General features: G+C 45.6%; 1 protein-coding gene and 1 long non-coding RNA gene across 3 annotated transcripts; both read right to left on the bottom strand.

The window, feature by feature from the left end:
* Nucleotides 1-2,770: 2,770 nt before the first annotated feature.
* Nucleotides 2,771-8,377, bottom strand: LOC123620295. Its single transcript, XR_006728798.1, has 3 exons — nucleotides 8,315-8,377; nucleotides 5,816-5,874; nucleotides 2,771-3,049 (listed from the first exon to the last, which is right to left on the bottom strand). It is a non-coding gene; the product is annotated as an uncharacterized LOC123620295 (long non-coding RNA).
* A 9,827-nt stretch (nucleotides 8,378-18,204) lies between these two features.
* LYRM9 (LYR motif containing 9) lies at nucleotides 18,205-31,941 on the bottom strand. 2 transcript variants are annotated; one of them, XM_045525406.1, is made up of 4 exons: nucleotides 31,887-31,941; nucleotides 22,126-22,269; nucleotides 20,403-20,495; nucleotides 18,205-19,357 (listed from the first exon to the last, which is right to left on the bottom strand). In XM_045525406.1, exons 2-4 carry the CDS (start codon nucleotides 22,249-22,251, stop codon nucleotides 19,340-19,342), a joined length of 237 nt encoding a protein of 78 aa, XP_045381362.1. In that variant the 5' UTR covers nucleotides 22,252-22,269; nucleotides 31,887-31,941; the 3' UTR covers nucleotides 18,205-19,339. The 2 variants fall into 2 exon arrangements, with proteins under 2 accessions (XP_045381362.1, XP_045381364.1); XM_045525408.1 differs by lacking the exon at nucleotides 31,887-31,941 and adding an exon at nucleotides 24,715-24,748.
* Nucleotides 31,942-72,089: the final 40,148 nt, after the last annotated feature.

Below are 72,089 nucleotides of genomic sequence, written 5' to 3'. Positions count from 1 at the left end.
ATAAAGGTGAACTATTTCTACACCGTATTGTTACGTGTGATAAAAAATGGATTCTTTTTGACAATCGCAAGTGTTCGGCACAATGGTTGGATAAAGACGAAGTGCCAAAACACAGTCCAAAACCAAATATTCATCAAAAAGAACTAATGGTGTCTGTTTGGTGGTCCAGTGCTGGTATTATCCACTACAGCTTCATGAAACCTGGTCAGTTGATTACAGTGGATGTCTACTGCAACCAATTGTACGAAATGATGAGGATGCTTGTGATTAAGCAGCCAAGATTGGTCAATAAAGACAGGCGAATCCTCTTGCAAGACAATGCTCCACCACATGTAGCATAAACAACGCTGCTGAAACTACAGAGGCTGGACCTGGAAACTCTCTGTCATCCATTGTATTCACCAGATCACTTCTTCCAGGCTTTGGACCACTTCTTGCAAGGAAAAATATTCAATTCTCAACAAGCTGTAGAAAATGCCTTTCGTGATTTCATTGCCACTCACTCTCCAGGCTTCTTCGCTGCTGGCATAAACAATCTACCGTTAAGATGGCAAAACTGTGTTGATAGTTTAGGCGCATACTTTGACTAATTACACTACTTCTTGTTTGAGATATGATAAACTGCACTTTTGATTCGAAATCGGACATTTCATATTTAATGACCTAATAATTTGTTTAGTTGGTTACTCTTAGGTTTGGGATCTTGGTTCAGAACCGTGGCACAAACTGGATTTGCTCTGCTCCTGTTGGTTTTGTTGTGTATTCTTTCCTGTAAACTTTGTACCTGTTGTCAGTCAAATTCCTGTAGAAATATAACGCCTCACAAAATAATGCTGGCCCAGTGCTTCAAAATGATAGCCAACACCTACAGAACTGAAAAACTTAAATGTAGTGATGAAATTCAGGCAAACTAAGCCTGAGAGCTTCTAATTCTGACCCCCTTGTTCAAATGTAGATAAAGGAATTTTGACACTGCTCAAAATTGCTGGCCATCCACCCCCTGCCCTGACATGGAACCCACCCAACTGGGACAGGTCCATCCTGGCACCAAGGGACAATCAAACCTCACTTCAAGGTGGTTGATCAGCAATGCTTTGGGAGATCTGGATCAAAGGGGGGAAACGTGAAAGTTGCCAGTACCAAAACGGAGTCACTTGTAGCAAAACCCTAACAAAATGGAGTCAGGGGAATGAGAGAAGGAGCTCTCACATGCATGCCTATAACCTTCCTTATCACAAGAGATTCCTATGTGTCCTATGTGCCCCACGTGACCCACAAGTCCTACATGCCCTGCACGTACCCTGTAACAGAACTTATCACAAGGTCTTCCTCAAGATTGCAGTGTCCCAGATAAGCTACTCACATAAAGACAGTCACCTGCAATGACTGTTTCCACCAATGAAGAAACACCAACGCCTGCAATGAGCTTCGGTGACCTATGGACTTTGTTTCAAAGCAGCTCATGTGGACTTCTTTGTGTCTTTAAAAGCTTCCCCTTTGCCCGACCTCCCTGGATATGCTACGATCCATCACAGCCTCCATATCCCAGGCTTGCCAACCCCTTGCTATTCCCGAATAAACATTTGTTCTGGAGAACCTGTCTCTCAAAGTCTCTTTTTAGGTTGACAAAATCTTACCTATCCATCCTGTCCCTAAATGTAGATGCTCTGGTTTTAACAAAGCTAAATTACAAGAAGTTACATTTATGTCTGACTTAACAAAAGTACCGATACGCCAGGAACGTCGTTGACTTAGCCCAGGTTCTTCTATAGCTGTCTGTGCCCGTATAGTAATCAGCATTGCGGTATTGAACCCATAGGTGTTATAGCATCCTTTTAAATGGTTGAGTATTCAGGAGATTTTATTTGTACTAAGGTTTCTAGCTATTGCTAAAAAGAAAAATTTTCACTATATTGCATTGTCAGTCTAAAGTAACTTAGATGAAATGAATTATAGCATTTTGAAGTAAGGTGCTTAGCCCTAATTACAGATAGAACAGAGGATTTTTAGAAAGAAAGTCATGTTTTTTTTTTTTGACTATGGTCTCAGGATAAAATACCGTTTTTACTGTCAAGTTCTTTTTTTCCCCCCACTTTAAATTATCTTGGGATTCTTGTAACTTCATAGATTAGGCAGTGGGATAAATTGAGTGGAAGTGTTTTAACATTATGTAAATTCTAATCTTAAAAATATCTACCTGCCTATTTACGAGATTTATTTTAGATTTCTAGCAGAGTATTTGAAGTTGAAAGCAGTTTGCTATTGACAAAATATAGTACTAAAAGGGTGAGAACCCCATCTTTGAATATTTAAAAGCCGCTTAAAAATGCTGTGTGTAATCCTAGCACTGTGGGATGCCTAGGAAGGAGGATCGCTTGAGCTCAGGAGTTCGAAACCAGCCTGAGCAAGAACAAGACCTGGTCTCTACTAAAAATAGAAAACTTAGCTGGGCCTTGTAGCACGCCTGTAGTCCCAGCTACTTGGGAGGCAAGAGGATCACTTGAGCCCAGGAGTTGGATGTTGCAGTGAGCTATGATAACACCACTGCACTCTACCCAGGGCAACAGAGGGAAATGATTACCACTATCAAGCCAGTTGACACACCCAACACCTTGTGAGGTGTTACAAGTGTGTGGTGAGAATATTTAGGGTCTATTCTCTTAGCAAATTGCATTATTATATTCTAATTATTCTAAAGTTGTTTTATTTGTGTGTGACCTCCCCCAATAAGGGAAGCTCCCAGGGACAGTTCTAGAGCCTCCCGTTAGAACATAGCAGGGTTCTCATAGCATGAGCTCTGTAAATGCTAAATGGATTTGGCTTGTCTTCAAATACCCTGATTCTTAAGAGCTCCGTCTTACCCATTCATCAACTGTGGCTCCTCCTTTGCTTAGAATGAGGTCTCTGGGGGAGGTTCCATCGTTAATACAAACAGGGTCTGGAAAATCTATCTGTTGGTTTTTCAGACATGTCTGAGTCCTAGGTTGGATTCAAGCTGAGATTATCTCTCAAGTGCCAGTCAACATGCACCAGTGACAGCAGTCGATACCTAGAGGGAAAGAAACGTGACTTCAGAATCTGAAGATAAGGATAAAACTGGTACACACTGACAGTTAATAGATGATATGAGCCATCTGTAAGAGGGATCTGACCAATGAGGGGAAGGGAAAAGGGAGAAAATGAACATTTCTTGAGTACAGTTTTCTAGATTTGCTTTAGTTTGATTGGGTGTTTTTCTGTTTTGTTTTTTGGCAAAAAAGCCTTATAGATATTTTATATATTTTGGCACTGAGTGCCCACAACCCCCTTAGGAGGTAGGTATAATTACCCTCATTTTACAGATAAAGAAACAGAAGTTCAAAGAGATCACATGGCTCAGCTTTTTTTTTTTTTTTTGAGACAGAGTCTCACTTTGTTGCCCGGGCTAGAGTGAGTGCCATGGTGTCAGCCTAGCTCACAGCAACCTCAAACTCCTGGGCTCAAGCGATCCTCCTGCCTCAGCCTCCCGAGTAGCTGGGACTACAGGCATGCGCCACCATGCCCGGCTAATTTTTTCTATATATACTTTTAGTTGTCCAGATAATTTATTTCTATTTTTAGTAGAGACGGGGTCTTGCTGAGGCTGGTCTCGAACTTCTGACCTCGAGCGATCCACCCGCCTCGGCCTCCCAGAGGGCTAGGATTACAGGCGTGAGCCACCGCGCCCGGTCACGTGGCTCAGATTTTGATCTCAGATATATTTGGGAACTGCTGATCTATTTTCTGTCCCTATAGGTTTGCCTTTTCTAGACTGTCAAATAAATGCAATCACACAGCATGTAGCCTTTTGAGTCTGGCTTCTTTCACTTACCAGAAGATATTTGAAATTAATCCATGTTTTTGTGTGTATCAGCAGTACACTTCTGTGTACTGCTAGGTGGTATTTCATTGTTTGGGTGTGCCACAGTTTGTTTATATAATACATTCCTCAACTAAAGAGCATTTAGATTGTCTCCAGTTTTGCCAAATACAAATAGCATAGCTGTAAACATTCAAGTATAGATTTTGTGAGATCATTGTTTTCATTTCTCCAGCAGTGAGATTGCTGGGTCATGCGGTTGATGGATATTAACTCTACGGGAAATCACCAAAGAGTTTTCTAAACTGTCTATAGCATTTTTGCTTTTCCCACCAGCAATGTATAAGAGTTCCAGTTATTTTGCATGCTGGCATTGTCAATACCTTTTTATTTTAGGCGTTCTAAAAGATGTAGTACATCATTGTGTTTTTAATTTGCATTTCACTAATTACTAATGATGTTGAACATCTTTTCACGTGCCTATTTTGCCATCTGTACCTTCATTGGTGTAGCATCTAGTCAAGTCTTTTGTCCTTTTTTTTCCCTCTAATCTTTTTATTGTGTCAAAATACACATAACAAAAGATTTATCATCTTAACCATTTTTAAGTGTACAGTTTGGTGGTATTAAGTACATTCATAATGTGCAATCATCACCACCATCCGTCTCCATAACTCTTTTCATCTGTAAAACTGAACCTCTATAACCATTAAACAACTCCCCGTTTCCCTCATCCCACCAGACCCTGGCAAACACCATTCCACTGTCCCTATGATTTGGACTACACTAAGTATACCTAATTGTAAGTGGAATCACTATTTTTGCCCTTTTAAAATTGTGTTGTTTGCTTTCTGATTGTTGGATTTCGACAGTTCTTTATATATTCCGGATACATGTAATTTATCAGTTGTGTAATTTGCAATTTTTTTTTTTTTGCCTTTCTATTCTCTTAACAGTGTTTTTTGAAGTCCAATTTATAATTTTTTTTACAGATCATACTTTTGGTGTTGTCTAAGAAATCTTTGCCTAACTCAAGATCAAAAAGATTTTCTCTTTTTTTTCCTAGATATTTTATAGTTCTAGGTTTTACATTTTGGTTTATGATCCATTTTGATTTAAGTTTTGTAGATGATGAGAGGTGTAGATCAAGGTTCAATCTTTTGCATGTAGATATCCATTTGTCCCAGTACCATTTGGTGAATACCCTTGCCATTTGGGGTATAACATTAGTTTTTTCCCCCTTGTAAATTTGACCTTTTCCACTACATGCCAATTTCTTAATAATGGGCCATTCATTTCCCCATCCAGCATCATTCATTCCCTTGCATTTCCTTCATCCCAGCCCTGCTGGCCTTCCTGCTATTTCTCTAACATGCTTCTTATGGACCTGCCTCAGGACCTTTGCACTTGCTATTTCCTCCATCTGAAATGCTCTTCCTCCAGATATCCTCATGACTCACCCCTTCATTTCATTCATATCTCTGTTCAAATAGCACCTTATTTAAGAGACCTTCCCTGAAGACTCTATTTTAAATGGCTCCCCAACCCCACCTTGCTCTTCAACTTGACCCTGATTGATTTCTATTCATAGCACATGTCACAATCTGGCATAGTATATATTTACTAATTTTTTATTTATTTACTGTATACTCCTCCCCCCAACTACTGTCAGAAAGTTAAGCTCCATGAGAGTAGGAATTTTGTCTGTTTTATTCACTGATGTATCCCCAGCATCTAGAACAGTGTCTGCACACAGTGGACACTTAATAAAGAGTTATTGATCTTACTGAATAAATTCAAACAACCAATAATTTACAGAGTGCCTACTAGGCACAGGCACAGTGCTAGGCTTTGCAGATACAATGGAGAGAAAATCAGACATGGTCTCTGCCTTCATGGATCGCACAGACCAGCAAGAAAGACCAACAATAATGAAATAATCACAGAAATAAAATGGGTAATAGCTTCTAGGCCTACCAGAAGAGGTACTGTTGGCTCTCCAAATCTGTGGGTTCCATATCCAAGAATTCAACCAACTGCAAATCGAAAAATATTTTTTAAAACCAATTAAAAAACAACAATGCAACAATAAAAATAATACAAATTTTGAAATACAGTATAACAATTATTTATGTAGCATTTGCATTGCATTAGATATTATGAGTAATCTAGAGGTGATTTAAAGTGCACAAGAGGATGTCCCTACGTTACATGTAAATACTACACACTTTATACATGGGACTTGAGCATCCATGGATTTGGTATCTGGGGGGTGGGGGTGTCCTGGAACCAATCCCCCACAGACATCAAGGGACAACTGTACCCAGTGCTGGGGAGCTTATAACTTGGTCATGAGGCACCTAGTCATGAAGGTGAGAAAAGCATTCCCAGAAGAAATGGTGATTGAGGTTCAAGCTGAAGGATTAAAAGTGGTTAACCAGTGAGGGGAAGGGAGAAAGGGCCTTCTAGGCACCTGGCATTCCATGTGCAAAGACCCTATGCAGGGAAGGAGCTAAAAAATGGTGGGTGGTTCCTGAGGGCAGTGAGGCTGGAGGTGCAGGCGTGGCACTCGGGCAGGGACAGGCAAGCTAGCATGAGCCAGGCAGGGGCTGCCCTTTACCCTAAGAGCCATTGAAGGTTGGGTCCACCTTTTTAACCACCCAATGATTAAATATAGAACATAACAAACACTCAATAAAACACCTGCATAATACTCTTAGATGTTGCTGGTGGGAATGTAAATTTGTACGACGTCTAGATAGGAAAACTTCACCATATTTTCAAAATCACAAATGCATATATCTTTTTACCCAGCAATGTGCCTTATAAGAATTGATGCTACAGATGTTTGCCCATGAACTGACATTTATACAGGGTTATTCACTGCAGAGTTGCTTACAGTAACAGAAGGATGTAAATAAACCAGATGTCCCTCAATAGGAGATTATTGAAAAGGTTGTGATATCTCCATGCGGTGGACTAATATGAACCATAAAAGAAGAATAATGAAGGCTTTATGCATTGTTTTGAAAAGAACCTAAGATAGATTATTGAGTTTTTTTTAAAAATCAAAGTGCAGAACGGAGTTCATAACTGACTGTCATTTGAGTGTGTTAAAAAATGGGCACCAGAAATAAAATAGGTACAGTTCTTATGTGCCCAACATAGCTCCAAAAGGGGACAGGAGAAACTGGCACTGTTGCTCCCCTCTGGGGTAGAACCAGGCAACTGGGGACTGGGTTGGAGGGAGATTTTTTTGACTGAATTTTGAACCATGCAAATGTCTTACCTATTCTATGATTAAGTAAATTTACATAGTAAGTATTGACTGATTAAATGAACGAATGAATTAGAAAATTAATTTATTTTAAAAATGGCTTCCAGCCAGGACTCTCCTCTGCTGTTTAGAGGAAAGGAACTTAGGGAGTCCTGGCCCCTGCCCGCCTCTCTGATTTCTGATGCATCCTCCAAAGGGAATCTGCCAGCAGACCAGCCTTTGGGAGCTTTGGACTGGGAGGTTGGATGAAAACATTTGTTTTGGTCACTTAGCATCGTGTCCAGCCAAGGGCCTTTCTCTTTCACCCTGAAAGAGGCTTGTCTGTTTGGATTTAATAAATATATAGGATATACATTAATAAGTTAGGGGATCATGACTGAAAGAATAGAATCATAATTTATGGAGGAAAAATGGAAGAATACGAAAACTTAAAAGATGAGAAGTTAAATTGAGAAGAAGAAAAGCAACACAGAAAATGGATGGCAAATGAAAAACAGAAAATAAGATGGTAGAAATAAAGACCAAACGATAATCCCAATACATGAAGAAGTCTCGTCCTTCAAAAACCATTAGGCGTAAATGTTTTTACAGGCAAGTTTAACTAAACTTATAAGAAACATAAAATCCTTAGTTTATGAAAATAAACATGAAAATCAATATTTCAGAGAATAAAAACAAAAGAGGGAAACCTGTACATCTCGTTTTATAAAGCTGATATAACCTCAGTTTCAAAGTCTGGCAAGAACAGTAGAGGAAAAGAAACTTGTGACTCAACCACACATTTTTTTCCTAGGTGAAAAAGACTTGTCCCAGGACCCCACAGAAACACAGTTGGGAGTTTCCCGGGCTTGTCTAATTAGGCTTCTTGCTGAAAGCCTGTGCCATTGGTCTCTGAAGTTGAAACTGGCTCCCAGAGATGCAATCACCTCTCCACAGGGACTCTTATTAAAAAGCCAGATAGTCAGTGCTTTCCTGCATAAAAACAAGCATCCAAAAGTATTTGCAAAATCAAAAAAGCAGCACAAAGCAGGTAAGGCCAGAATGACTGGAGCTCCCTAACTGCCACGACCGGTGTTGGTCTGTACGCTCTGATTGATTAAATTCCGGAGGAAAGGGCGGCTGACAGCGAGGGCCACTCTGGCTCTCGATGTCATCGCCCGGGCTTGATAAGGAGGATGAAAGGGAGGCCAGGGGCTCACCTCCAGGAGTTCCCTGTTTCTCTGGGCAGGGAGGCGAGCTCCAGGTGCTAATGGAGGGAAGCAGCTGTGTGCTCTGTCCTGGTGTCCCCTCTGGCAGGTCTAAGGCGTGACCATGACCTAGAGGGGCCGAATACAGGAGGAAGCAACAGAAAAGAGTGAGAACAAGAGCGAGATGGAGATCTTCAACCTGCAGTCTCTGGTTGTGCTATAATGTGATGGTTTCTATAACAACTTTATGGAGAAAGCATTACTGCCCCACCCCCTACCCCATTTTGATGAGGAAGAAACTGAGGCTAAGAAAAGTGTACCCCCTTTGCCTAAGGTCCCACAACTCGTGAGTGCCCAGGTCAGGATATGAGCCCCAGTCTCTCTGATGCCAGGGCCCATTCTCTTTCTTCTGGGGCAACTTTAATACAGTCAGAAGTACCCGCTTTTGAGTCAGCAATAAGCATTTAGCTTTTAAGAACCTGTGCTGTTTTTCTTTGCTTCTTGGGCTGGGCCCAGTGGCTCACGCCTGTGATCCTAGCACTCTGGGATGCTGAGGCGGGAGGATTGCTGGAGGCCAGGAGTTCGAGATCAACCCCAGGCAAGAGCAAGACCCTCGTCTCTAGAAAAAAATAGAAAAATTAGCTGGGCATGGTGGTGCACACCTATAGTCCCAGCTACTTGGGAGACTGAGAGAGAATGATGGCTTGAGCCCAGAAGTTTGAGGTTGCAGTGAGCTGTGATGATGCCACTGCACTCCAACCTGGGCAACAGAGCAAGACCCTATCTCAAAAAAAGGAAAAAAAATTGGAAGAGCCCAGAGACCAGGACCTAAATGTAAGCAATTACTGTTAGGCCTCCATATTCACAGGTTCTACATCCACAGATTCAACTAACCTTGGATCAAGAATATTTAGAAAAAAAAATGGATGGTTGCATCTGTGCTGAATATGTACAGATTTTTCTTTCTTGTCATTAGTCCCTAAACAGTACAGTAAAACAACTACAGTTAACCCTTGAACAACACAGGGGTTAGGGGAGCCACCCCATGTGCAGTCAGAAGTCCACATACAACTTTTGACCTCCCAAAAACTAGTAATAGCCTCTATTGACCAGAAGCCTTACCAAGAACATAACCAGTCAATTAACACATTTTGTATATGTATCATATACTGAATTCTTACAATAAACTAGAGAAAGAAAATGTAATTAGGAAAATCATAAGGAAGAGAAAATATATTTACTGTTCATAACGTGGAAGTGGATCATCACAAAGGTCTCTTCCTTGTCATTGTCACATTGGGTGGACTGAGGAGGGGGTGGGTCTTGCAGTCTCAGGGGTGGCAGAGGTGGAAGAAAAGCCACGTAGAAGTGGACCCAGGCAGTTCCCACCCATGTTGTTCAATGATGTATGTACATAGCATTTACATTATACTAGGTATTATAAGAAATCTTGAGATGATTTCAAGTATACAGGAGGATGTACATAGGTTAGATGCCAATATTATGCCATTTTATATCAGGGACTTGAGCGTCTATGGATTTTGGTATCCGCGGGGACCCTGAAACCAATCTGTGGGACAACTGTACATATAATATGGATCTTAACAGAGGCACAGGCACGAACAAGTCCTTTTGTAGGGAGAGCCCTGAGAACAACCGATAGCACTTTCCAGGCAGCTATTCCGGGGGGTCAGGGGTATAGAAGGAAGAACACAGGCTTTGGAGCTAGACAGTGCTGGATCTGAATCTCACATTTGCTACTCTATGACATTGGGCGATTCATTGAACCTCTCTGAGCCTCATTTTTCTCATCATTGGGAATAATAAAACAAAGCTTTGTGAAGATTCAAATGAATTATTGCATGGAAAATCCTTGACACTGTGAACACAGCGGGTGGTTAATGAATGATCCCACCCCCTATGCCCCTTAGGATCGTTCTGGTTTTCTGGTGATGAGATGATGAACTTGGAGACGTGGATGCTCTCCCGGGATTTGCTACACACTACCCCATTTCAAGCTTCTTTGTCCCTTGGTGTCCCTTGCTATTCACTGGGGACAATAACCCCTGTTGCCTCCTTCACACAAAGGATAAGCAGTCAACAGGCAGAGAAAAGGAAAATGTGGATGGAATGGAATTGCCTAGCTGGGAGGCCCTTTGGTAATTTCTTCCCCTCCCTCAGGCCAGGCCCCCAATCAATGCTGGCAGATAAGAAGGCTCAGCCACCCAACTCCAAGGAGGGACACTGCAGAGACACTTCTCATGGAGTCTCCTGTCCCAAGGCCATTTTCTCAGTTTTCAAGTGTAGTCTTTACAAGAAATAAATCCTTTAAGAGGTTCTCCAGCCCCCAGACGGTATCAGCCAGAGAACAGAGAACAGAAACCACTCTAGGCATTTCAAGAAGGAACTCACTACAGGAAATTAATTTTATAAAAACCCATTGGAAGGCTGGAAAAGCAATGGTCAGGGAAGCTGCCACTAGCTTGCAGAGATTGGGAAGCCATTCCTGCTGTCCAGGGGCTAGAGGAGACTGTGCCTGGTGATCACAGCTGCGTGCGTCACTAGGCAGGAGAGCCATGAGGGACGTCAAGAAATGCTACATGTCCTGTTGCCAAAGCCCACACCTCGGACTCCTGCTGCTGCCGCTGCTTCCCTCACGCCTTCAAAATCCCACACAAGGGCCTCCTACGAGGCCAGCCCAGGATGGTCACCCTAACAAAGGACAGAGATGAGAGAGAACCCGGAGAGCACGCCCAAGACCAAATCCACAGGATCAAGGGAAAGGGAACCCAAATATAAATCTTCAGCCCAGACAGCAAGAAACTCCACGGTCCACGGTTGAGATGACAGAGACTCAGAGGGAGGACGAATGGCATAAGGATTGAGGGTGCTGGCTGTTAATTCAATCCCAGCCCCATCACTCACCAACCAGCTGTGTGACCCTGGGCAAATTGCTTTACCTCCCTGGGCCTTAATTACCTCATCTGCAAAGTGGAGCTAATCATACCACCTACCTCTCAGAGAAAATGGGAGTCATTAAAGCACTTAAAGCCCAATGCCTGGCATTCAGGAGCAGTGACTCACACCTGTAATCCTAGCACTCTGGGAGGCTGAGGCAGGAGGATCACTGGAGGTCTGTGAATTTTAACACATGTGTAGATTCATGCAATCTGTATTCAGGACACAGACACCCCCATTACCCCGAAACACTCCCTTATGCTGTCCCTTTATAGTCACATCCGCCACCCCAGCCTCTGGCAACCATTATGTGTCCTCCATCACTTTGTTCTCTTGAGACTGACATATACATGGAGTCATGACAGGCTTAACCCTTTGAGTCTGGTTTCTTTCACCAGTGCAACGCTTTTGAGATGCATCCAAGTTGGTGCATGTGTCACCTGTGAGCTTCTTTTGATTGCTGAGTAGTATTCCATGGGCTGCTCAAAGAGAATATTCAAACGTCCTTGGTGCTGTTTCTTTGTGAAGGCTGCCTTAGTGAGATTCAAAGCAATTGGTTCAAAGTAACAAAAGGTGCATTTTAAAAGCATTTCTTTAGCTGTGTGCTCAGGGCTAGCATATTTGCTCTGCGAGAGAGTGACGCCCTAGAAGCATATAACCCTAAATGGGATGCGCTTCTCCATCTGGGAGGTAACCGAGGAGAGGGGTGCAGGGAGCCATCGCTGGCATCCGGCCCCACTCGCTCCTCCTGCCCCTGGCAGGGTTCGGGGGCGCTTCACGCAGTCTCCCAAGCCACATGGATCTTCTGCAACAGCCTCCAAAGCCAAACTTCATGCCGCCATCTGGTGGCCTTGGCCTCAGCTGCTGACTTCCTGCTGCTGCTCCCCTTGAAGAGGGCTAGCCACGCCCCTGGGGTTCTTCACTGCCATGTGCACGTCGCTTCCTCTGATTCCACCAAAATCACCCCATTTGCTCCTGTGGGTAATCACGGCTGCCTAAAATGGAGTCTTGCCACCAATTTCCAGATATCATACAGATCACTAAGGAGAGCAAATTAAACCACACATGACCCAGCCGGGCCAGAGATAATAAGTGGAATTCTTGATATACATAAGGTGTGCAATGTTTGCTGAATTAATGAATTCACGAATGAATAAATGGATGAATGGCACAACTGCAGAGGAAACGAAGCTATGAAGGATAATTAACACACTAGAGGACAGATCCACATTCCAAACAACTCTGCCACGCTGGCCTTATGGGCCAAGAGCAATGGGGTGAAATAGAATTAAGATCCAGGCCCTACATTTAGGGTCAGCCCATTCTACATGCAACAGAAGGGGAAAGACCTAAGTCATGCTGTAGAACAACCATTTTTAAACGTTTTAGTCTCAAGCTCTCTTACATTCTTAATACTTATTGAGGATCCCAGAGAGCTTTTGCTTGTATAAGTTATACATTGATTTTATTGTTTTAGAAATTAAAACTGAGAACTTTACAAAATATTTATTAATGCATTTTAAAATAAAAATAACAAACCTTTTAAATGTTAACATATTTTATGGAAAATAACTATTTTCCAAAAAATGTAGGGAGAGTGGTGGCATTCCTTTACATTTTTGTAAACCTCTTTGAGACTGCTGCTTCTGCATTCAGTCTGGTGCAATATGTTGTCTAAATGGAAGTATACGAAGAAAAGCCAGCCTCACGCACATATGTACTTGGAAAATTCAGGATTTTTTATAACTTTTTCAGATATTCTTCTTGATACTAAAACTCAACAAGTGGTAGTTTTTTAAAAGTTAGTTTCAACATGGAAAACATGAACTATTTGTAGTCTGGTACATTAAACCCCACTGGCCATGACAGTTAGACAGAAAGAATAAGTTCATGAGATCTATTGTACTGCATGGTGACTATAGTTAATGACCATATATTTTATTCTTAAAAAATGCAAAGTTAGGCTGGGCATGGTGGCTCACGCCTGTAATCCTAACACTCTGGGAGGTCAAGGCAGAAGGATTACTGGAGGGCAGGAGTTTGAGCCCAGTCTGAGCAACACCGAGACCTCATTTCTACAAAAGATAGAAAAATTAGCTGGGCGTGGTGGGGCGCATCTATAGTCCCAACTACTCGGGAGGCTGAGGCAGGAGGATGGCTTGAGCCCAGGAGTTTGAGGCTGCAGTGAGCTATGATAACGCAACTACACTCTAGCTCAGGTGACAGAGAGAGACCCTGTCTCAAAAACAAAAAAAAAAAAGCAAAGATAGTGGATGTTAAGTGTTCTTACCACAAAAATGAAAACTATGTGAGGTAAGGCATGTGTTAATTGGCTAGATTTAACTATTCCACGATGTATAATACATATACTTCAAAATATCATATTGTACTTGATAAGTGCATGCAATTTTATCTGTCGTTTAGAAAAAAAAAAACAAAGTTGAAAAAAAAAACCCATTGGCCTATGACAGAAAGCTCCATTTCTGTCACTGGCGACAAATTCTGTCAGTTGTTTTCCTTGAAGTGACAGGCTCACTTTATTCGTTTTCAAGAAAATGTCTGCCAAATCACTAAGTCTGAATAACCAATTTGTCAGTCATTGTTTAAAAAAAAAAAATGGTGTTCTGTGAATAAAGCAGGTAATTTAGCCACATCTCAGATAATCACATAAGCACTTTTCCCCCAGACAGCCATCAGACTTATGCATGTGGCACAAGTGCTCTGTGTGTACTTCTCCTTTTGTCACACATATTTTTGCTGCTTCATCAGGGATATTCAAAAACAAAACTGACGATGAAAAATAAAATTACCCCTACCTTGATTCGTACTTAGGCGCCAGCAGTTTCACCCATCTTTGCTGTGGCACCATCAGTGCCAATGTCCACAGAGTGGGAAACATAAATAAGGTCATACTATTATTATGAAAATAGTTATGGCCTTGAGGACCCCCTCAAGAGGGCTTTGGGGAACCCCAGGAGCCCATGGACCACACTTGAAAGTCACTGCTCTAGATGTAATCAGAATAAAGCAGAATACGAAAAGAATTTTCATCTCCCTTCTTCCTAATAACATGCCTTTATTAATTTGATCACATTCATTTTTTTTTAAAGAGCCATGCCGTCTGATTCATTTGTATTTGGCAGTTAACACACAAAAAACCTTGGAAGATATGACACTAGAGCCTTTACGTTAGAGGTAATGCCTACCCTCAGTCTTGAGAGAGAAATGGGTGTCTTCCAAGTGAACACGGTTGATGCAAGAAGTGCATTCTGGGAGGGAAGAGGAATCTAGGCAAATATACGTGGAATGAACAGGTTGGGAACTGGGAGAATGAGGGAACTATTTGCAAAGGAATGAGGGTGCTAGAGGACATATGCACAGGGCAGAGGGAGGTCAGTCAGCAGGGCGAAAGGAATGCCCACATCAGTTTGGGAACGGGCGCACGTGAGACTGGTGATTGGAGGAGACTGCTTTAGGCCAGTGGCTGCAAATGGCAGGCATAGGGGCTGGAGGGCTTAGCCAACTTCAAGGCTATGAGCCCTGCTCAGCTTCAGAGGCCTGAAGAAGGCTCCTCTTCTGCACTCACTGCTCAAAGCTCCAAGAGAATGTGGGACCTCCCCAGATGTTGGTGGGAAGGGATGCATCGTCTCCAAAGATGCTTCTGTCTCCATATCATTGTAGCAGTTAGGAGGCCTCAGGCTTCATCAAGCATTAATAGAAGTAGAGACATCCTGGTGACTTGGAGAAACCTGACCTTGAATGAAGCTATTGTAGTGCCTGTTCTTGGGCACTCTCTTCCTTTGGGCCCCCCTGCAACCCATGTGGAGCCCTCGTACTTCTCAAACTGGATATCATTTATGGGATTAAAGGTCTGTCTACCCACTGGACAGTGAGTGAGTTCTAGAAGCAAGGACCATGACTTAGTCATTCAGCGAATGCTTGTGAAGCTCCCACTATGTGCCAGGCACCGTGCTGGGTGCTGGTGGGGTGAGAGTGGTGAACTAGACCAAGTCCCTGCCCATGGAGCTGCCGTCTATGGACTGATCCTCTTCATGTCTCCATCCCTGCCCAGTCCAGGGACACAGTAGGTGCTCAGTAAGTGTTCCTTCTCTTCCACTCACCAGATCTTTAAAGGAACGATCTGAAGCTGTTCCACTGAGAAGCATCTTCTCATTTCTTCAGAGAGGCTCAGTTCCATGAGCAGTTCATCAGCAGATCCTTTAACTCACTCCAACCCCATCATCCCAATTCTGTGATTAGTTGTTGAAACCATGCGCCTTCCGGGGGTGACCTCGTGTGCCCTTCACAGCAGTGCTCTTAACCCCTGGAGGTCCTGCTCTCCAGCTTCTCGTCTTTCCCCTGAACCTCAGGCCTGCACCCCACTGTTGACGAGGCTCCCCCCATCATTGTACAAAGGGTGTTTAACCCCCACCCCTTAGGGACACAAGATGGACAGAGGGACAGGTTCATTTCAGGAAGCTGGGAGGAAGTTTGGGTTTCAGCTCTTGGTAACCTTGGCTTTGGGGGAGATCCTCTCTCTGCATCGAGACAAACTTCCCGGAGGAAGTCTGTGGGGGCTCCTATGGCTGCTCGTTGTGCAGCGAGGGCAAACGCCCCTGCCTCTAAATCAGCTCGCAAGCATTGGTGTTAAGACTTAGCCAAGAAATAATCACCTCCCAACCTTCCCAGATTGCCTGGTATTATCATTCTTTCGTTCCGCCAACACTTACAGCTCACTGCCTGGGCAACAGGTATACAACTGGCCCAGAGGATTCTGCAATGACCAATATGTGGTTCCTGACCTCAAGGGGTTCACTCTGGTTGGGGAGACGATTACATAAAGCAATGACTTCAATCAGCACTTTGGAGAAGGTCCAAACTCCTTGGCGAGCCATGCACGGCGCTGCGGGACCTGGTTCCTGGTGCCTATTCCAGCCTCACCTCCTCCACCCACCAGAGTCTCAACCACACCGGACAGCATGCCTAAGTCCAGAACAGATGCTGCTATTATGTGCCTTTGCTTAAACTGCTCCTCTGCCTGGAATGCCCCTCCCACGCTAGCAAAGACGCCCGTGTCCCCTCCTCCGACAGTGGGTCCCCATCTGCAGCAGATCCCAGCTGGAAGACGGGAGATGCCTGAACCTTAATTCAAGTTCTGAAATTTTATTTTACCTGAGACTGGACATTTCACTGAATGAATTGAATGTGTTTGGTGACTTACAAGTAACCATAGCTTTCGAACTTTTTAACCTAAGATTAGCCAGAAAAATTTGAGGGCTTGTCCCAGTTTTCATCTAGGGACGGGGAGAATGCAAACCTCCAGAAAAAATGCAAAGGAATACTGGGAGAAAAAGATCCATCTACGTTATGATAATATCCTATAAGACTATTGCTCAGGCTTCCAGAGACCCACGTCTACCTTTCCCTGAGACTGTGAGCTCCTTCCTGCCTAGAGGAAGGACTGTGCAGAAAGCAAGTGCTCAATTAAGATGGGGGTGGGCACAGAGGTAGGAAATAAAACTGCAGGGCAGGACAGGCTCTGTCCCCCAGAGCATGTGCTGGCAGGACTCACGACCCACACTGTCCCAGGAACCAGCCTCCAGGCATGGCAGGGTCCTCCTCAAAGGAGGCCTAAGAGTGTTTCAGCAACACTGTCTTTCTTGCACAGATAAACCCAGAAACGTTATAAAGTACATGCACCTCAGAAAGGCAATGTGAGTGCAAAGAGGTTAACAGAGAAGGTGTGGACAACAGGTGTCAGATCCTTTCCTGCTGACACTGGGCTTGTACAGTAGAATCCAGGGAGAGGAGCAGGGACCCACCTAAAGAGAAGGGTCATGACCAGGTAAACCAAAGACATGGCTGACGGCCCATCTGTGTGCACTGTGTTAATCTCACCAGCCGTGGGATATACATTCTGTCCCTGTGAGGAAAGTGACGTTGACAGGTTAATGAACCCACCCCAAATCACACCACTACTAAGTGACAGAGCTGCAGTTTAAATTCAGGTCTGTCTGGCTCCAGAGCCCCTTCTAGCAAGCCACACAGCTTGACTCTGGGTCAACAAGCCTTCATTTCCTTCTTCCAATTTTTGGAGGCTATTTTGTAAACCTTCAACTGTGTGCATTTATGAGCTGTGGCCCTGGGTGATTTAAGACCCACCCATCCACACGACCCAGGCAGGGCTTGCGGGGTGGAAGTCCAAGGGCAGAGCACAGGAAAGCTGCTGCTGAGGACAGAAGCTCTCCCAGGCTTCACGCGGTGCCCCTGGCCGCCCCTCTGCCCAGCCGTGTGTATGCTGCCTCCCCTACCTTGGGGCCCCCACGTGGCCAAGCTCACTAGCCTCTGGCTTTACAGGGGCTGGCGGAAAGCAGCCAACACTCTGTCCACCAACCTGATCCTTGGTGCTTCCCTCGCAAGCCAACCTCACGCCAGAGCTGGGTACCCACCGTCTGACACCCGGTGAGTCAGCACCACTGATCAAGAACCTATCAATGAACTAAAGGTCATGGCCTTGGGGCCAGTCTAGAGCAAGGGACACCAACTCTTTCCCAAACCCTAACTGGCCTTTTCTCTCTCCTGCTGGTGAAAGGCCTGGGATACAACCAGCTCCACTCTTGGGATCAAAATCCATCTGCCATCTGAAGATGGGCCACCCTAGTTCCTGAGGGGATGAACAGGGGTGGGGATGGGGGACTGGCTCAGCTTTGGGCCTGGCCTGAAACCCCTCGGCTTGCCCCCACCCTGGTGGGGCAGACGTGACCTCACCAGAGGGAGCATTGCCCGTCATCTCCTCAGAAGAATGATCCCTCCCGGGCAGCTTTATGTCTCACTCTTCTCTAAGTTCCCGGCAGCTAGTATGACAGTTGGCACACAGCAGGGGACAACATACGTTTAGGGAAGGAACAGCGTATCATCAGTGGAGAAGAGACACGAGCTTTCACAAATTGACAGGTTTACTTCATTTGTCAGGTGCATACATACACACATATAGATGTATCTGAGTCACTTTAAGTCACATAATTTCGAGGACACAAACACATAATAGCTTATCCCACTGGCTGAATGCCCTGGGGAATGCTCCAGGCCCAGTGTGGCTTCTGGCTGCTCTACCCGCTCTGGCCAGGTCTCCCTGAACCCACCCTCCTTCCCTCCCTCCCTCCTGTTCTTCCATGATGGTGGCAACACAGGGACGGGCCGGTCAAGACAGATCACAGGTTCACAGAGGCCTGACCAGGCCAGTATCTACGGCCACAGCTCTGGCGCTCTCCCCTGTCCCATGCGGTGTGCATTTCACTTCAAGGACTCTATAAACTCCTTGAAGGCGAGGACCGCCTGGGCATGGAGAGGCGGGTGTGAGGAAGAGCAGCTCCTTGGCAGATCGCTGGGCATGGCACAGCCGTGAGGGCTCGGGGGCTACACGCAGGGCAGGGGAAGCCACAAACAAATAACTGAGACCCGACGTGGTGTGTGCTGGAGCAGACGAGGGGCAGTGTGGGGTGGCTTCCTCAGAGGGGACATGTACTGGTGCTACCATGTTCCATATCCTGTGTTAGGCACTTCAGCTGCATCTCACTGGATCCTCACAGAGGAGGAAACTGAGCTCAAAGGCAATACCTGTGACACGACCCTGAGCGGGGACTCAAATCCAGATCTGTCTGCTTCTCAGCCCCATCCTCCTCCTTCTGTACACGCTGCCCCCTGATGGGACGTCCGCGCTGGGGTTCAAAGAATGGTAAAGAGACCTCCAGAACAAATGGATCACTTTCAGAGCAAAGTAAAAAAACAAAAACACAAAAATAAAAAACACGGAAAAAAAACAAAAAACCACCAAATTCTCTCCAAATTTCACATCGTGAGTGGCTGGGAGAGCAAACATAAAGGATGCTGCGAACATGACTGTGGTGAGAAGAGTCGTCTGAGCAAACGTCAGCGTCTCCCTCCCCGGATTTCTTGCTCTTTCAGCCAACAAGGACAAGGAATATTCCAGAACTGCTGCAGCTGCTGCTGAGTTCTGGAAGAGAGGTCTCCCAACTTCAAATGTCTGTAGGATGGCTTCACTCGCTGGGCCCTGGGTTCTCAGTTTTGTTTTTTATACTGCAAGACAGAGAGATTAGAAGTGGGGGAGGGAAGCCAACAGGGGCAGAAGGACTCTGGGGAAATCTGGAGTCCCAGCGGTCTGGGCCTCACCTGCCTCCTGCAGGGGCTTCTCGGAGGTGGTGAAGCCCAGGCAGGAGGCACTGACCTGTCAAATCTCTAGTTCGTGCCTGGCCTGGTGGGGCTGGAGAAGGAGGATGATAAGAAAACTGCGGACGTTCGCTGAGCACAGTGGCTCACACCTGTAATTCCAGCTACTCGGGAGACTGAGGTGGGAGGATCACTTGAGCCAATGAGTTTTGAGATCAGCCTGGGCAACACAGCAAGATCCCATCTCAAAAAAAGAAAAAGAAACTGGAGACATTAGAATTGAAAACTGTGGGGGCACTCATCCTTCTTTCTGAGTCTTGTTCGGGGGGGAAAAAAAATCTCAGGTAGAGGAAAACCAGAAGCCAGCTGGTCCAATCACTGAGTTTAAAAATTGGACACTGGGCCCCACATCTGGAGAGTGTGAGTTAGGACAGAGAGGTGGGGACATACTCTGCTCTCTAGGTCCTTCTAATATGAGTCTAAGGACCAAGAAGCCAGTCTACATTCCTGACCCCCTCCCTCCACAAAGACAGATCCTTGAATGTTTCCTCATAATCCTATCCCAGGATGAATACCCCCAGAGACAGGGAGCTCACTCCCCAAGACGGTCTTCCTCTCTAGACATCACAATGCTGCTGCCAGCTTGGGCACTATTGTATCCCAGAAGACTGGCATCTTCCTCCTTCCCGCTGCCCCCTCCTCAGCTCGTTCAGCACTGTTAGGCAGAAACTCGCCTTTAAGGATTAAAGGTGACACCACCACCCCTCCACCTCGCAGAAAATAAATGCAACCAGAAGGGATCACCTTTGGACTTCTGGAGGAAGGGGGTGGCTGGCCGGGGAGCTCCTCAGCACCATCACTCTCAACTGTGGGGCAGGGGCGGCCCCTAGTGGTCACAGAGGTTACAGCCAGCATCACCCCGGCTCGCAGGTGGAGCCGGGAGCCAAGCACCTACTTTGTTCATGATCCAGTCGGCATCTTCGATGGCTCGCTTAATAATCTGCTGGATTCTCTCAGGGTTGTCTTCATCCGAATGAACCCGGAAACTCTGGAGGTTTAAGCACAAGGAAAGATGACTCAGCAGAGGTCCCGGGACCAGCAGCTTCAGAGCATGGCTCACAGGCCAAGTACATAGCTGGGTTTTACACTCAGCATCTCTCTTAATCCTCCATGGACAGTTATGATCATCCCACTTACGGAAGAGGAAACAGAGGCTCAGAAATCCTAACTTGCCGCTAAGCAATGGCATTTGAATCCTATTTTGCAGTCTATTTGACTCCAAAGCTCATACTCCTGACAGCAGGGCAGTTGCAAAAAGGAAGACTGGCCCCCAAGTTACCCCAAAATCAAGCAGAGGCCAAGGAGAAACTTCGATCCCTGTTCAGTTTGCTCCTCACAGGAAGCTGCTTTCACCAGGGTGAGATCTCTGCAGGGCCTGACAGCAGGGAGGAACAGGCCTCCCCTTGGCTGGGTGCTGGAAAGGCAACAGGGAAGGGAAGGGAGGCAGCGGATGGGGCGGCTTTGGGAAACCCAGCCAGGCCCGTGCAGAGTGTGGGCTGCTGTGTGCTTCTCACCAGATGTTCGCCCTTGGAAGCAACCTGAGACGCAGTTCATCGGTGTGGTGTTCAGGGCCCTTCAAAACTAGCACCTGTCACCCCCGTCACTCCCAACCCTGCACATCCTCCTCCTCATCTTTAGCAACCACCTCAACACCCACCTCTGGGAAGCCCCCCTGCCAGCTAACCATGCCCTTCTCCATGTTTCCACAGCCCTCTGTGGCTACCTCTATGTTCTCACTTTCCATATTATATTTGTATAAATTTTAGTTTTTAACCTGTTATTTGGAAATGATTTCTAAGTTACAGAAAAGTTGCAAGAATAATACAAAGAATTCCCTACCAGAATCCCCAATTGTTAACATTTTGCCATATTCGTTTTATCATTCTCTCTTTATATGTGAATGTGTAAGTTTTTTTCAGAAGTATTTAGGAGTAAGTCACAGACATCACACCCTTACCCCCTAAATATTCCAATGTGTATTTCGTAACAAGGGCATTCTCTTACATAACCACAGTAGTAAAATTCAGAAAATTTAACACTGATACGACACTATTATCTAATCTATAGCCCATATTCCAATGTCATGCATTGCCCCGAGAATGTCCTTTACAGCAATTTTTTTTTTTTTCTGGTCCAGGATCCAATCTGGGATCATGCATTACATTTAGCTGTCACATCTCTTTAGTCCTGTTCAATCCAGAGCAGTTCTTCTGCCTTTCATTGTGTTTTAAGACATTGACATTTTTGATGAGTATAGAGCAGGGAGTTATGCGGTAGAAGGTCCCTCAGTTTGGATTCACCTGATGTTTTCCCAAGATTGAATCCAGTTGTGCACTGTAGGTAGGGAGGCCTGTCAGAACAACGTTGTGTCCCACACCCTATTCTAATCATCCATTCAGCTGCCTCAGCCATGCCCTGGCACCCAGCTGGTGTACGGGGCGATGCACCCTGTTTCCTGGAGACAAGCTGGCCTGCCCAGCATTGGTTTCCTGTGGCTCTGAAACTGCCACCCCACCGCCAGTTGAAAGACTACCCCTGTACCCTGGCCCTGGCCTCCAATCCCCCCACCAAGGCCCCTGTTAGAGTAATCCCCCAGATACAGCGCACCCTGCTCCCACCTGCCTGACAGCATGTTTGTAATGCTCCTGGATGCCCTTGGTCGGCAGCTGCCGGCAACAGCGCAGCAAGTAGCGGTAGAGCTGCAGCGGCCTCTGGACCAGCTCTGCCCCCGGTAGTGGGGCCATTTGCAAGACCCTCTGTCCCTGGAAAATACAGAGCATCACTCCTAAGGCATCAAGCCAAGTTCTATACTCAGCCCTGGCCTAGGTCCCAGTCCTCTGTGAAGCAGGTGGGACACAGACCAGAGGCCAGGTCCCCCTCGTGCCCCACCCCACGGAGCCTGCACTCTGGGCTGGGCGTTCAGTCCTGCAGAAGTCCCAGCCCAGAGCAGGCCCACAAAGACCACAGGCACGTGCGGAAGGAGATGCACAGCCTCAGCCCTGGTGTCTTCTTTCTGGAGCCCGACTTCAGGTGATGGGTGGCAGATGTCCCTGACGGGCAGAGCAGGGCGGATAAGCGGGAAGACCCTGAGGGCACGTCACTGAGAAAGCACCGGGCAGCAGAGAGAATGCCCACAGGTCTGGGCCTTGCTACTCAAAGTGTGGTCCTAGACCAGCAAAGCCAGCATAACTGGAAGCTCGTTAGGAATGCAGGGTCTCAGGCCCCGCCCTAGACCTACTAGACCAAACCTGCATCTTAACAGGGTGCCCGGGGGAGTCACATGCACATTAAAGCTTAAGCAGCACTATTCTAGGGGCCTCTGCATGAAGAAAAAGCCACACACAGTTGCTATCGTGCACCTAAAGCCTGGGCACATGATTTCATTTTACTGTGTTATTAATAACAATGAGCACTTTTTCTGTTCTATTCACTTTATATGTGATTAACTGCACACATAAGAAAAGCATGCACAGAGAGGTCTGGTAACTTGCCCAAGATCACACAGCTGATAAAGTAGAGCTGGGATTTGAGTCCTGGAAGTACGGCTCCAGGCTTTAAAAAAAACAAACAGCTTTATTGAGGTAGAGCTGACATACAACCAACTGCACATATTTAAAGTGTATAATCAATAGGTTTTGGCATACGTGCATAACTCAGAAACCACCACCATAATCAAGAGAGTGAACGTACCCATCACCCCCAAGTTACCCCATGCCTCTTTGTAATCCCTCCCTCCTGCCCTCCCCCTTCCCCATCCCCAAGCAACCACTGCTCTGCTGTCACTACAGATTCGTCTGCATTCTCTAGGGTTTTGTATAAGTGGGATTATACAGCATGCTCTTTCCTGTTTGCAAAGCCCATATTTTTAACTCTGTATTAAGGCTGTTTTCAAAGAACCCACAAATTTGGCCTGATCTCTCTCTTTTTTTTTAAAGGAAATGTGAGAATATAGATTGTTTCAAATGTTAGATTCTAGAGCATATGGACTTGCTAAGCTTTCATTAAGTGCCCCTCTGTGTGCTCACTGCCTGAAACTGCTGCCTGAAACCTGCCTGGTGTCCCTGCCCCCAGTCTGTCACTCCAGTCTCCACACTGACACCAAACGAGCTCTGGAACCAGTGTCCTGGGCACATTCCAATCAGCCATAGAATTTCTCCCAGATCCCCCGAACCATCCAGTACGTCACCTCTAGGTGCCCGTGCACGTGCAGCTCCCTGAGCATGGAGCTCCCTTCCTCATCTCCTCCAGCTCCAGCTCTGTGTCATTCCTCCAGGAGGCCCTTCCTGGCTGTCCCTCCCTGGGGACGGAGGGAATCACTCTGTCCTCTGTGGGGACGCAGTGCCTGGCTTGTGGTGCTACGACAGCCACTCCCACCTGCCGGGGATGCATCTGCCCTCGCTGCGGCTCTCCCTAGGCTGAGCACCTGGCCCGCAGCAGGCTTCTCTCACTGTTTGACTGAACTGAATGAATCTATTATCGCCTCTGCACGGATTTCCCTCTACGAGAGAGGCCCCCTATGTTCCAGAAGGAGCTAAAAGAGATTTAGTGACTGGCCTTAGTTTTAAAGGAACACAAGAAGAGAAAGAAAACCCCCTGCCCCCCACAGCCCTGCAAGGAAAGAGAGAACCGGATCACCAAATCTATCAGATGCCCTTAAACTAAGAAAGGAAGCTGATGAAGTGGCTGGTTTCGGAGGCCTCTTCATTCTATTTTCAGCACATTATCTTCCTGGCAACAAGAAATGTGTCTCCGCAGCTAAGGTGGCCAGTTCCTCCTGGTTCTCCAGGCTGTTGTGCCGACACTGGTGTGGACAGGTGGTGTCTGCCCCCTCATCATCTACTCTCCCTTCTGGTAGCAGCGCGAACGTGCCATTTGGGCACGTTCAGTCCCCAAGGTCTGAGTGGGACTCCACCCCAGGCCTGACCGACAGAGCCCAGCATCCACGTGGGCACAGGGATTGGTGCACAGATGGACATGTGACAAAAGTTGGTCTGATCAGAGTGAATCTCAACACCTCTGCAGAGCTAACCAAAAGGACTCCAGCTCTTTCCCACTAGACTTGAGGCTGAGGGGACTGGATTCTCTCTCGGTGAAGCCACCTTGCCTCCTCTTGAAACCTGGGACCACAGCCACAGAGCAGAAGGCAGAGCGGAGACCCTGAGAGAAACCGAGTCCAAAGAATTCATCTGAAGCCTAAAACCACCCACCTGAAGGCAGTTCCAAATTCTCCCATGATGAGCTTCTGAAGGTTCCAGCTCTAAGGAAGAGTCTGGACAAGACAGGGCTCCTCAAGTTCCTCCTGCTATGAATCACCAGTTTGCCAGGCTGACTGGCCACCCTTCAGCCCAGCAAACAGAGGGGAACACCACAGAATGGTGGCCAAGATCTTCAAGGGCAACCACAGAGGACACACCACCAAGTCCCCAACCTGATGGGCAGACTCCCCTGGCAGGTTTTCCCAAACTATATAAAGTAGTAATCAAATATTGTAAAATGCTAGTCGTGGAACAGATGGTCACCATCTGCAGTCCTCAAAATTAACATTTGGAAGGAGCACAACTTTGTTTCATTGCTTAAAAACCCCAGCAATACTTAGTAACCAACCCAGCAAGTATGGGCGGCAGATTATTTTCAGCTCAATTATAATACTTAGTCATTCTCGGTAATAACTAGTAGAGAATACATGTGTGGGTCCACTTAGAAGAGCTAAACTAAAAGTGTTTTAATTTAATTTAAAGTGTGGGTTTGCTATTATTTAACAGGCAATGAACCTCACCGCATCCCTGCTGAAGCTGGAGTCAAACCCTTTGGCCCCGGCAAGGCCTGCTTGGCTTATCCTGCCCTTTGGATCCGCCTGTAGCCTCCCACCCAGCTCCCGGCCTCTGTCACGCCACCTCCATCTTCCCAGGCAACCCAGACTCCTCCCTGTCCCCCAATCCCCACACCATTGGTTCCTCAGTCCCATCAAATTCTACCTCTGGAGGACCCCTCACATCTGTCCCCTCCTTCCTACTCCACTCCACAGCCCTGGTTCAGACTGTTGTCACCTTTCACTGGGACAACTGCAACAGTCCCCCAGCTGGTCTCCCTGTCTTCCAGTCCATTTCCCTACAATCTGTTCTCCACCCAACAGCCACAGTGGATCTTTCCAAAGCATAAATCTCAGCGTGTCCTGTCCCTTCCTGAGGTCCCTGCTGTCCACTCCTACTCTGCATCACTCATGGCAACTTTTCCCAAAATGTGGGACAAATACCTAAAATTATTTTAAGCAGTATATGGACCAACATCTTTTTATTATGATTTTATATTTATTTTCATGTGTAATGAAAACATAAAATACCCATGTTTTCTAAGATATTATGGCTTAAAGTGGTTTTTTTTTTCAATAGGCATAAAATTGATTTTTTTAATGTATCAAACAAATACTGATGCACCTGAAATGTGGACATGGCGAAATCATGACAGTGGCAGTGAGGTGTGGGAAGCACTGGCCTACAGGATACAATCCAGACTCCTGCCCACGGCCCGCAAGGCTCCTCCTCCTAGAAGTCCTCCCTGACTCAGCACTCCTGCCACCATGCTTAGTGGGAGGCCTGTGGTTACCTCAAAATAGCCCTCATGCCCTGCATCACCCTAGCTGAGGCTTCTAGCTCAGGCTCTCACCTGGACTGCTGGAAGGGCACCCAGCTGCCCTCAGGCCTCGGCCAGCCATTCTCCACATGGTGCTCACAGCGCTTTCCCAACCTCCCAACTGAAAATCTCCCCACAACCGGACAGTAAATGATACTGTGAATTATTATTAATTTTCCCGGGTATAATACTGATAAAATGGTTATGCGGGAGAATGCCTTTATCCTTAGGAGATGCAAGTGGAAGTATTTAGAGCTGATATATCATCAGGTCTGCAACTTACTTTCAAATAGCTCAGCAAAAGATAACACAGAGAAGACAGAGAGTAAGAAAGATAAGTACATGTGGTGAAATGTCAACATTGTGTTTAGATGGCAGCCATTAACGGTGAACACTGTGCTATTACTTAACTTCTACGTATTTGGAATATTTTCGTAATAAGAAGTTACTTTAGAAACATCCCCGGTGGGGAGTCAGCCAGCGGCGGGGAGCTCACCCGCACTCCATTTTCACTCTGCTCAAGCTGCTGGGAAGGCCGTCCGGGTCTGAGCCGAACGCTGCCACCGTAATATTCTACTCACTGGTCTGAGCTCTGCCCTTTGGGGCCAAAGTCTTCCCTAACCCACCCCCGAGTCCAGCCTTTCACTAATCAGTCAACTACCCCAGCTCCCCCTCCCACTGCCCGTCACCCCTTTCCCAACAAAAGCATCCTGAAAATGCTACTAAATAGCATCTCCCAAAGCTTTTCCTTTCTTGAGGCATATATACCCCCATTACTGATATTAATCTTAAACATACTGTCCAGCAGGGAAACAATCGTTTGGTTGTGTAAACCAGCTCCACTGGGCAGGGGCCCTGTCACCTCCTCTGACCTAGGAATTCAAGGAATGCAGCTCAGACGGCATTCTCCGCTAGAGCCCCCCTGTGGCCCTGGCATTTGGCTCAAAGGCACCTTTCTCCCAGGAGCTAGTCTTAACTCTGTTTCCCCATCTTGTATTTTGAGTTCAGTCCAGAGTCACAATCTGTCACAAATCCTTGGGGTGTCTGACTCTGTTATCTAAGTCAACTCAATTCAACAAAACAAGAGCACAGAAACAACCACTTAACAGGTACAAATGGGGTACAAAGAGAGATTAACTCTTTCTGCCGTAAGCATCAGTCACCCATGCAGCGCCACTCAAAAAGTATCTAGCACGTGTACAACTCTGGACTCAGCCCTAGGGCCACAGAGATGAACAGTCTGCCGTACCTAGCTCTCCTAGCCGGAGCCTTCTGCAAAGCTGACAGCATGTCTTCCTACCTACCACTCAGCACATGCCAAGTGTGAGAGCTTTTCATACATCATCTCACTTCATCCTCATGGCAATATTATAGGGTAGGGGTCATTAGGCCCATTTTACAGATGGGGAAACTGAGATTCTGAGAGGTTAAGTAACTTGCCAGAAGCCATATGGCAAGGCCAGGAATCAAACCTAGGTCTACTTGGTTTCAAAGCCCATGCCCTTATCTGCCTCATGACACCACCTGCTACATCTGTATGTGAGCCAGACATAAAAATGCTGACCAGATCGGGGCTAAGAACCCCACAAAGAACTCTCCTAGGGCTTGTGCAGGACCAGGTTCAAGCATTTACAAAAGCACTTGACTTTACTATTATCCAGTACTTCTCAACCTTTTCTACAAAACCTTGCTTCATGCTTTTCTGAAACACAAAGACATCATCTGTAGCTTCCCCCTGCATACAGATGGAAAAAAAAAGAAAAAGTCACCAGGCCGACATCAACTACACAGATAAAGGGCAGCTAAGAAATGCTTAACAAAAAAGCTCTTACAAAATCCAAAGAATATGACAGAATAAAGGAAAAGAGAGAAAATAAAGCTACAAAGGGAATTTCCTGGGCGCCAAGTGGGATCACTGGCACAGATGTTGAGACACAGGCCTACGGTTCCATTTAACCCCACTGTCCTTTTCCCTAACCTGTGTCCTGACACAGGGTACCTAAAAATACGTGGAAAAAAGTCATATATTAAAAAAAGAAAGAAAGAATGGAACTGCAGAAAATAACCAGAAATTATGCCCTATTGAGCACTGATACAAGCTAAATTAAGCCTGCACAGGCCATTTTTTAAATATGCAATTACTCTTCTTGATGGGGAAAGTTGAAAAATAGGAATGGAGTGGTTCTGCTTCCTGCCCCCATCCAGGGCTCCATCTTGCCGTACACGCTCGTCCAAGCTAGAACTGGGGCAGTAATCCCTGCCTTCCCCAGCCCCTCTCCCACATGGTCAAGTATAACATTCCCCTTCCCCTTGGTGCCACCCTTCATCCCCACTGGCACTAGGTTCCCAGCTCTGCACCCACGCCTTGCCTGGATTACCCCAATACCTCCTGATCAGTCCCTCTACTTCCAGTCCTATCCACACAGCGCCACCTAAGGGTACTTCCCCAAACACACACCTGTTACTCCCCTTCCTCAAAACCTCTGGGTGAGTTCTTTACCCATGGCCTTCTGAAATCTCTTCCGACCTCTCATGCATCTGACCTGCTGCCATCCTTCCCACACTTCCTGCATTTTTGCCACAGGCGGAACTTGGAGGTTAAGTTCATGGACTTTGGGATTTGAGAGTCTGGACTCAAGTCCTGGTTCCATCACTCGCCAGCTGTGGGACCACTGGCAAGTTTCTTAACTTCTATCTAACTCTGTTTCCCACATCTCAATGGGGGATCTAGCAGTATTTCCTACATAGGACTCTTGTAGAGATTAAATAATGCTCCCAAACCACTTAGCACAGTGCCCGGCACACACTACGTGTTTTCTATTAACTGCTATACCACCTCTGAAATGTGCCGTGCTCTTCAACATCTCTTTCTTTCCCTTACCTTGAATTCTTCCCCTGCCTCATGAATTCCTCTCTAACCTTGAAGATCCAGCTCCCGTGTCGTCTCCTTGAGGCTTTCATCCCATGCTGCTCATACCCCGATTACAGAGTCATCACACTGTACTGTAATCATTTATGTATTTTGTGATAGAATCACACAGAGCAGGTTTTGGAGACAAACAACTCTAATTTAGAAGCCTGCCTCTGCCATTTACTAGCTGTGTGATCCTAGGCAACTTGCTTGACTTCTCTGGACTTCTGCTTCCTCCCCTGTAAACTGAAGAACAGAATAGCTACCTCATAAGGGTTTTGTAAAGATCAAGCTAGCTGACATATGGAAAGTGCCTGGCACAGGGGCTGGCACATATTAGGCGCTTGAACATCTTACCCTTTTCTACATTACTTGGCTGTGTTCCTCGCTGACTATATGCTCCTGGGGGACACAGACTATGTTGCATTAGTCACTCCTCCACAGTTAACAGTGTCTGGACCACAACAGAAGCTCAATAAATGTGGATTGATTCCCATTTAGCAGAGAAAAAACTAAAGCCAGGAGGAAAGTGGCAGTCGTGAAGTCATGAACCCAACAGAGCCAGGTTTCAAACTCAGGTCTTTTGGCTCTGAATTCTCTGCTCTTTCTACCACACCTGCTGTCTCAAAGGCTAAGGAACCACCCTGAATATCACATTTGTCAGTACAATCCACCCTGAGCCTTTGCCAGTTTAAAGTGCACCTGGTGAGCTATCCCAGCCAAAGCAAACCAGAAACCATGCAAAATGCAAACCTGCTGGGCTCCTCGGGGAAGAACAACCAGTAATCTGAACTGAATCACTCTGGTGTCAGACTGCTTTGTGCCTAGGGCCTCCCCCACACAGGCCACAACACACCAACCCAGTTTGAGAGCAAAAGAAGGGAATTAACATGTATTGTACACCCACCAGGTGGCAAACAGGAACCTACCAGGTATAAACGTGGGCTGGGCACTCCATAGGGACTAGCTAATCTACAACTGTATTGCTACTCCCATTTTACAGAGGAAGAAGATTGAGGCTCAAGATCACATAGAATTAGACCAGAGCCACAGATGGGCTTTGTATCCCGATACAAATTTCCAAACTCGAGCTCTTTCTACATACAGCCAGGGCTCATCTGAGCTGAAAGCTCCTGGTTTGTCCTTTCCTCTCATGCTCCTCCCTCTGGCCTCCTTGCTGGTCTTCACTTACCGGACTCCTTCCCCAGGACCCACCCACACGGCTCATTCCCTGCCCCTGCCACCTTTATCCAAGTCTCACTCAAGAGGACATCTCTGACCACACTATAATCCCTTCTATCTTTCTTCATGACACTGTTCACTACCCACAGATTGAGTTGTTTCTGTTTGTATTCCCCCACTGGAATGTAAGCTCCATGTGAGGAGGGAGTTTATTTTGTTCATGACTGTAGCCCTAATATAGCATAGCTCCTGACACATAGGCGTGCGTGTGTGTGTAAGAGATGAAACAGCGACTGAGCGCCAAAAGGGTGCTGGGTGCTAGAGAAAGAGAAACAAGGCAGCCCCTAACCCCATGAAACCCATATACTAATAGATGATGATAAAAACCAATATTCAATTATAATTAAATACTACAAAGTGGAATTCAGTTCCCCGAGAGATTGGTTCGTGGGGGACCTCACCTGCTCAAGTCATAGGTTTCTTGAGAGAGGGACATAAAAATGTGGGGACAGCTAGGACTTGGAGGGGTGGTGCATGCAGAGAGAGCAGCCTGCAGCCTGCACGAAGGCCCAGGGCAGGAAGGACTGCCAGGCTCACCCTAGCGCAGGGAGACAGGCCAAGCACAAAGAGGATGCTGTCCAAGGCCAGGTCAGATCCAGAAAGGTCTGGTTAGGTGGTGATGAGGAGTTAAGACTAGTCCTAAGGTCCATCAGCTGATAAATGGATAAATCAAATGTGGTACATTCATATAATGGAACAGTATTTTGCCATAAAAGGAAACGAAGTACTGACACATGCTGCCTACCACATGAACCTTGAAAACATTATGCTCAGTGAATGAAACCAGTCACAAGAGGCTGCATAAAGTATGATTCCCTTTATATGAAATATCTAGAATAGGCAAATCTATAGAGACAGAAAGAAGAGTAGTGGTTGCCTAGGGCTGGGGGGGACTGGGAAGAGAGGGAAGGGTGACGGCTAAAGGAGGTGTTTCTTTTGGCGGTAATGAAAATGTTCTAAAACTGATTATGGTGATGGATGCACAACACTGCGACCGTACTGGAAGACGCTGAATTGTGCACTTTAAATAGGTGAACTGTATGCTATGTAAATTACATCTCAATAAAACTGTTTTTAAAAACAATAACAGCAAAAAAATATTTCCTCCTAAGAGCTAAGGGGTTTTGGCCACGGAGTGACTTGCTCTGTTATTCAGAAGCATAAAACAGAATGTTAAGGTTACTCGGCCTAATGGGGTGCCCTGGACAGAGGGATGTAAAGGGGACACGTCTCCTTTTTAAAAGGGGCAAACTGAGGCTAACGCCGGAGGAATGTGCTCGGCCCAGCGGCCGCAAGACTCGTGCGCTCCCTCCTGCCGCCACCCCCTCGCGTCACGGGCCTTCCCCGCTCCTCCGAAGCCGCCCCGGGCAGGCCTGCGACGGGCCGGGCCGCCGCGGGACACGCGCTCCGGTGCATCCGGCTCTCCCGGGACAGAAGCACGTGGAGGGCAAAGGAGCGGCGCCAGTCGCCCTAGGTCTCGCGCGGGTCGGAGGACGCCCAAGGCCTCTACATCCCCAGCCCGCCCCCGCCGCCCCGCGTGGCTCCGGCCGCCGCTGCCCCCGCGCCCCCGCCCTCGGCCTGCGCGGCGCGGCTCACCCGCCTCCACTGGGGACGCCAGCCCCGGACGCCGCGGCCACGGCGGCGACGACTGCGCCTGCGCCCCCGGAGTGGCGCAGCACCGCCCCCGCCTGGCGACTGTGGGCGAGCGCCCTCTGCCGGCCGCGCGCGGGACTCGGGGTCCCACTGGGTGCCCCTTCCCGGATCCGACCCTGCCCGGTTAAAAAAGAAAGCTGTCCCCACACTTCCTTCTGGCTGTTGCTACCCCGGATATAAGCACGGAAGGCAAGCTCTGCCCCATCATCCTGAATATGGATTGTGCTAAAATATTAGGAGTGTTCAAGACCTGTGAAAAGGTTTGCTGGAGGACTTTTCCTGAACCTCTGGTGTTGATGACAAGAATTGTGTTTGGATAGGAGTCTGCGTTTTGAATCATTTCATCAAATTACAGTCCCATAACACCTGTCAAAAGAATAAATATGACAGTAATAGGCATGCTTCCTTTCAGATCCATCTAGAATTATAATTGAGGAAAAGAATACAGAATTTAAACTTAGAGCTACTGCCAGTAGCATTCTTTGAAAATGAAATAATGCTGTTTTATTAAATAGGCTCTCCCGGCTCTCTAATGTTTAAAGCTAAAGTGCTTCTCTGAATTGATTTAAATACAAGTTTTATATCCTGAAAGAAATAAAGATGAGTCATTATCTTAAGATAAACCCCCTGTTCAATGATGCTGATCTTCTCTCAGCTGATTTCTAAAAGGGAGTGAGGTTGTTAGTGGATAATATTGCTTCTGTTCACGTCTCTCTTCTCTAGGGCTTTTTAAACCGATTTGTAACAAAAAGGCTGATTTCCTTACACAGATTCCATGTGTAGCTGATTTAACAGGACAACTTCTTGTAATTTTTTCTTTTTTCTTTTTCTTTCATCATCTTTTTTTCTTTTAAGGAAAACATTGGTCCCTGGTGGCACCTGGAAATCTATTTTTCTCCTCTTAGGATAAGAGAAGCAGGGGATATTTCTTGACAGAAGTATTTTTTTAGGCTTTTCCCTCTTGTGTATTTTCCTAACTCCCTTTGGAGTTTTCTTTCTTCTTTTTTTCTCTTCACCTCGCATACTAGACTGCTTCCAAATTGGGGAGGGGAGGGCGTGAAGGGTTCTGCCCCTGAAATATTCAGATAATTGCCTCCATTTATTTTCAATATGTAGACTTGGACCAAATATATTTGAAAGATACAATCGTGCCCTCATAAATCAGCCCTCTTATTTACACATGCATAATCAAGGGCACATCATTAGTGCAGATCCAATCAATAAATCATTAAGCTTTTAAAGCCCTTATTAGGAACAATCTGCAGTAACATCATCCACTCCTGCGTTCAGCCTTAGGATCACTTAATATTTTTAAGAAATTTCACAGTCTGTTCTCTAGTCCCATCTCCCTTTTGTTCCTAGATCGCTGTGTTCCTGCATCAGAAACATCGTTCTAATACCTAGATCTCATAAAATATTCAAGATGCAAGCTGTTCACTTTACCTCCGAAAGGCTCCACCTTCAGAATCACTTGTGCCTCTTCTGTCTTTTTACAAACACACAAGATTTTACCTTTCACAGAAATTCCTTATAAACATCCAAACACCAAGAAAAAAGAAATACTCCAAAGTAGGAGAAATTTGGACACCAATCTCCAGTTTTTTCCAAGCCATGATGGAAACCTAGATTTAAAAATACTTGACTTTGATTCTTTTAACTTGACAGCAACCTGAGGTTCTCACAGCTTCAATAGTAAAACTCAAGAATTCTTACCAGTCCAAACATTCACTAAAAAGACACCAGACCCATAATCTAATGAAAACCCAACCATTCTTACCATGTCATTTTCTTTTACACTGAAATTTTAGGAGATGAACACCCTCATTTCAGACAGTGCACAATATTTATAGATAAACAGAGTTGAAAGACTTTTTACTTGAGAAATTTGTCACCCTAGAGTTGGCTGTCCCCCGGGGACATGTTCTCACAGGGGAGTTTATCAACTTCCCTAAGAAACACATCACCACATTCTCTTGATTTCTGACATTATGTAACTTAGCCTGACAACTGCAGGTTTGTAACCAATATTTGTAGGGAAAGACACAAGAAGTCCTGATGCTTCGCATTTGAACCTGTTTTCAGGTTTCAAAGAGAAGTGATCCATTTGCATCCTCTGATTAAATCAGGTTATTGTCTCAAAGGTTGACCATGTAAGTAATTCAAATTAATTCATCAGTGTACAATAGATTTAATAAGCATAATAAACACTTTGAAGAAAATACTTAGGACCCTTGGTCTGCCCTGGCTCCTGCTCCCCATTATCTCAGATTTCCCTGAGAACAGAATGAGTGGTACCATGTTGTTCTCTTCTATTCAGAATATGCAAAGTTGCTATTTACCAGTTTGCAATTGCGTGTCTCAAACCCTGCCAGAACACAGGGTGATAGGCACGGGGTGACGGGTGAATGTGCCAAAAGAGGACACCAGGGCAAAAATGGAAAACCCGATGCCCAAGTCTCCTCTACACCAGGGTGTTGCAAAACACAACCCACCCTGACTACACAAGATTTGTTTTTTAGACAATGAAAATATTGGATATAAAGGTGATATGAAATCTGAGACATCTAGCGTCTTTTTTCTTTAATTGCTGGGTGGAGGAAGGGGATGAGCAAGGATTTTAAAATTTTTATACAAAGGAACACAAGAGGGAAAAGGGTACAATTGTGACTATTTGCAATGTACACTCGGAGAGTAATTTACTGGCTGGGTTTTAGCCCCTTCCTGGTCCTCTGGCTTTTGTTATTTTCTGTGGCGCCATAAATCTAACTTTGCTGACAGGTGTATATCATTCTATATTTCTGGTGTGTTTCGTAGTAATTTATCTACAGTGACCACATATGAGACCACATTGATGATAAGATGTATGTCATCTCTGAATATGTCTCCACTTTTTCATCTCTTGAAAATATGTTCAGTGTCTCATGATTTCAAATTGTAAATAACATACGAACACACACAATTTTTTGTATAAATTACCTTTGGAATGGCATTTCCTTTTCCATAAAAAGCAAATATGCATGTTGGATGTGTACATGGCAGTATTGCCAAAGCAGTGAATGTGCTTGGGAACATTTTTTTGCATTTTGATGGCATTTGACTAAAGATCCACTTTAAAATTACCTTGTTCACAATGTCTAATTCTGTTTCCGGTGACTACATCTGCAGCATCTTGAGATGGCCAGAGATAAGAATGAAATGGCACCGATAATAGAAATGGAGACTGTAAGAAATAACCAAAAACTTTACTAAACAGGATTATTTGGAGGAGGAAGAGGAGAGGTGGTGAGGGGGTGGTGAAGAGAGTGGAAAGGAGGGAAGTGGAGAGTGAAAAACAAAACAGAAGGGAGTTATCCTGTTAATGCTCTCCCCGGGAGAAAGAGCTGCTGGCGTTAAGTGCAGTAGCCCAGAAAAAAAGGGCAATATTAATGAAGGCAAACCATTATTCAGCTTGGCCAGGAAATAGGCTGTTCTGGTCAATCAAATATGTAGTTAATAGTTACCTTCCACTTCAGCAAACACCTGGTAAGACTCTTCCATGTGCAAAACTCCATGCAAGGGCCTGGGTCATAACAGTGACCTCCGAACTCCGTCCCTCCCACATGGGCTCTCCTGTCCTTCTCCACTTATTGTTAGAGGCAGGTTTAATCTTGTCACTGTCCAACTGTAGACCCCTTAATGGCTTCTCAGTGTTCTCTGAATACGTAAGCCATGTCCTACAAGACCCTACAGGGTCTGGTATCTTAAGCTTCACTCTATGTCCCTGGTCCTCTGTGGAGGTCACAGTGGCCTTTCAGACACTCAAACGCATCATGTCCTTTTACCATGCTCCTCCTTTAGATCCTGACTCACAGATCTCTTCCTTGCCTTCCCTGACATCCCATTCCCACCTCATGCTGGGGCAGATTTCTGCCCCACCCCCCACATCCAACCAAATAATAGCCCATACCTTTCTCCATGGCACACATCACAATTTATGATTATTTATATCTCGGTTTGAATTCCCCGAGAAAGAGCCCCTGAAGCAAGGATCTGAGAGCAAGTAGTTTATTTGGAAAATGATCCTACAAAACACTCAATAAGGGATTGGAGAAGTGAGGCCGGGAAAGGAAGGCAGCCCATAAAGAGAGCCAAGCAAGTTACTACCATGGGCGCCTGTTCATCCTGCTGGGAACCAATGTGGAACCTCAGTTATCCCACCCTGGGGTATTTATGTACCAACTCCTCTTAGTTACTGGTTGAAGGATGTTCTCAAGAGCAACCAATTCCCTGGTACTTCTGGCCTGCCGTGCTCTCAGGCAAAGAGATACAGATGCTAGCAGCTGGAAGTCAGCCTGGTAGAATGCAATGGCGAGGCTCAAGGGATTGTGGGTATGGCACTGACAGTTCTGCAACATATACATGTATATTTACATATGGTACATACATATATGTGCATGTACATGTGGATAGGTATGCATTTGTGTGATTATATCAATCATTCTGTCTCCTCCACTAGAGAGAGCCCCAGGAGAGCAGAGGTGGAGTAGCAGTATTCTGCCCAGTGCCGGGGCCTCACTTCCTGTGGTCCACCATTAAAGTCACTCCTTTACTAACACCTCAACTCCCTGGTTCCTCCTGCCCTCTGTCCCACTCACTCTGGGTGACTCTACCACCCTCCTTCTCCAACCTGCACCCAAGCAGATTAATGTTGAGAAAATTACGCAACAGAGCTGATGAGTTTTGCTTTAAATTTATGATCCAAGCCTCAAAGACATACCGGATGCTGCCTGGGAAGAAAATAACTCTGTTTCTCAGAACTCCCACACCCCACCTCCACCCGCACGCTCAGCTGAGGACCTCATTGAAAGGATAGACATCAGCAGATCAGACAAGAACTCCCTCTTCTTCTCACCCCTTCTCCTTCTTTCCTGTTATGCCGAGGAAAGTTTCCTTCTGCCTTTGGAAAACCAGTTCTTCTGCTGGTTCTCTGGATTCTATCCCTTCTGTGTTCCAAAAATCTTTGCTTCTAGAGTTATCCCCTCCCTCCTGCTTCATTAATCTCCCCATCTCCACCTGTTCTTTCTAAGCACCATGCCAAGGTAGTCTAGGACCTCACTGCTCGGAATCTGAGTCATGGACCAGCAGCATGGCCTCACCTGGGGCCTTGCTAGAAATGCAGAATATCCCACCCAGACCTGCAGAATCAGAATCTGCATTTTAACAAGGTCCCCAGATGGTTCTGAGGCACATCAACATTTGACAAGCACTGGGCTTAGGGGCTCCCATTTAAAAACAAATGAACGAAAAAACACACAACCCTCTCTACTCCATATCCCCCATCCCCAGACAGATTTCTGTTTCTCTGCTCTCTGCCCAGCCAAACTTGTATCTTTTCATTCAACCAATGAACGCCTACCAGGTACCAAGCAGTCTTCCAGGTCCTGGGGAGACAGAATCAATAACACATATATGATCAGTGTGCTTGTGTGGTGTCCTGGAGGCAGAGAAAACAAATTAAGAAAGAAGATATGATCAGGTCATAAATAAGTGCTTTGCAGAGAAATGTGTGGTCATGTGATCATCACCAGATGGCCACTTTAGATCACTCCAAAGAGGTGACATTTAAACTGAGATCTAAGTGACAAGAAGCCATCATTAGAGTTGTCTACACAGGCTGTCTCACTTCCTCACTTATCATTCCCCTATTTACCCTCCAGCCAGTACAGTTGGCTTCCACCTTCATGCCACCAGAACTGCTCAACAAGGCTTTCAATGGCTTCCATATTGTCATAAGTAAAGGCTCCTTTTCTGTACTTAGCTTCCTCAACCTCTCAGCACCTTTGGGTCGTCTGACTACACCTTTCTTTTTAAAACATTGTAAAGTAAGTCACCTAATTAACCTTTCCTTGCCATACATTGTTCAATGTTAGCTCTTGTTAAAAGAAAAAAAAATTAAAGACCTTTCTGGATAAGAGAAGAGACGGCAGAGAAGACGAAAGGGAAGGAGATAAATAAGATAATTTTTTTCAAATATAAACATGTCATTCCAAATTCAGGGAAAAATATATTTTATTTTATGTTTTTCAAAACACTTTGTTATGTCAGGTGTATCTGGAAATGAGATAAATAACTGTTTCCATCCAGCTCACCAAGGGAAAATTTGGTTCAACATTTCAGCTGGAGGTCAGCTGGCCTCCCTGACCCCTGTGTTAACTCTCTGGGTATCTGGGCAGGAAGGAGAGCTGGAGAGGGCTAGGAGGCTTCTGAACCCACTCCCATTCCCATTCCACCTTTTTCCCTTGGAGGACAGGTTGGGGCAGTGAAGGGTGGGGGTGGGGAGGAAGAAAATCATTTGCTGGAAACTACAGAACCTCACCAGGAGATGGATGGAAGCTCTTATTAGCCTACTGATGTACAGAAAGACCTAATTCAGCCCAGAGAAGATGGTTTAAGGACGTCAGTATATATAGTGTACCAAAGTGTGGGTTTCATAAAAGTACACGACTGTGAACCACATTCAGTACACATGGACTGTCAAAACTCTCGACCTAGGTATTTCTTTTCACTTACCAAGTAGTGTTAGAATCCGCACACAGCTCCCATGTTACCCTAGTGCTGCACACTGAAGCATTGTCCTGGGCCCACAGCAGTGATGGAGTCACATCCACCAACACACGTGGTGCACTGACTTTGTGTTTCTCTGGCCCACAGGATCCAAGCCCAGTCAGATCTTGGCTGTCTGTGGTTATGGGGTAAAGAAAATCTCAGAGGTTAGGAGGTGGTTATAGCTTCATGTCCCAGCCTATTCCAATACCAGAAGGCAGTAGTAAAAGCAAAAGAAGAATATTTCATGGCATGTGAAAATTATATGAAATTCATATCTCAGTATCCATAAAGTTTTATTGGAATTTAACATTGCCCATCATTGCCATATTGCCTATGACTGCTTTTTTACTCCAATGGCAGAGTTGAGTAGTTGTAACAGAGACAATATGGCCCACAAAGGCTAAAACAGTTACTATCTGGCCCTTTACAAAAAAAAAATTCGATGATCCCTGGTCTACAGAAAGCAGTGCAGATATTATGGCCTTGGATTCCAGGTTCTGGGTGATGGTGGTCACACCTCGACCTCCCTTCACAGCCTTGCGTGTGGTACTTTCTCCTTCTTCATGTTCCTCCCACAATGGTCCTGGTAAACAGCTTCTTGTCCTTCATTTAAATGACATGCTGGGCCAGGGTGCGGTGGCTCATGCCTATAATCCTAGTACTTGGGAGGCTGAGGCAGGAGGATCACTGGAGGCCCAGGAATTTGAGACCAACCTGATTAAGAGCGAGACCCCATCTCTACAGAAAATAGAAAAATTAGCCTGTAGTCCCAGCTACTCAGGAGGCTGAGACAGGAGGATCATTTAAGCCCAGGAATTTGAGGTTGCTGTGAGCTACAATGATGCCACTGCACCCTAGCCCAGGTGTCACAGCGAGACCCTGTCTCACAAAAAATAAAATAAAATAAACATAAATGAATGTCATGCTGTCCCACCTCTGTGTTTTCTCCCTGCTGTTCCCCTCTTCTGGAAACCACACCCAATACTCTCAATTTGCTTTTATGCCAATTTTCCTCAACCTTCAAGCAGGCCTTCCCACATCTCTCAGCTATAATTTATTTCTCCACCCTCTTTTCTGGCCATAATTCTTTCTGTACTGTCTCATGACACACCAGTTTCCTACTTTGCATTATAATTATTTATGCACATGTTTTATTCCCCCTCTAGACTATAAACTCCTTGAAGAATGCATTGGCTCATTACAAAATTAGCATTCTGAGAACCCTTATTTGCATCACACATAAGATCTCTTGTCTTCAGCAAAAAGGAGTATACTTATGACACATATAATTGGCACTTATCACACAAATCAATGATAATGGGGAACAAGGGCAAGATGGTTAATTAAAACCCACAGCAAATTCCTCCAAAATTCATCTTTGCCTTCTCTACCATTTTACCAGTGTAATATGCATGGGTTTATATTAAATTCCCTTTCCTTATATTTTTACTTTTCCTTCACACTTCGTAGATGTGTGACTGCATTGGCCATCATGCAGTTAGTGACAGCAACAAGACCAGAAGTGAATAATCCACCAATTGAATCATCCAACCTCCAGCGCTGGATAGCTTTGGGGGTGTCCTTTCCAGGCAGGGTAGGAGCCTCTGAACTTTCCGCCTCTGGAGCTCCATACAGATTTGTGTGTATGCCATTTGGAACTTAGACGTGGAACAATAATCTTTTAGTGTGGCTGTGATACTCAAAAATAACAATAGGTGAAATTAAAGTACAAAAAAGAAATAAAACAATCATGTTCCCTGCACATATGTCTGATTAGGCAAGCCAAATATTCTATGGCAAACATGAATTCAACAAGAAAATGATAAGGAAATAAAATAAATATGAAAAATAACCCCGCTTGCCAAAGCAACATATGCGTTTGGGATGATTCTTTGCACCCATGACTAGTGTACACAAATATTGTGTTAAACCTCTCCTCCTAATAGCCTCATTTCTCACATGCTCTTCAGAGGGAAAAATGTGATGCTAATTTAAGATGACTTATCCTGCTAAGCACATAAATAAAAAATAGTTCAGAATCCAGAACATGACAGAGCTCCCCTTTCACATTTAATTAAGTACTTTTAATTGGCAATTCAATTGGCAGACTGTATATTTCGGGCTGGAGAGAGGAAGGCAGAGCAGACCCCTAGTTGGATACAAAAGAGGAGATGTGGGGCGTGGACAATCGCCTTATCGTATGCAATGCAGAAACGTGATGTCAGGCATGGAAACAGGGGCGACTACCCGACTATCCGTGCATCTGGAAGGAATTAGCAATGAACAGGGCAAACGCTAGAGGGTCTAATCAGGATTATAAAATGTCATTTAGAAAGATATTTACATTGTTAATTAAGCAATGAAGCTGATAACTGCTACTCTGTACATTGTGCTAATTACCCTAGTGCCTTGGAAGACTTTCTAATCAGCCAGATCAATAGGCCCCTGGTTTATGGTAATGCAATGTCATCCTCCTTCTCAAGCGCTGTGCTTACAGCCGTCTGCACCCAGTTCAGCTGCCACCCACTGCCCTGTGCTAGCGGCAGCCGGCATTCATCTGTCTGCCCACATCACGGCGGCCGGGCTGATGCCGGCTCATGCCCAGGGCCCGCAGCGAGGGCACTGGAATCCCACCATGCACTGCATCACCATCAATTGTTTGCACAGCTCTCCTTTCTCCTGACAATTAGAAAGATCAGGCCGGGCGCGGTGGCACACGCCTATAATCCTAGCACTCTGGGAAGCCGAGGCGGGTGGATCGCTCAAGGTCAGGAGTTCGAGACCAGCCTGAGCAAGAGCGAGACCCTGTCTCTACTAAAAATGGAAAGAAATTATCTGGCCAACTAAAATATATATAGAAAAAATTAGCCGGGCATGGTGGCGCATGCCTGTAGTCCCAGCTACTGGGGAGGCTGAGGCAGTAGGATTGCTTATGCCCAGGAGTTTGAGGTTGCTGTGAGCTAGGCTGACGCCACGGCACTCACTCTAGCCCAGGCAACAAAGTGACACTCTGTCTCAAAAAAAACAAAAGAAAGATCACACACAGTCCTGAGGGATGAGGGCTGTGAGGAAGACCCTAAGACTGCAGTCTCCTTTCTGCCATTGATTGTGACAGTAGGATCCTGGAGCAGGACACACCAGCTGTTTTGATGGGCATGTGTGTAGACCAAGTAAGAAGGTCAATCCGGCTCAGCTTCTGGGTGGACTTTAACGGCTTCTTGCTTGTTTTGTTTTTCACCGATCATTAACGCAAACAGACTAGTCTTTGGAGCCAGAAGAACCAAACTGCTTCTGTCTCCCAGTACACGGGCCCCAGCATGACAATGAGGCATCTGAAAAATGTAATAAAAGGCAAAGACGGTCGAATGGAGAGTGCTTGCATGTGTTCAGCGGCCTCTTGGTCATCCACAAGGAAGGAGGAGAGGGTGCATGAAGGAGACCCAGAAATAATGCATTTACCTCCTTGCAACCTGTAATTTCTATCTCCTCCCCCATCAAACCTCAAACAAAAAATCATCAGCTGGTAGCCAAGTTACCTGGTTTATTTACTTTCTGCTCTCATTCCCCGGTAGGTGTCCTAATGAACAGTCAACTTCCCACTTGGAAGGTAACAAAGTAAAAAAAAAAAAAAAAACAGGATTAGCAAAGGGCTTGGATAACCTGTGGATTGAATAAGCAGTCCCCAAATAATTGAGAGTCAACTACACGTGAACTTTAAGCAGCAGCCAAGGGAGGGTTTGGAGGTAGAAAGCCAAGGTGACAGAGGCGCTGGGGCACCATGAGGGGTGGAAACAGCTGGGCTCCATTTCTTCACTTGAGAAACAGAACTCCTTCTGCGCGCCTCTGCGTGGGGCTCCTGAGCTTTCATCGCCAGCTCCCCAGCCTCGGCAGGCATGGCCTCCAAGTTCAAGGCCAACTCCTGCGCTGGGCTTTGGGATGGGGCCAATTTGTTGAGTTGTTTCAGGGCTTTGATGTGTAAACTAATCATCCATCTTTGTGCTCTAATTAAACTTAAGTGGTGCAATGGATTTGCTGTCATAGAGGCCAGGGCCCCTCCTGGATTGGGGAGGGAGGGACAGCGTCCACTGAAAGCAACCCAGCCAGAGGAGAGCAGAGATCAAGGAAATGCCAGCCATGAATATGAAAGGAGCTGGAACACAGCCCTCCCCTCCCCAGGCCCAGGAGGCTGGAGAAAATGGGACAAACCAGAAACCAGGGAGAGTCTAGGAGTCTGATTTCCAGGGTGCTGTCACCCTCAGCATGAGTGTCCAGACATGACAAGCTCAGGTCAAGTAGGTAACCACAAAGTGATCTTACATTTGCCATGGTAACACATCTTTCAGGGGCCAGCTGGCCTGGCATGGTCAAAATGTAACCCAGTTTCACAAGGTGAATGGGCAATTTCCCCCCTACACCCAAACCAGATGACCAAATTGTGCGGACAGAACAGTTTCAAGACTCTTCGTAAAATATTGACCTTTAGGACTGTTTTTGCATTTTAACTTATAAGAAAGGTGCCTAGAATTATGAAGGGGAGAGTGGATTCTCCTTAGGAAGGAGAGTCAGAGGAAAGAGGGAGAAGATGGTGGTGATGCAATTGATGCTGTGACTTGTGTCCTGGGAGTAGAGTCACCTGGTCCAAGATCTGACTCTTCTCTGGCTCAAGTGCACCACCAGAGGGCAGGGAGGAGGATGTCTATGTCCTGCACTGCACAACATTTTGTGGGACCTCAACCCAGATAATGCTGATTTATTTGTGTTGTTGCCTCAATGCAATTGATAAATCCCACTCCATAGAGACAGAGTAATGACATAAGGAAAATACTCTTCTCTTCTTCACTGGTGTATTCATTCAGCAGCTATTAATTGAGCATCTAGGTACAAGGCATGCTATGCTGTAAGATTAAGGTTGTGCAAACTATAGCCTCTGTCATGAAAGAATTCATACTCTCACAGGAAAGATAAGATGACCACACATGATTCGACAACTGCAAATAATTCAATAACAAATGTACCTTGGAAAGAAAAAAATAGGTCAAGCATATCGCATGGATATCATATGGAACTGTCTAAACATCTACAATAAGGCAACATAGGAAAAGAAAGAGAGGAGAGGACACTAACATTTACTGACAATCTTTTTATATGCCAGATGCTGTGCTATGTACTATCACAAATGTTCTCTCATTCAGTACTCATCACCATCCTATAAGATGGACATTATTATTCCTATTTTACAAATGAGACAGCTGAGACTAAAGAATTCCTGATAAATGCCTTTGAAAGTGTGGCAGACACTGTCCTTGTCCCTGCTCTCCCCACACCCCCATATCTGCTCTCTCCTTCTCTTGTAATAGAAATATTAGCCTTGGATGCTTACCCAAAAAGATCTAACTTTCCCAGTCTCTCTTGTAGCTAGATCTGGCCACATCACTAGGTCCTGAGAATGGGATGTGAATAGATGTTATGGGAGCAACTTCCACGTGTTACCTTTAAAAAGCAGGCAGCCTGTCTCCTTCCCTCTCCTTTCCTTGCTCCAGCACACACGCTGTGGCGAGCCACCTTCAACCACACCAATGAAGGAGACATACCAGGGGTGGCAGAGCTACTAGCTAGGAGGGTCCTGGATACCCGACATGGTATCAGTTTGGACTTCGCCTATTCCTACTCTTACATGGAAGCAACAAACTATTTTGTTCAAATCACTGACACATTTGTCCTTAGTGTTTCAGGCACATTCCAAGAAATACGGAGTAGTACAATCAAATAACAGAGGAGTGCAAAGGAGAGAAAAATCATCAAGAAAAATATTCGATTATTTTTTTTAACTTATCAAACGCCTATTATGTTCCAGATATTGTTCTGGGCTCTGAGGATTCAAACATAAATAAAACAAAGCTCCTGATGTTAAGGAGGAAACTCATAGACCGGTCATTTTATATGGAAATAGCAATGACAGAAATAATCACAGGATGTCATGAGTGCATGGGAAATGGACCCCTGTTTCAGCTGAAAGGGGTCAGGCAATTAACCTGGGCCTGGAAAACCCAGTCTGAATTTTAGTGGAGAAGACAGGACGTAGAAAAGGGATGGGGAGAAACTGTTGGCCGAGGCTGCCTTCTTGCCTGACTTGCATTAGTCCTGCTACCTGGAATTGCCATCTGGGAGGTTCTCTTCTCTCTCCAGGTCCTCATGATTCTTGCATACACAATTTAAACTTCCACCTTCTCTAGAAGACCCTGCTGAATCTCGCCCACCCTGACTCTGAAGGAATATCTCCAATGACACTCACATTAGCAGCATACCAGTGGCACCTAACTAGCGATGCAAGGTCACATGTCAAGTATATTTGCCTGATCGTCTTCCCTCTCTATTTAGATTAAACTCCTCCAGGGCTGCAGTAACGTTTTATGAAATTCTGTGTATCTTGCTCAGCACATGGCACAGAGCCTGGAGGTGGGAGCCCAGAGCAACGTGGAGAACTTGCACTTTGGACCAAGGCTGCCAGGGGTTCAACCCCCAGCCTTTCCATCCACTGGCTGTGTGTGCCCTTGAGCAAGTTACCTACCCCTCTGAGCCTCACTTTCCTCCTCTGTGAAAGTAGGAATAACATTAATAGAACCTACTTTGTTTTAGCTACTGAATTAATTAATTGTTGTAGCTACTGAATAAGATTAACATCTGTAAAAGTACCTAGCAGAGTGCCTGGCACAAAGGTAATTTATTTTCCTTTATAAAATAAATATTTGACCAAAAAATGCTTAACTCTGCCAGTTATATCGTTTATTAAAAACAAGCACTCTGCGAGTTCATGTTGATTACATGCTGGGGAGTTTGGAAGATTCTGGTAGGTAGAGCTTAAATTCAACTTGATTAAATGCTGTGATCATCACTGGTGCTAATCAGGGGAGGTGCGTGGTAAGTATGTGAGAGGCAGAGAGAGTTTGCTGGTCATTTCTGGACCTCGTTTCCAAAGCTGGCTATTTATTTAGCCTTTAAGACTTGCCAGATTGGGTCACGAAGCAAAGATTGCTGTTGGCAGCCCAAACCCAGAAAATAGATCATCCATGTCCTGAATGCCACGCCGCCTAGTAACATTTTTGCATAGACAAGAGATAAGGCATAGTATTTGCAATTGCCTGGCCATGAGTTTTTGATCCCTTCCCTCCACGAGTGCACACGCACGCGCACACACACACACACACACACACACACACACACACACAGAGTCCACTTTCCCCTAAGAAAAGCCTGTTGCTGTCCTGCTCTTCCCTAGGTCAGTAAATGGCATCACCGTCGCCAGTTACCAAAACCAGAAACCCATAAGCCATCCTTGTTTCTCCCCTCACTCCACGTCTGTCTGTAAGTCTTGTTGATTCTCTCCCCGACTCATCCCTTGACCCCATCCTCTTCTCTCCATCCCACTCCCAACCTAGTCCAAGCCACCATCGTCTGTCACTAGAGACTTGCTACTCCGAGAGCCGTCTGAGGACCAGCAGCAGCAGCAGCTCCTGGGAGCTTGTTACGAATGCAGAGTCTCAGGCCTCACCCAGGACCTGGATGTACAGAATCGGAATCTGCATTTTAACAAGATCCCCAGGTGAATCACTTAAACATTAAAGTTCGAGAATATTGCAGAAGGCTCCTAGCCAGTTCCCCTCTCCCAGCCCTGCCTCACTTGAACCCGTTGGTCTGGGACCGATTTGCCCTCTTAGCTTGAGAATTCCCACACCATTTGTCGGTATAATTTTTTCACTCTACTCCTCTGCGTGGCACAGGATTGTGGTTCCAAGTTCTTACAGATACTTTTTCCCCCAAGACAAACACAAGACATCTTCTTTCCTCCTTGAGTTGGTGACGGAGGGTATTTTAGGTCATTTCACGGGAGGATGTGGGACCTCTTTTAGGGTCTTGCATTTATGAAGGGGTTTCAGTTCCAAGTCCTCTTTTTAAGTGGGCCCCAGCCTTGTCCCCTGTCCTAGCCCCTAGCCATTAAGGTTTGTATTCTGGAACCTTCCCCTGGCCCCTCTCCCACCTCATAGCAGCCACAGCATCCACTCAGGATCTTCCTGCTCTGCCCTTAACTCCCCTCTTAATCTCTGGACCCAGGGTTATTTGCCTGTCTTTCTGTTGAACACAGACATATAGTTCAGTTTAGTTTTGTGGCTTTAAATGAAAGTCATTTCTATGTGTTTGTGATGAAGTGGGGGAAGGGGGAGGAAAAGGGTCCCCATTGGCCAAATTTATCCTGTCACCAGCCAGAGCCATCTTTTGTTTTTGTTTTTTGTTTTTTTTTTGAGAAAGAGTCTCACTCTGTTGCCCGGGCTGGAGTGCCGTAGTGTCAGTCTATCTCACAACAACCTCAAACTCCTGGGCTCAGGCGATCCTCCTGCCTCAGCCTCCCGAGTAGCTGGGACTACAGGCATGCGCCACCATGCCTGGCTAATTTTTTTTTATATATATATTTTTTAGTTGGGCTGCTAATTTCTTTCTATTTTTAGTAGAGATGGGTTCTCGCTCTTGCTCAGGCTGGTATCAAACTCTTGACCTGGAGTGATCCACCTGCCTTGGCCTCCCAGAGTGCTAGGATTATAGGCATGAGCCACCACACCCGGCCCAGAGCCATCTTTTTAAAATTGAGATCAGATCCCACCACTGTCCTGTTTAAAATGGGTCAGTGGCTTTTCTTTACATTTAGGACAAAAATCCAAAACCCACAGTAGGCAACCTGGTCCCCACCTACCGAGCTCCTCAGACATTAGGGCCGGTACACATGGCCCTCCTTTCTGCGTGTCCCTACCTCAGGGCCTTTGCATCACCTCTGGCCTCCGGCCTGGAAGGCTCTGCCCCTTTTGTCACATGGCTGGGTCCTTCTGTTCTTCAGATTCTCCTCAGACAGCTCCGCCTAACCATGCTCAGGCACCTCCCAAGTCACCCTCTCACCTGATTTGTTTCCTGTGTGGCTGCTCCTCACGACCTATGCTTATCTTGTTTATTTACATGCTCACTTGTTTATCGTACATTCCCCTCCCTAGAATGTAAACTCCATGAGGTCACAGACCACGCAGCCATCTCACTGGCCCTCATATCTGAGGAATGAAGCTGTAGAAAGTGTGACGGTCCAGAGCTGCACTGTCCCACACGGCAGCCACTAGCCACACGGGGCTTAGGAGCACTCGAAATGTGTCTACTCAAAACTGAGCTGTGCACGCCATACACATGGAACTTCAAGGACTTCATATGAAAAAAGGAATGTAAAATACCTCATTAATAAACTTTTATATGGCTTACATGTCACAATGGTAATTATTGGATTATTAAATGGTAATTAATTGGATTATTGTGTTAAATAAAATGTATTTTTAAAATTAATTTCACCTTCTTAAAAATATGGCTTCCAGGGAATTTTAAATGACAGCTATGGCTCACATTATATTTCTATCAAACATCGCCGGGCTAAAAAGTGAAGTACCTGGAAGCGAAAGTGATCGCAGGCATTATTGGAACTCACATCTCATTTCTGTTTGCTCCGGTGGTATCGGGGGCCTTGGGAAATCCCAGTGATTTGGGAAGCAATTCATTCCGCAAGGAGCGACATCTGAGCTCATTCCTGACTGAGTTGAGGGTTGGGCAATCTCACTGGGGAAAAACAAACAGCCTGAATCAGGCTTTGTTCTTAATGCTATTCCTAAGTGCTGACGACACCCCTGCTGGGTCCGGCCTCAGGGGAAACAGTGGGGAACTGATTGACAGCCATTAGGAAAATGGAATTGAACATTTCAGATCAGACATCAAGGCAGAGTCTTTATCAAGCGAGCATCAGACCCTTCGAGCTCTCCACCCAGGAGGAAGGCTTGCCTCTAGGACCTTTGCTGTCTGTGATGATGTGACAGTCTCCAGTCCTATTTAATATTCCAGGATTAGAATTGTAAAAAGACATTATTGTGTGCTGCTTTACCATTCATTGGCCGCATGGGCAAGTTAGTTAACCTCCATGTTTCTCGGTGTTCTTATATGTAAAACGGTGATAATAATTGTACCGACCTCACAGGGTTGCTGTGAAAAATGAGATGACGTCAAATAATGCACTTAGAACAGTGCCCAGCATACGGTCAGTGTTCCCTGGATATCCATTATTATTATTGCTAGCTATGTTTCATATGGGAACATTTGTATAAAAAGAGCCTTTCTCTACAGCCAAAAATCTTAAGCTAAAGACCCAAGAGATATGCTCTACAGCACCCCACAAATCCCAATGGGCATTTCTGGGTAGTGGTCATGGGCCTGTTCTGAATTATTTTGCAAAAAGGGATCCAATCTAAGAATCTTTTATTGCTATAGTGGTCATTGATCATTTTGGCTGTCGAGCGTCCATTTCCCTTCTTAATAGTACCCCAATTTCCTTTTGGGAAATAAAACCTCCCTTGTTTTCTGTGGGTGGTAATTCCTGGCGCCCCTCCCTGTATAAGCCCAGCTCCTCTCTCCATGCCCGGGTACAAACAGGCACGGCCCACGGAGCACGTTTTACTGTGAGCTGCTCCACCTCCATGATATTCTTCTGATTCTTTCTTTTGTGTATACCATGGTGCTTGCAACCAAAACCCACAGGTAAAATTCTTATTCCTCCCTTTCCCTCTCTCTCCTGTTCCTTACCCCAATCTTTTCTCCAAATGCCAGCAGAATATAGAGCTGACTGCATGGTCGGAGGAATGACACTTTTGTAGGTTCTTTCTTCGGAATTTGAAGATAAGACAGCATTACATGCTCTAAGACAGGCTAAAAGCACAGATCCCTTCAGCTGCAACAGAAATGTCATGACCAGAGAGACGGTATCCTGCAGTGGAAAGTTAGCTTTGCAATAAGAGAGACATGGATTCAAATCCTGCCAAATCCTGCTGTGTGACCTTGTGCAAATAATTTCTCTGATCATCAGTTTCCACATGTGTGTACACACACACACACACACATGCGTGCACGCGTGTGCACACACAAGCACATTTTTAAAAGAGATATTTTAAGGACTTGGCTCACATGATTGAGGGGGCTGGTAAATCTTTTACTCAAAGTCAACTGATTGTAGGTGGTAACTACATCTACAAAACACTTTCACAGCAACGCCTAGGTTAGTGTTCGATTAAATAACTAGGTACTATGACCTAGGCAAGTTGACAAATAAAACTAACCGTCACAGGGATCATTACACTACTTTGCATCGTTGAAGATTAAACAAGATAAATGAACATAAAGTGCTTAGCACATTGCCTGCCGTTTATAGGAACTCAGTGGATAGATGGTAGATGCTATTAGCAGAGGCAGGAAAGGGTAATATAATTCAGGCAATGTCCTGTGCACTGGGCTCTATTCTAAACACTTTATAAATATTAACTGATTTCCCTAAATCCTCCGATTACCTTAAGAGTTAGGTAATATCATTTAGATGAGGAACTAGAGGGTCAGAGAGGTTAAGTAATTTACCTAAGGGCACACAGCCAGCATGTGGGAAGCCAGGATGAATGTAACTGCCCCTCTGAATCAGGCTGCCCCTGAGTGTTCTTTGCAGCAGGTATTACCCAGGAGAGTGTCTCCCCAAATACCAACTATAGTTAAAACCTTGAGACAAAGGGTGCCCTACCTTGTCACTTTAATGAAAACTCCACCCAACCCCACAAACTCGGCCAGATTTAGCTGCCAACATAGTTTAGAAAAATATTTTACGGTAGAAGATCACACCCCCACCACACTCCCCCCTCCACTACCACCATCTCCCCTGTGACGATAAGAAGCCAACACCTTCCCACCTAAGAAAACCTGGCAGAGGTCCCTCCGCACACATGTAAAGAGTGACTCCTTCTGCCCACTTGCATCGTGAGCGTCGCGCAACCAACGAACTCTCCAAAGACACGGTGAGTCAGAAACAAAATCACTCATTAATTGTGATTTTCCTGGAATGGATGACTATATAATGTCCTAATCAAAAAGATGGAATCACATTTGCATTTAGATAAAGCATTGTTATAGGAAAGAGATGAGAACAAAAGGAGGCTCTTAGGCAACGGGTGCTTCTCCCAAGGCCAGTCATGACTGCTAAGGGCAGGCAGCCCGGACATCCAAAGTCGCCATATGATGGTCAAGTCCAAGAGTCCAGGGATGCCCCCTTGTGTCCACAAGCTCTCTCAGGGGCTCCCAAATTCTAATTCTACTGTGGCCACTAAGGGCATTCAAGCAGCTCCCGTATCCATTTGCAGTTAGCTGGAATCCTCTCTCACAGTAGGTGGTTTCCTCCTTTTCAAGATTGTGCTGGACTTTGAGAGGCCGAGGCAGGAAGATCACTTGAGGCCAGGAGTTCAAGACTAGCCCGAGCAAGAGCAAGACCCCCATCACTACAAAAAAATAGGAAAATTAATCTGGTGTGGTGGTGTACGCCTGTAGTCCCAGCTACTCAGGAGGCTAAAGCAAGAGGATCACTGGAGACCAGGAGTCTGAGGTTGCAGGGAGCTATGATCAAGCCACTGCACCCCAGCTAGGGCGACAGAATGAGACCCTATCTCAGGGAAAACAAAAGAAAACAAAACAAAAAACAAATACTGCACTGGAAATTTAATATTCAGTAAAATAGAGTGCCATGACAAAGATGTTTAAAATCAAAGGGCAAAGAATTTTTAACTGTGACTGCTGCTTTTATTTGGGCGAAAGACAATTCCAGCGAGGCAGGTGTGGGGTAGTAAACACATAGGAAGACAGTCTCAGGTGCTATTTCCCTCTTGTAATAAGAAATGTCTCACACAGGCCATGGGCCATGCCAGGGTAAATGTGTGAAGTTCGAAAACCTTAACTTGCTAGAGCTTCACCTCTTCTCTCTCTCTCCTTGCTCCTTCCTCACATCAAAATTTTTCTATCCTCTCTCCCAGAAACTGGCTCCCAGGTCTAGAGATTGGAATCTTCTGGTTGGGCAAATGGCTTCTCGACATGGCAGTTTCAAAAGCTATTTTCCTCTTCCCTACCAAGTGGCAGAGATTCAGATTTCATCCAGGCATGATCCTTGATCCTGAGGATTAACTTGGTGGTGTTTGAATGATACCTACTGGGTACACCCTGGGGTTTGGCTGTCTCCCTTGTCTTTATCTGTCAATGTCAGCATCAAATTAGGGAGAGAAACAAAATAGGACAAGCCAAGGGCAGCCTTTCTGGGAGTGGTGCCAGGCTGGCAAGATGAGGCAGACAGTGCAACGTGCTGGCAGGAGGTCACGGCTGGGTCAGACGATAGAGGAAAAGGGTGTGTGCGGGGACAGAGTTGGGACTTTGAGTCCAGAGGACTGAGCTGAGGTCAGAAGTTGGGCAGGTAAATTGGAGTCAGTGCTCAGAAATCCCAACTGGTCAGGAAAGCTGTGATCTGAGCATGAGATACGGGCCAGTCGCAAAAGAAACAGAATAAAGATGCAACTGCATTTCCCAAGCCCGGGGATGGAGAGAAGAATGAGGCATGTGGATAGCAGCCAAACACAGTTTACTGGTTCTCATCCCTGTCAGCTCCTTCAGAGCCACAGACCCCTGCAAAGACACTCCTGGCTCACCTGCTAGTCATTCCAGGAGTCCAGAAGGGTCTCAAGTGGTGGCCTCTCAAATGAGTGTTATGGTAGCCCCAAAGGCCCTTGTCTTCCCTCTCCAGGCTCCTTGCTGCGGGACAACATGTCAAAACCCCTGCCGCCCTCACAGCAGCAAGTACGGGCTTCTATACTACCTGCCCCCATACACCTGGGCAAGGTGCCGTGTGCCCACAGGGCCTTGGTACCCCCTGCTGTGCTGGCCTCCTCTCTGGGCCTTACACTGCCGGCCGGTGTCCCATCTCTGTGCCTGAGGGCTTTCCCTGGGGGTGGGACCCTGCTCTCTCCACACAGCGGGGAGGCAGGAAAATGAATACCCCTCTAGCCACTCCACAGCAGCTCTGGCCAACAACTGAAGGACTTGGCGTAACTCTTCCACCCTCCTCATCCTCAGGCCAAGGTAACATGAACAAATATATTCTATACTGGCCTTCAGAGTTCCCCAGGTGACCACAGTGGTAACTCGCTTGATAATGCATCTTTTATTGGCTGCTTTTCCTTCCTTGTCCCACTTCCCTACATTTCTACTGGTGTTTCCAAACAAACTGCTTGCACTTGAATGCTTGACTTTGGCCGTGCCTCTAGTGGCAATTTAAGACACCCCAGCCTATCTCCCTGACCTCCTCCTGTTGATTCCTCACGGGGCAGCCTGAGTGGCCTTTGATAATCTCAATCAGAGCAGGTCTTGCCCCTACTCAGAACTTTCCAATGGCTTCTCATTCCATCTGGAATAAAAAGGCAAGACCCTGCCTAGGGACGGCAAGGCCCCCTGTGATGTGTACGATGTGGCCTTGCTCTACCTCTCCCCTCACTCCCTCTGCTCCAGTTGCAATGGCTGCCTTGCTGTTCCTCAAGCACTTTCCTGACTTCAGTCTCATGCACCTGCTTTTCCCCAGCCTGGATGCCTGGAGACCTCTACACCCAGATCTCCGGGTGGCTCACTCCTTGTCAGTGTTATTCAAGTGCCAGCTCAAAAATCACCTCCTCTGAGAAGCCTTCCCTGACTACCCAATTTCAGGTAGCCCTTCCTCACCCTCTAGTCATTCTTCAACATTGATGACTACCTAAAGCTCGCTGGGGTATGTGTGTGTTTGCTTGTTAATTTGATGCCTCCTGTCCTGATCCCAGTGCCTAGAACATTGTCTAGAACTACATATAGTAGGCACTTGATAAATATTTGTGGAATGAGGAATGATCCAGGCAAGAGAAGAAGAGAAATTGATTTAAGACAATGGCAGTAGCAATGGAAAGGAGGAGATTGATTGGGGAAATATGTAGGAGAGGGAATCAGTGGTATTAGATGACCAATTAGATGTAGAAGATGAGGGATCGGGAGGAGTCCAAGGTGACACCAAACTTGAGAGCCTTCAGGGATGGGGATGCCATTCCCCACAACAGTGAGTGCAGGAAACGGGCAGGCTGGTGAGAAAGACAACAAGTTCACGTGGACATGACACATGTGAGAAGCCCATGGGATGTCCCAATAGAGACGTCCAGCAAAGGATTAAAAAGACAGTTCCAGAGCATCAGAGAAGGGAGGAAACTGAACGTTTGAATCTGGAAAGTGTCAGCAATGTGCAATTGAGACTGTAGAAGAGGATGACATCACATGAGGAAAACATCAGAGAGGAGGTTGAACACTCAAATGCTTTCAGGGACCAAGAAAATAATTTAGATGATTGAAGTAGCTCAGATCAAAACCATAAAGAGTGGTGGTTACTACAGGTAGAACTGAAGACAATCTGCCCTTTCTCTACAGATATTCATATTAAATATTATTTAAACACTGCTGGCTGGGTGCAGTGGCTCACGCCTGTCTCCTTAGCACTCTGGGAGGCTGAGGAGGGAGGATCGCTTGAGGTCAGGAGTTCGAGACCAGCCTGAGTAAGAGCGAGACCCCGTCTCTACTAAAAATAGAGAAAAATTAGCCAGGCAACTAAATATAGAAAAAGTTAGCCAAGCGTGGTGGTGCACACCTGTAGTCCCAGCTACTCAGGAGGCTGAGGCAGGAGGATCACTTGAGCCCAGGAGTTTAAGGTTGCAGTGAGCTAGGCTGATGCCACGGCACTCTAGCTCTTACAACAGAGAGAGACTGTCCCTCCACCAAAAAAATGCTGAGTGAAAGAAGCCAGACAAAAAAGAGTACATACTGGATTATTTTGTTACATGAGGTTCAAGAACAGGCAAAACTGATCTATGGTGACAGAGGTCAAAATAATGGTTGCGTTTGTGGAAAGAGAATTAACTGAGAAGGAGCACAAGGAACTCATCTAAGAAGCTAGAAATATTCTGTATCTTGGATTTGAGTGGCTGTTACATGGGCATATACATATGTAAACATTCTTTAAGCTGTACACTTAAGATTCGTACAAACATAAGTGTTTATAAATTATACTTCGATTAAAAAGTGAGAAAAAAAAAGAAGAGAAAAAGGACATGAGACTGAAGGGGAGACTGGGGTTTTCTTTTAGAATTAGCTCAGTTCCTACCGTCGGCCTAATGTCAGAGCTGCTGTGGACATTTTGGCAAAGAAGAAAAAGTTGAAACTAAAAAGGGAGATCACAAATTATTTATTAATAACAAAGGGAAAGTGGTAACTTTATAGTAGAGAAAACCAAGTAAGCAAAGCTAATATCGCCAACACTGGAGCAAACTGACATCACGTGCCCTCTGATGGGACGCACTGGGAAGGACACAGTATCAGTTAGGTGGCATCGCTGCCAAATGTGTAGCACCTGAATCTAATCATGAGGAAATAATAGACAAGCCCAAATTTAGGTACATTATACCACATAATTGCCCTTTCGTCTTCAAAAATGTCAAGGTAAAAAATACACAAAGAAAGGATAAGGAACTGTTGCAGATTAAAGGAAATTAAAGAGACAGATAATTTAAAGCAATAGGTAATCTGGAAATGGATTTTAGACCTGGAAAAATATCTATAAAGGACATTTTTGTGATCATTGGGAAAAAAATTAAATATGAAATCAAATGTAAATTTTTTTATTTTGATAACTACTGTGGTTACGTGGTTGTCCTTGGGAAACATACACTGAAATATTTAAGAGTAAAGGGACATGATAACTGCAACTTACATTTTAAGGGTTTATAAACAATGCGGAGAGCAAGTGAATGAAAGACAGAAAATGAATGTGAACAACTGGTGAACCTCAGAGACAGTGATATGGAAATTCCCTGTACTATTCTTGCAACTTGTCTGTGTGTGAAATTATATCAAAATAAAAAGTTATCAAAACTGAAAAAACAGAGACCAGGTGCGGTGGCTCACGCCTGTAATCCTAGCACTTTGGGAGGCCGAGGTGGGTGGATCGCTCGAGGTCAGGAGTTCGAGGACCAACCTGAGCAAGAGTAAGACCCCCGTCTCTACAAAAAATAGAAAAATTAGCTAGGTGTGGTGGCAGGCACCTATAGTCCCAGCTACTCGGGAGGCTGAGGCAGGAGGATTGCTTAAGCCCAGGAGTTTGAGGTCGCAGTGAGCTATGATCATGCCACTGCACTCTAGCCTGGGCAACAGAGCAAGACTCTGTCTCAAAAAACAAACAAACAAAAAACAAGGCAAAACATGACAATTTAATAAAAAAAATATTCTGTCCATATAAATTATTTTTATTTTTTAAATAAGTGGTGGGTAAGATGCCCAACCCTTTCCTTGTTCCTTTGCCATGGAAGCAGAGGACCAAGGCCAGTTTTGTGAAAGACTGAGGAAAGAGAACACACTTTCCGCCCAGGGTAACATGTCTTTCCCAGCTTGACTCAGGAAATGAGAGACGCACCCCGGTCCCAGCGTATCTGGACAAACAACCAGAACACACCAGATAGTGAAAGAACTACAGCCCCACCTGTCAGAATTTCCTGGTTAACCCAATATGACATTACAGAATTTTCTTCAGTAATAATAGCCCAAACACACGCACATGCTCCCCGAAAACAAAAGTCTTGCATCAAAGGACTAGCTTGAGACTAAGTTATTTTCACCCTGGAGTGACAAATATATCAGAGCAGTTAAGGTCACAAGACTCGGAGTTTGTTTGTTCTGATTCTACCAATTATGAGAGGCATGACTTGGACAAGCCATAGCTTTCAATTTACTCATCCGTAAAACAAGGCTTTTAGGAATACCTATCTTATAGAGCTATTGTCAGCAATAAATGAGATAATGAATGCCAGGTACTCGGCTCTGTCCCTGGTACACAGAAAATGCTCAATAGGTGAAAAACAAAATGGAAAAATAAAAATATAATTCTAGGAGTCAGATATGTTTAAAAAGCTGGTAAGGGGGCTGAGGAGTTTCCTAGGAATAACTTCCATTTATTGACTATTTATTCCATGCCTGGCACATGGAATGCTTGGTATCATTTAATTTTCAGAACAACCCAATGAGGCAAGTATTATTCCCATTTTACAGATGAGAAAGTAAGATCTAGCATGGTTAAGCTGCTTGCTGAAATTCCCCCAGCTAGTAAGAGTTGAATCATTCTAGAGAATTAAGGTGATCCAGTTTGGTTCAAAGACAAAGAGGTTAAGGGATGATGTGAACACCGTAAAATGTTTGTCTCCAAGATTGGCCTGCAGCTGGTTACTTGGAAGGTCCCAACCCTTCTGATAGGGAACGAGTGAGTTCCAGGGTCAAGGCAGCTGCAATGACTTCTGAAGGAAACCAACAAAGCTATTGCCGATCGTACCCCAGCCTGGGTGCTAGAAGCTTTGACCACAAGCAGCGATGACTCAGCAATGGGTCATCCCGGCTGTTGCGGGAAGCAGTACCCTTGGCACAGATGGAACAGCTCTCAACACTGGGCACTGCCAGCCCCGGCATAGATGCTGGCAAGCATCGGCAGCCACAATTCTCCTGCTGGTATCAGCAGGAAACACCTGGTGACAAGCTGGAGTCATAGAGCAGGAATATGGAGATGAGGTGGGGGTGCAGGACAAGAGGACCAGGCCGAGGGACACCTATTAACACCACTGCCAGGGATCCCCATCGCAATGGGGCAGGTGGCAGCAGAGCAAGAAGAGTTCTACTGCTTCGTAAGAGGACTGCATTTTTATCCCTAGGCTAAAGAGGCTGGAGGACTATAGCTTACAGAGCAGAGAAGGATTCTGATGCTCGAACCTTTATTATGCTAGCTAGACAGAGGATAATACTTAGACAATTTATCTCTGACTTCTTACATTAGTGAAAGTTTGGGGTTTTGTTTGTCTTATCGCAGGCTTCATTTAGATCTTTGCAAACAGCCTTGAATGAGGAATGTCCTTACCTGTCGGGGAACCTACCAGGCCTGGATGGGGCTTTTTTAGGATAAGACTCACTTATTGAACTTCAAATGCACTGACACCTGCCATTTCCTCAACTATGAAAAATCTGCCTGCACAGACGGCATTTCCAGTCTCCTGTTTGTTTTCTGCCGGTTGGTGGGTTTTATCAGTTGGTTGGTTTGGAGACAGAGCGATATAATGAAGAATGTTTGTCGGGAACGAGGCACAGGTGCCAAGCAGGCCTTGATATCTTGGGCTATTAATTTTTCTGGGCTTTACTTTACTTATCTGTAAAATAAAAAGACCTGAATATATGACTGAGAAGGCCCAGTACAGCTCCGAAATTCTAGATCTGCATCTCCCCATCAGATCTCTCTGCAGACGTAAGATATTTAAGCTCACACAGATTCTTGGGTCTCTGCCATTCACATCTACTTTTAACATTCTTTCATAAACTTTATATGAGTCCTGGTGGAATCGTTAAAGACTTGAAGAAATAACAGTATCAATTATAAAGGCTCAAGAAACAGAGAAGAATATGATGTTTTATAACCTGAGAAATCTGTCCAAATACTGGAATGTTTCTTCAAAGTGCATACCAAGGAGGAACACTCTCTTCCCTCCTGGCAGGAAAGTCAGGGTTTCTTTCATTTCCGCCCTGTTCACCTGCCACCACTCCTCGGCGTCATCATGCAAACTTCTGAGCAAGGGAGAGGGACTCGCACCACTTCACTCCAGGCCGTGTTTCACACTTGGTGAAAGCATTCCAGAATCTGTCCTTCATCAGCTCTGCCGGACCAACCAGCATCCCCGTCCCACTTGTCACTTTGGTAAGGGTGACAGATACCGCCATACCTTTGCTGATCATGTTTCTGTGTTTCCAATTGCAAGTGGTCGGTCGAACTGGTTTCCAATAATTCTATCACCTGAGGGGAAGATAGAAGCTCAGCTGAACAGGCAGATGTCCTGTTTCGGCTTTGCCCATAAAGGAACAGTCTTTGGTGCCTAAAATTTCATCTTTTGCACCTCATATCAGTGAGTGTTCTTAGTTGCATCAGAAACCAACTCCAAGTGATTTAAGCAGAAGATGAAGTTATTTAGGGATACTGGTAGCTCACCGAATCTCAGGGGGTGCAAGGATAGAAAACCAGGCTTGAGGACTACACAGAGAGTGTCCCAGTGACCCTGGAACTGACCTGGGACAACGAGGGGTCTGGTATTTTTAGATTCCAGAGGTAAGTAACAGGCTCTACTTCCTTCCAATCTCATTAAGTAGAAAATACCCCAACACGGGAAAGGGGTTCAGAAGCTGAGTGGTCAAAGAGAACAATAAATGTTTACCATAGTTTCATCTTCTGGTTTTCGTGCTATCCCTGAAACATTTTTTTCCCTCTAGGAGCCTCAAAATTGCAGTGAAATCTACAGTCAGATAGAAGGAAACTGGCATTTAGTAAACACCAATGTTTTGCCCAGAGGACTCACTTACAATTTACCTTACAACAACTCTGCGGTGTAGGGCTCCTTCACAACATTCTTATTATTTTATCCTCCATGGATAGGCTAAGTAATTGTTATGGGTTGAATGGTGCCCCCCCCCCCCAATATTCATATGGTAAAGTCCTATCCCCCAGTACCTCAAAATGAAGATGGGGTCTTTACAGAAGTAATCAAGTTAAATGATGTCATTAGGGTGGGCCTTCATCCAATATGGCTGGTGTCCTTATAAAAAGGGGACATTTAGAGACACATGCACACAGGGAAGATGATGGCAGAGATTGGGGTGATGCCTCTACAAGCCAAGGGATGCCAGTGATTGCCAGCAAACCACCAGAAGCTGGGGGAGAGTCATGGAACAGATTCTCCCTCACAGCCCTCAGATAGAACCACCCCTGCTGACACCTTGATCTTGGAATTCCAGCCTCTAGAACTATAAGATGATAAATTTCTATTGTTTAAGACACCCAGTCTGTGGAACTCCGTTACAGCAGCCCTAGCAAACTAATACAGCAATTCACTTAAAATCTCACAGCCAACAAGAAGCAGAACCAGGTTTGAAGCCAAGTCTGGCCAATTCCAACACACTAGCCCTCTTTGCTGTGACTGTATCATAATTCCTGTCTACAGAAAACTCTGGGATGGTCTATAACCTATACTAAGGGATCAAATATTTTAAGCTAAAGGACCTAAGTTTGGTGGGAAAGATGTCAGTTAGGGTTATGCTGATGATATCCTAGTGTCCAGTAAACAGTTGGATAGATGAATCTGAAGTTCAGGAAGTTATCCAGGTTCAAGAGAGACAGTCAGAAGTCATGAAGACATTGGTGAACACTGAAACACTGGGTGAGAATGAAATCAGTGAGTAAGAACCAGTGGGTGAGTCTTGGATGAAACCCTGGTGGAGCAGTGATTTCTACTTGCTCCCGTACATCCATTCTTTCCTTCCCCTGTAGTGATGGAATTTTTGGCTAAGCACATGGCCTTCCAGAATAAAGACTACATTTCCCAGGCTCCCTTGCAGCTAGGTGTGACTAAAGGGATGTCAGACGTCAGCTGCCTGAAAATTCCCTTATGAGACAGTTCGTGTCCTTTATTTACTCTTTTTCTTCATCTTTCCTCCATCCTGTCCTTTGGAACTTGGACACTGCCTTGAATCAGAAGGATGAGGGTCATTCCCAAGAAATTATAGGGCAGTTAATTGCAAGAGGCCTGTGATCCTGAGGACTTCCTGAAACAGAGATGCTGTACCAGCTCTGGACTGCAAATATCCAGACATCTGTATGAGACTTAAACTACTATTGTGTTCAAGTCAATATGGCTTTTTTTTAGTTATTCTCTGCTATACCTAATCCCAACTAACATACGTGGTGAACACAGTATTTAGGAGGTGGATATAGGAAGGATGAGAGAAAAATTTAAAAGGAATGGCCAAGATAATGGACATCTATTGTTCTACATGCTCGTAAGAGCATCACTCTTCTGGAAATAATTCTTCTAACCAGGTGGTTTAGTTGGGAACTGCCATCTTCTTATAGGCCCCGCTTTCCAAACTACAATTAATTATAATTAACCAATTACAGTGATTGGTCCAGGGATGGGCACTTGACCCAAGATAAGCCAATCAGTGCCCTTCCTTGAGATTTTACCTTGGGGTCAGGGAAAGTAGTTCTCAGACTTTCTGTTTGAGGCCCAGAGCCTTCAATGGCTATGTCTCTTATCACATGGAGAGACCTGGTGTCTTAGTTCATTTGTGCTGCTATAACAAAATACCTGAGACTGGGTGATTTATAAAGAACATAAATTTGTTTTCTTACAGTTCTGGAGGCTGGGAAGTCCAAGATCAGGGTGGTGACAATTTTGGTTGTCTGGTGAGGGCTGCTCCCTCCTTCCAAAATGGTGCCTTATTGCTGTGTTCTCTGGAGGGAGGAAACTTGTGTTGTCACATGGTGGAAGACAGAGGGGCAAGGAAGCCATGTGAAGCCTCTTTATTTGGAGCCTTAATCCCACTCACAAGGGAGGAGGCATCATGGCCTAATCACCTCTTAAAGGGCCTACTTTAATACTATCACACTGGCCATTAAGTTTCAACACCTGAATTTTGGAGGGGACACATTCAAATCATAGTCAGCTCAGAGCATGAAGCCATCATGGAAAGAGGAGAAGTGATGAAAGGCCTGGAGAGTTCTGCCACCATCGTTCCCGGTATGGTCACTCCCGAGTTCCATCCACATTGCCTTCTTTACCAGAGTTTCCCATGTGAGCTGATTCATTCCAACTCTTACTAACCTTGTTCAAGTTGAGTTTCTGTCACTTGTGACCAAAAGAATCCTGAGCAGTACAATCAGAGAGCAAGGAGGAGATCCAAGGATTTGGCAATCAAGGAGGTCACCATCATGAGAGCAATTTAGTGAAGTGGGGGCTGGGTCAGATTTCAATGAGTTTAAGGGTGAACAGCAAGTTAAGAAGAGGAGGCAGTAAGTATGAAGACCGCTGCTGATGGGACGGGAAGGGAAGGGGGGCTGGTGTTGGGTATAGGGCAGGAGGAGAGGCTGGATGCCTGGCATCCGGAGAACGGAGCAGATGCAGGAGAGAGGGAGACTCTCTGGTTCCCAGAGCACACTGTGGCATCGCTGGTTGGGGGAAAGAAATCCCACAGACTCTAAGTTCTAAAACAGATGGGCACCATCATACCAGCTCCTTCACTGACCTGCATTCAGGCTTCCTGTATATCTTAAGTACCTGGAAATACCCAAAACCCACTCTTCCACACACACCCTTCCAGGAATTGCTCTGTGATCCCCAGGGAAGAGAAGCCCAGCCAGCACTGGGTGGAAGGGGGCAGATCCCAAAGTGAAAACGGATGGCTTGCACTTGCAAACAAGTTAAATATATATATGAAAACAAGGGGAGTCCAGTATTCAGAAGAAGCAAACGGAGTATGACATTGACGATCTATAAAGTGGTCATGATGGTGGGTCAGAGGAATCAAACATCATGAATCATTTCTGTTGGCTTAGTTTTTAACTGAATATATGAACTTCTGGTTTTGGAAGGACTGGTTTTCTCATCATCTTCCTTGATTCTGCATAGCTAAGGAATCCATAAGTAAGGCAAACCAGTGGGAACCCAGGAAGAGAATCCTAGCTGACCAGGAACTGCTGCCTCGCCACTCTAGGCCACGAGGACCACCATTCCTTAGGGAGGGAGGATCTGCTACGGAACTGTTGAGAGGCTTGATAATTTATAGCCTATAAATATGTATCACACTCCACACCTAGGTCTCATTTCAGAGTGTGGGCTCACTTACCCTTAACAAATCCTTTTGTCACTTTCAAAAAGTTCCCAGCTTAACACCACGACTGCCACACTAGGAAAATGTTTTTTCCCCCCTGGGGCCACAGTGTTTCATTACAAAATAGAATAAAAATGTCAAAAACAAAATGATCCTTTCTAATGTAATGAAAACTTTGTTATTTTTTATTATTTTCTGTGCATGAGTTAAATGCAACTTTAAAAATAGCTCTCGCAGCTCCCAAGGTGAAGAGATGTGTGAGTTACATATGCTTCACGAGGCCCCGGGGCGCAAAACTAGAGTGGGTTAAATACAACTCACATGGCAGTTAATGTCTCAAAGAAAACTTCTGCTATTATAAATAGACACCCAAATCCAGGGACCATTCCTATTAGAGCTGAGATGCTGTTGGTTAAAAAGGGCTAAACCCCCACCTCCTGTCTTACAGAATATTGTTTTAACAAGACCAATTTCTGTCAGCATGTGCTATGTACATATATACCACATTTTTCTTTGTCATTGGTGTGTGTGTGTGTGTGTGTGTGTGTGTGTGTGTGTGTGTGTCTCAGTTAGGAATCTTTCAGTTGCCAATCACAGAAAACCCAACTTAAACTGGCTTAGCCAATAAAGGGATTTTATTAGCTCATGTATTCAATACATATTTATTGAAAACCTACTATGTGTCAGGCAACTGAAGAGTTTAGAGATGGTATTGGCTTCAGGCAAAGCCTGATCCAGCAGCTTAAACAGTTTCACCAAGGAATCAATTTGTGTCTTTGTCTCTCTGCTCTGGCTTCCACATGCTCATTCTTAAGCCTTTTAGCCCTTCACTCTCAGTCTCCCCACCCTGCAGTCTTCCTTACATTGCTCTGTCACGTGGAAGAGAGAGTGTCCCCAAGTAGCTCCCTCAGAATGCCTAGGACTCACTCTCTGTGGCCAGGTGCCTGACCCCAACCCATTGGAGTGGCTGGGGATGGGATTTGCTGATTGCCCTAAACCAATGAAGACCCACTCCAGGAGCTGGGAATGGGGGCAAACACACCGCAGCCACCTACAAGAGGTGAATTCCCCCACAGAGAATAAGGGTACTGTATGCAGAGGAAGGGTGAATGGATGCTGGAGAAACAAGTCACACGTAGTTATCACTGCATTCTGTCACTGTGCCAGCTACATGGAAAGAGCACAGACTAGAACCAGACTGCCCTTGTTAGAATCTTGGCTCCACAGTTTTGAGCTGTGCCACCTTGGGCAGGTTACTTAACCTCTCTGGGTCTCAGTTTCCTCATCTGTAAAATGAGGATAATAGTACCTGCCTAATAGGATTGTGATGAGGATTAAATGAGTTAGTATTTGTAAAGCAGATAGAATAGCAAATGGCATACAGCAAGCACTTATAAGTGCTTGTTAAGTAAATGTGTTTGGAACTAGTAGAGCATTGTGCACACAGTAGGGGGCCCAATAAATACTTGCAGAGTGGGTGGAGGACAAACCTGGGAGGAAGTCCCACTGCTGCCCAGGCTTCCCCAGAGCCACTCCGGCTCTCAGGGCTGGTCTTCTTGCCCTGGGGTCCGTTGCTTTGGAGCTGTTTTCCCAGGAAGCTGGCAGCTGGGCAGAGACGAATGTCCCCACCCATGATTAAGATGGCACAGCCCTAGAAGGCATCATTACAGCAGCATTTTTCCCTACGAACTGACAAGAAATCCACAGGGGTGGCTTCTGGGGGCCCATCAAGGTGCTCCTGAAATAAATGATCTGCATGTGCCATGATCATCTGTATGACGGTTTCAGGCTGGTTTAGCCCCAGCCTGTGACTTTTCACGCTTCTCAAGCTGTATAAAAATGAACTGCAATCAGGCTGATCTATAGATAGACAGTTCCTGTTTCCGAGCACACTGAATGAGGATGGATGTGTTGCGGCATTTGCATAAAGCGGATGGATGCAGAAGGCTATGGTTTTTTTGATTTTGATTTTGTTTTTGTTTTTCTGAGGGGTTGGGGTATCCTCCTGGAAGTGGAGCCAGAGAAGAGGTGGAAATGAGGGAGGTAAAAATAGCAAATACTCACAGCTTTTCCAAATGCAGAGGAAGGAGGCAGTAACTACAAGATAAAGTTTATCAATGCTCTGCCTACAAAGAAAGAATGGGCTGGTTTGAAAAAAAAAAACAAAAAACAGAAAGTGACCAACAGGTGCCTGGGAAGCACAGAGGAAGGGGTGTGTGATCCGTCTTTCCTGTCTGCCTCCTCCCTGCCCTTTTCCTGTATATACACAGGGGGAAGATGTAATAGTCTCTGTTTTCTATGTACAGGGATATTTAGACATGCAAATGAGCACAGCTTGTTAATGAGCCGAGGGTGATTACGCTGCGGGGAGCTGTCAGCCCCTGCTGAACAATAGGTGAAGAGACGCCAGGTGTCTGCCAAGGGGGAGGGGACACCCCACCCCCACCTCAGCCCCTCTGCAAAATGGAAATGTTTGGCCAGGTTCTTTCTTATGTTCCTTCCAGCTCCCAGAGTCTGAATCTCATGCATTGAGATGAGAAGTGGGAGACCAGGTAAGACTCATCAGGAAACTGCCCCAGAGGCTATGGAACATTACTGGAGCCAGGAGGGGTGGATGAACAGCCAGTGAAATGTGAAGCTTCCTCAGGGCAGGACCACCTGGCAAGTGCTATGGAATGGGGCCGGGAGAAGAGGGATCCTATGAAGTGGGCAGGTCACACTGCGTCTCTGTGGGCAGCATTTGGTCACAAGATGGTGATAGGGATCTGGATGCTTTTCAGAAGTCAGGGCAAAGTTTTGCAATGAGAAACAGGAAATAAAGGAGTCTGCTTTGAATTTCTAGGGAGAGATGCCCAGTATTATTAAAAAATGGTGTGGACTTTGGAGTTATTGGGTCAGACCTGAGTTTGTTGGGCCAGACCCATTGGACGTGTCACATCCATGAACCCTGGCTGGTGAGGTGCCAACCGCACAGCTGGCTCTCCCTTTGTGATAAGACACAGGACTCAGCCTGGCAACCACTTGAGGGTTACCTAGCATGGGAGGTAATTACAGAAGAATCTTATGGAAAACTTTTATTGCTTAGATAGATGCTCAGCCTGGACATCTCAGGCCCGGAGGAGTGGTCCAAACCCAGCCAGATCAAATAGGATCTACAAGGCCCTTTCTGAGCTGTTGTTCTGAGCATGACAGAACAGTACACAGTCGTCTCCTGCCAGGCTTCTGGTTTCTGTAACGCACAGATAAAGAAGCATACATAGGCTTTTCCCCCAAAGTGAGAGTCTTTTTGCTTGAACTTTTATAGAGTCCCACAAAAGGCTTGAAACTGTCTCAAAACAGTCTACATCTTTAAGTCCCCTCAAGTCCCCTGCATCTGCTGTGTGGCTCGATCGTTCCAAAATCAGGACATGTCCCTAACCTTCTATTAAGGGCATTCGACTTTGTACCATGTCATTGGAGCATCACTCAACCCTGCCTATAAATATGGATGCTATGCTAACAAGACTTATTGCTAATGGAATGGCAGCGAGTAGAGGCTTGTGTGCTGCACTCGTACACAGAGAATGGTATTGAAAAACGGGAATGATAATTAGAGTTTAATAAATGGTAATTTGCTCCTTGCTGCTGCATGTGACAGGGGTTGAGGAGGGATGACATAGACGGGCCCTTCCAGAAAGTGAAATGCAGATACCGTATATGCCATGACAGCTTTATTTTAATTCTCATGTTGCCCAGGACTGAAGTTAATTCTCAGTTACCTACAGATCCTTTTCCCTGAAAATAACCTCCTGTGGAACATGAGTGGAGGAGACAATTAGATTAGAAATATTTATCACTGGGACCAAATTTTAACTAGAGTCACAGAATGAAGAGGTCAGGGCTCCAGGGACAAAATGAAGCAGATAATTAAAATAATTATCTGAATCATTAGGGGGGGGAAACATCATCATTCTTGCTTGAATGAGTGTCTGAATTACCTGAATAAGTGTTCGCAGCCTCTGTTTTGATCTGGTGGTGGAGACCCGGCCAATAGATCCAGTAGTCAAGGATGGAAGTTTGAGTGTGTGGAAACGACAGGCAGGCTGGGTAAGCCTGGATCCCCAGGTCCCCCAGGGATGGGGACAGAGGCTGGCCCAAGTCAAGAGCTCCGGGCTGCGGAGGGAAGGGTGGTTGAAGGCAGAGATAAGAAAGTAAGCAAAGCTGAAAATCACATGGAAAACCAAGGTCCAACAAACCAGGAAAGCAACCAGAAGACAGCCAGATTTGGTGAGGGAGGCCAGGAAGCTGGAAGATCAAGCAAAACATAATCCGGGGCTTTGTGTGTACACACACGTGAGTGTGTGTGTGTGTGTGTGTGTGTGTGTGTGTGTGTGTGTCAGGGGGTTAGGGAGGGCAAAACATTTGTCTATACCAGTGGTCCTGGCTACAAGATAAGATTTCCCTGCTGAGCTTTTATTTATTTATTTATTTATTTATTTATTTATGAAGGAGGGGAGTGAGGACAGGGTGGGGGAGTTCAGTTTCCTTTTTATTTATTTTTTTTGAGACAGAGTCTCACTCTGTCACCCCAGGTAGAGTGCAGCGGCGTCATCGTAGCTCACTGCAACCTCAAACTCCTGGGCTCAAGCTATCCTCCTGCCTCAGGCTCCTTGGTAGCTGGAAATACAGGCACAAGCCATGACGCCCAGGTAATTTTTCTATTTTTAGTAGAGATGGGGTCTCTCTCCTGCTCAGGCTGTGAACTCCTGAGCAATCCTCAAGCCATCCTCCCGCCTCAGCCTCCCAGACTGCTAGGATTACCAGTTAAGTCACTGCGCCAGGCCCCTGTTGAGCTTTTAAATGCAGATTCTTGGACTCCACTGGCAGAACCAGAGAAGTGGAAGTTTCCTGGGGCAGGGGTGGTCTGCTGGTGTGCAAAGGAAAGGTACGGTGTTATTTAGTGGGCCCCGGGAATCTCCCCGTCTCTCCTTTTCAAAAACAGCTACTTTGCTTAAATGCTTGAATAATCCATCACTTGAGATTCGTGCATTGCCTGTTTGTGTGTTCATTTTTAGACACAAATTTTCCTTGGTGGGCAACACAATAGTTTCCAAGCTTGCCATAGAAATTAATAACAACGAATGGTGGTAGATTTTAAATTCCACAAGTTATCTGAGACTCTTCCCTCCAAGAGGCAGGACTTAATTCCCATTGCCTTGAGTATGGGCTGGATTTGGTGACTCACTTATAACATAAAATATAGCAGCAGCGATGGTGCGTGATTTCCAAGGCTAGGTCCTAAAGGGTTTTGAAAATTCCTCCTAGTTCTCTCTGTTGGATTGTTCACTATGCGGGAAGCCAGCTGTCACGTCATGAGGACACACAGCAGCCTATGGAAATGTCCATGTGGTGAGGTGCGGAGGCCTCCTGCCAGCAGCCGCGTGAGGGAGCCATCTTGGAATGGCTCCAAGTCAAGCCTTCAGATGACGGCCGCCCCAGCTGACATTTGACTGCAACCTCATGAGAGGTTGTGAAGCAGAACCGCCCATCTAAGCAGCTTCTGATGTCCAACCTTCAGAAACTGAGTTATCTAATAAATGGTTTTTGTTTTAAGCTGACAAATTTTGAGGTAATTTGTTGCTCATTAATAAATAGTACATTCATCATAGCTCAGAGTTACGGAACACGCACATGTGGCAGGAGGTGTCACATATATTAACCTATTTAAACCTTATAACAATCCTGTGAGGTAGTTACTATTATCAGTTCCATTTTGTAGATGGGGAAACTAAAGTATGCAAAGTTAACTGGAGTGGACACTGTTAGTCATCTTTCCTGGGTAGGTTCATCTAGCCCCCACCTGCTGTAGTGTTGGCTGCTAATGGCTCCCAGCTGCCCCCACCCCCCCTTTCCAGAGAATTGCCCCGGGCTGAATAGTAGTGGTCTCATCTAGGAAGTTACACTGCCTCCCGTGCTTCCCCACTATGGCAACCCTCAGCCAATGACCAACTGATGCAAAGTGGGACCAACTCTACAGTGCAGTTCACCCTCCAGAGCTCCCGGTGGAGTTAGGCAAACACTAGATTCTAGCTGGGATTACACCCTTGCTTAGATCCATCCACTACCCCTATCCTGGTCTCCTCACTCCTTTTTTCCCAAGAGCACTCCCATTATCGAAGGAGTGGGTTCTTTATAAAAGGTTGAATCTGCCCCTCTTTTTATCTATCTTATCCTCTTGCCTTCTTCCATGGGATGACACAGCAAGAAGGCCCTTGCCAGATGCCAGCACCTTGATCTTGGACTTCCCAGCCTCCAGAACCGTGAGAAATAAATTTCTGGTCTTTATAAATTACCTAGTTTCAGATATTCTATTGAGGCACCAAAATGGAATATGATGGTCATGGAGTCTGGATTTGTACCCAGGCAGTCTGACTCTAGAGTCCATACTCTTAGCAATGTCTCCAGAAGAGCAACTAATACCAGTAGGTACCAAATTCTTGACCAAATACTTGACTCCTAGCATGAGACAAGTGGTGTCTGGTTCAGTCTGGCTTTTTGGAGGTGCTAGTCCTGCCCACACACTCTCCATGGGTAGCACCACACAAAAGCCAGTCCTCCCACCCTCATCCCCATCCCTTACCTCCCACCCTTACTCATCGGGTCCAGATCCTCATTCTTGACATGAATTTTAGCCTCCTCCCTTGAAAAGGATTTAAGTTTTCTTTGCTATAGTGGGTAAAATTTTGTCCCCTAAAAGTTATGTCCCTGTCCTAAACCTGGGTACCTGTGAATGTGACCTTATCTGGAAGTAGAGTCTTTCCAGATGTGATTAAGATAAAGATCTCACAATGAGATCAACCTGGATTTAGGGTGGGCCTCAGTACAATGACTAGTGTCTTTATAAGGGAAAGGAGAGGCCAGTTGTAGTGGCTCACACCTGTAATCCTAGCACTTTGGGAGGCCGAGGAGGGAGGATTGCTTGAGGCCAGGAGTTCAAGACCAGACTAAACAAGAGTGAGACACTGTCTCTACAAAAAATAGAAAAATTAGCCAGGTGTAGTGGCATGTGCCTGTAGTCCCAGCTACTTGGGAGGCTGGGACAGGAGGATCACTTGAGACCAGTAGTTTGAGGTTGCAGTGAGCTATGATAATGCCACTGCACTCTAGCCCAGGCAACAAAATGAGACCTTATCTCAAAAAAAAAAAAAAAAAGAAAGAAAGAAAGAAAGAAAGGAAAAGAAAAAAAAAAGAGAAAAGAGAGATTTGATACAGAAACACGGGGGAAGCCACGTGAACACAGAAGTAGAGATCGGATGGGAGGATGCATTCACGAGCCAAGGAATGCCAAGGATTGCTGGAGGCACAGGACCCAGGAGAAAAGCCTGGAACAGATTCTCTCTCAGCAGTCAGGAGGAACCAGCCCTGCTGACACCTTGATATTAGACTTCTGGCCTCCAGAACTAGGAGAGAATAAATTTCTGTTGTTTTTAAGCCCCTCAGTTTGTGGTAATGTGTTATGGCAGCCACAGGAAACAAATACACCCCCCCCACACACTTCAGAGGCCCTGGTTCATCTCAGTCCGAAACTTGGCAGCAGCCTGGACAGTGCAGACGGGGAGCTGCAAAGCTGTGTAGTTACTAAGCGCGTCTCGGTCTCACTGACACAGCCTTGTGATGTTGCACTGTTGCATGGTAAGGTGCTGGTGTCACCATTCCCATTTTGTTTTACAGTTGAGGAAACAGGCCCAGGAAGTGTAAGAGATTTGTCTAAAGTCCCCCAACTGGATGGTATAGAGGTCAGATTGTGGGTCTCAAGACTCCAAATCCTGAACCCTTTAGTCCTCAAGAGGGGGCTGGCAGCAGTACAAGGATACCAGTAAAACCTTGCTGTTCACTGTCTACAGCTCTTCATTTAAAAAATATACGTATTTAGGTGCTTTCGTGTGGTGCTATCCATAGGGTATGTGTGGGCAGGACCAGCACCTCCAAAAAGCCAAACTGAACCAGACACCACCTGTGTCATGCCAGAACAGGAGTCAACAATTTGGTGCCTACTAGTATTAGTTGCTCTACTGGCAACATTGTTAAGAGCGTGGACTCTAGAGTCAGATCCCATCTGATTTCTACTTCTGTCTTCATGTGGCTTCCCATCCCCCACCATGTCTCTGTTTCCAATCTCTTTCTCTTTTTTTTCCTTTCTTTTCTTTCTTTCTTTCTTTCTTTCTTTCTTTCTTTTTTTTTTTTTTGAGGTGTGGGGGTAGGAGGGAGGTGGGATCCAGCTTATCATCCTTCTGCCTTTGATAGCATATGATATTTCCCATAAACTGCAGCAGCAAAGCCTAACTTAAACATTTAAGTGACCCCTTCAGATCCTTAATGATGCTATAAATGCAATCCTGGTGTGATTTATAAAGCTATTAAAATAAATGCTTCCACTAAAATAAACACTGCTACCTCTCAGCATATGTTTACCTGCATAACATGAGCACAAACTTGCCTGAATACACAAAACCTGAAGCAAGGATTATAAATGGAGGGGCTGGGTGCTGTACACACATGAACCGGGTGAGTCTATGTCTTAAGGGCATCTTCTAGGAAGGACTGGTCTTTTAGTCTTGACGCCCTCGCCTTGCTTCCCAGTTTGGAGAAATGCTTCCCTCCGTAGCCTAACACCCAGCTGATGCCTCTCCATCCATGAACTTCACATTATGCAAAGAAAAGCACATCCTAAAATGTTCTCCCCAACCTTTCTGAGTGGTTCAGCTCACATGGAGAGATCCTACTTGGGTCTTTACCATATTTCATGTCACAGGAATGCCTGTAGGGCTCTGGGCCATGGGAGGTTTGGGAGCAGGGGAAGGGCAAGATGACATTTGTTAACCACATCTTTGAACCATGAGACTTAAGATCTTTATCCAAGGAGGCATGATCCCAGGGTCTGAATTTAATTCATCTTCAATGTCACAGTTCTTTGGTCTGTGTTCATTAAATGAGAGAGAACATTTGAGAAGAAATTGAGTAGGTTTGAGACGATGCCCAGGAGTCATAGGACTCAGTAGAAGAGCAACAGGAAAGAGTATACAATTGTCTGTCTTTGTTCCCTAAGACATCCTCAGTGCCTGCTCCGGGTGCTGGGACATAGAGCACGTTGTAAATAAGTAGAGAAGGAAGGGAGATAGGGACAGAGGCTCTAGGGAATCCAACTTCAAGTCCTGGTTCCACTACTTACTAGCTGTGTGACTTTGGGACATTTTCTTAATTTCTCTGAATCCCCATTTCCTCATTTTGAACTGAGGACAATATCTTTCTCTTACAGGGTTATTATGAGTCTCACACAATATAACTTATATAAAAACATCTAGAACAGTGCCACACAGAACAAGCACTCCATTCCATGAATGTTCATTGAATAAATGAATGAATGAATGAAAGTCTGGCTGTTTCCCTGTGGACAAATGGCCCTGGAGCTTGAGGACATCGAGTAGGGTACATGAGAACAAGCCGATCGCTTCCCGAGGCGTGTCAGTGGAGCGCTGCCTGCCTCCTTATTTATGTGCCAGGTTTTCATCATTTGCCATCCACACTTAGGGGATTAATTCCCTGGGAAGTGCAGCCAGTAATGCGCCAGCCAACCAGACAACACAGATAACAGCGGCGAGGCTTGTAATTCCCATCCCATTGACAGCCCTTCAACGAACAGAGGCAGAATGGAGCAGCTGAAAGCTTCCTTTCAAAGTCAGTAACAATAAGTTACAAGTGACTGTGCGCGTGGAGGCCGAGTGAGAGGGCGCAGGGGCAGAGTGGGCGGCCAGATCCCGCTCTTTGTGCCAGCACAGAAGGGAGGGTCCCGTCAGGAAGGGCCCCGACAGCCCACAAAAATTTTAGGGAAATGATTAAAGTTTTCCAATTTAGAAA

This window comes from Lemur catta, chromosome 15 (assembly GCF_020740605.2).
Source record: "Lemur catta isolate mLemCat1 chromosome 15, mLemCat1.pri, whole genome shotgun sequence".
In the NCBI taxonomy this organism is placed as follows: Eukaryota; Metazoa; Chordata; class Mammalia; order Primates; family Lemuridae; genus Lemur; species Lemur catta.
Note: the sequence above shows the minus strand (reverse complement) of the source record. Positions and strands in the feature narration are given on the sequence as shown.

Excerpts from the sequence above, each read along its gene's own strand:
- LYRM9 (XM_045525406.1), bottom strand. The coding sequence starts at position 22,251 with ATGGCCCCACTACCGGGGGCAGAGCTGGTCCAGAGGCCGCTGCAGCTC. Across the intron at positions 20,496-22,125 it reads ACAAACATGCTGTCAGGCAG|AGTTTCCGGGTTCATTCGGA; the intron begins GTGGGAGCAGGG and ends TTAAACCTCCAG.